General features: G+C 45.3%; 2 protein-coding genes and 2 pseudogenes across 2 annotated transcripts; 1 reads left to right on the top strand and 3 right to left on the bottom strand.

The window, feature by feature from the left end:
- Positions 1–2,481: 2,481 nt before the first annotated feature.
- On the bottom strand, positions 2,482–7,928 carry LOC103166549 (NANOG neighbor homeobox-like). The gene is made up of 6 exons (XM_029070151.2): positions 7,725–7,928; positions 5,642–5,747; positions 4,686–4,897; positions 4,178–4,485; positions 3,626–3,709; positions 2,482–3,257 (listed from the first exon to the last, which is right to left on the bottom strand). The coding sequence occupies exons 3-6, from the start codon at positions 4,810–4,812 to the stop codon at positions 3,207–3,209; spliced, it is 570 nt and encodes a 189-aa protein (XP_028925984.1). The 5' UTR covers positions 4,813–4,897; positions 5,642–5,747; positions 7,725–7,928; the 3' UTR covers positions 2,482–3,206.
- A 10,112-nt stretch (positions 7,929–18,040) lies between these two features.
- Positions 18,041–18,949, bottom strand: ORNANAV1R3259 (vomeronasal 1 receptor ornAnaV1R3259). The gene has a single exon (NM_001253651.1). It carries the CDS (start codon positions 18,947–18,949, stop codon positions 18,041–18,043), a length of 909 nt encoding a protein of 302 aa, NP_001240580.1.
- On the top strand, positions 52,642–53,549 carry ORNANAV1R-PS4052 (vomeronasal 1 receptor ornAnaV1R-ps4052 pseudogene; annotated as a pseudogene).
- Positions 65,580–66,008, bottom strand: ORNANAV1R-PS3695 (vomeronasal 1 receptor ornAnaV1R-ps3695 pseudogene; annotated as a pseudogene).

The raw sequence follows: 72,089 nt of genomic DNA, 5'->3' as shown, positions 1-72,089 counted from the left end.
ACTGTAAGCTCATTATCTCTAGATTGTAAGATCATTATGGGAAGGGAATGTGTCTGCTATTTCTGTTGTACTGAATCCCCCTCTCTATCATCTAGTGCAGTGCTGTACACATAGTAAGTGTTCAGTAAATATGATTGACTGATTGACTGAATCCTCATTTTGCAGATGAGGTAATTGAGGCCCAGAGAAGTAAAGGGCCTTTAAATGCTAATAATTATTATAACAATGATGATGATGCTGGTATTTCTTATGCTCTTACTATGTGTCAAACACTGTTCTAAGATCTGGGGTAGACACAAGCTAATCAGGATGGACACATGGGGTTCACAGTCTTAATCCCCATTTTACAGATGAGGTAATTTAGGTCCAGAGAAGTTAAGTGGTTTGCCCAGGGCCACATAGCAGACAAATGGTGAAGCCAGGATTAAAACCCAGGTCCTTCAGAATCCCAGGCTCAGGCTGTTTCCAATAGGCCAGCAGACCTAGCTGTGTCCATCTAATTTTTAAATATGATTACTAATGAACATAATTTCATTCCATAAAAATTATTTGATACCTATTTTCTCTTTCCACAATCCCCAAGTTCCTGACCAGTGGCTTCAAGGTTTTCCACCATCTCTCTCCTACCGTTTCCTCTTCTCACTCATTTCACCATAACTCTCATTCTTTCTTCCTCTAAAGGTCTACTGAAGCTCTCTCAACTCTCTTGTCTTCGAGTCATGGATCACACCCGCTTCTTGCTTGAAACTCCCTCCCCTGTTGAATCCTCAGGACCAAAAATGTACTTCTTCCAGGAGGCTTCACCAAATTATCATTATGATGATAATCTTAATTACTATCATTATTTTTATCGAGTACTTATGAGGTGTTTAACACTGTTCCAAAAGCTGGTCTAGATATGAGTTAATTAGGTAAGACACAGCCCCTGCCCCATATGGGCCTCACAGACTACATGGCAAGGAGAATAGGGATTAATATCCACAACTCTTCTTCATAATGCCCCAACAGCTTCCTCAAACACATATGCATTAGTTGCATATATTGATTTATGTCCTCCAAATATTTCATTTTTTCATACTCTTGTTCTTACCTGTTATATCTACATATTTTGTCTTTTTGTTGTATCTTTGGACAGTTTACTTTTATTTAAAGGTCTGTCTTCCTGTCTATGATATAAACCCCTTGTGGGGAGGCATTAATTCTACCTTATCATTACTGTGTACTCTCCCAAGGGCTTAGAACAATGGCTTTGTACCCAGTAAGTGCTCAGTAAATACCACTGATAGATCATTCCCCATTAGGAGAAGAGTGAAAGATTCATAAGAGATTACCTCTTTCCTTCCTTGAATACCCTGGACAGATGAACCTCAGTTCTGAACCTCAAAGATAGAGAATCCGTGTGGAGGGATTATCCAGACTAGGTGGTTTGAAGTGGTCATTCAAACCCAGGCTGTGGTAGGTTAAGTTGGTGAGGAGAGTTGTGGAGAGGAAGTGAACACAGTGGGTGAAGGCAACCCTTTCAAAGAGTTTGGACAGGAATGGGAGCAGAAAAATAGATTAATAGCTGGCAGTGGCTGAGCGATCCAAAAGATTTTTGTTAACATAGGAGAGACTTCAGTGTTTTTAAAAATACTGGAGAAAAAGCCATCCTCAAGGGAGGGGTAAAGATAGCAATAGGGAAGGGAGGTACAGATAAAAGGGATAGATTTAGAGAGAAGGTAGAAGATTTCCCTTTGAGAAACAGCTAGGGGTGGAGAAGAAAGAGGAGGAGGGGATACTAAAGCGGAGAGACTGGAGAAGTTCACACCTGATTATTTCCACTTTACTATGGACGAAGCTGGCAGGGCTGTTGATGGTGGGAAGGCACTTGAAGCTTTAAGAGAGGTTAGAGAGAAGGGAAAGAACTCCCTCCGAAATAGACTCTGAGCCCCAGGTGGGACTTGGTAAACAGTAAACGCTTAACAAGTATCTCTACAGAAGACTACATAAAATGATGGAGCAATCCGAGCCTTGTCCACAGTGAAATGGTTCTGAACTTGGCTTGTTTATGTGGTGGCCCATCAATGATCTCCTGCCCACCTTTCCCCAAACCTCTGCTATTTCTATTCTTTTTAAGAAAATGTATGAAGAAATCCTCTGCCTTTCTAGTTTTTTCTCTCCCCTGAGCTAGGATTCCTACATGGCTCCCTCCCCACCCAAGAATCTCTTCCAGGCAGTTTCAGCTGCTGGTTGTCCTCTGCCCTTTCCTTGCACATTTATTTTTGGTAATGGTATTTATTAAGCGCCTACTCTGTAATAGTCACTGTACTAAGATCCAGGGTAGATACTCGCAAATCAGTTTGGACACAGTCCATGTATACTCCCAGTATAGTTTCTGCATATACATATACATAAGGAAATAAGTGGTGGTTTCAATTTTGAATAGAACTTGGAAGCCCACAAGGCTTTGGAGCACTTTCTTCTACAAAGCTGTTATTCAGATAAATTCTTCACCGTGAAACTTTATTCAGGTGGAATCCTTCAAGACAATATGACAAAGCCCGCCTATGTCACAATGGCTTATGTTTGATGTTTTTGGCGTTTGGATTGCTAGATCGTCCGTTATGGCTAGCGGACAGTGGCACTGGGGAAGAGAGAGGAGAGAGGTTCCGTTAGCTATGGGAGTAAGGAATCCAGGTAGAACGCAGGGGCTCACTTGGTTTCCTCTGAAACTGAAACGTGTATAGTTGAACTTCGATCTGACCTCTGCTAAAGGGGCAGCCCCGGTTTAGGCATCTGCAGCCAGGACTCGGCCAGCTCCTCTCCAGGAGAATGAAAAACACCGCAGGTGGGGAGGGAGCCGGACTTCGCAGAAAGAACAGGACTCTTGTCCTCAATATGCAGATGGAGCAACAGGGAGAGAGACAGTAAGGGACTTTTTCAACATCAGGCAACAGGTATGAGGTAGACGAAGAACTGGAATCTGGTTCTGCTCTTTCCACCAGTGGGGTGTTCTTTCCCTCAGCTCAACCTGAATCTTGAACATTCCAGCCCACCAGCACAGTTGCAAATGTAAGGGCAATGGATTTAGAGGAGGTGGCATTTCTGAACAGTCAATGAAACTGTTTTGCTCGAACATCAGAGGCAGTGGGACTCCTGAATCCCTCAGAGCTGGTGTCAGGGCACAAGGCTGGAGAGGTAGAAGTGACTGCTCTTCCCAGTCTGTTTTAAGCGCAGCACATGTAGCAGATCACGGAAGACTTCATCCTAAGAACAGACTGGAGGCACACAGAAAGTTTAAAAGCAGTTGAGAGACCACAAATGTAATAACACCCTGTATCTCCATGGGAATATCATCATATATGAGGTAGAGTGGATTGTCTCATAACAACCTTCCACCACCCCCATGTCCCTACAAGACCCCTAGAAACTCAGCCCAGTGACAGTTGAGATCAGCATCCAGCCTATTTTGTCCCACTCAGTGTCTTGGGTATGAGGGTCACAAAGAAATCTCTCTTCTTTTGCTCAGTCCCTCCCACCCTCAGGCTCCATTCCCCTCTTGCGGCTCTACACAGGCTCCCTTCTCTTCCTCTGCGATTCAGATTCGGCTGGTGCAAGGGACAGACTTTCTGCCATAATGACTCACTTGCATTTTAGACTTTGTCACCCTCCTCTGGCCCTTGGCCATTTTCCGGTGTTTTCGTCTGGTGCTCCTGAACCAAGCTTTAACCTGTATCGGGAAGAAGACAGATAAAGTCAATTTAGTTAGGGTCAATTGCGTAGGTGTGCATATATATTTGTGTGTGGCTGGGATGGGTGGGGGGGCAGGGTACAAGGACTGTAGCAAACTTCTCTCCTTACTTGCAGAGGCACCATTTGGCCTCATCTTTTAACACTGAGATGCAATGACAAGCAACCACATCTCCAGGCCATGACATCCATTCAGGCCAGTTCAGCAAAGGTGCTTATCTGGTCAGATGTAATGAATAATGGGGGAGAGGGGTTACTGGATGGGAGAGTGATAGAGAGATAGGGTGAAAGGGTGAGCGGTGGGCAGAAGAACCAAGGGATCTCAATTCTGCACAGATGATTAATTCTTGATACCATATGCCTTCCTTCCCCCACGCAATGATCAACTAAGCAGTCCACAAATGTCTGCCCAAAGGAAATCAAGCCCATGGAGAAGCTGGTGTCTTACCTGTAGAACAGAGATAGCCAAATCTCCAGCCAGTCTTACTGCTTCAGGGGTCCTAACCCGATGTTTCACTTTAAATGTTGCCCACAAGGTTTCCATGATGGACTTGCTCACAGGATGATTCCGGGAGGTTTTGTGGACCACCATCCTGTTCGTCTCAGCCGCATTGCTTTCCTTTCCTTCCGCCTCTGTCTCTTCCACTCCATCACCTTCATCTTTGTTTCTAGCAATGCTTATGAGTCCGGAGGAAGGCACGGACCCATGTGCCTGATCTGGAGGTGCCATTAGCAGTTCCAGAGGGCAGAAAGGTGCTGTAAGAGACACAAAACCATCAGTGAGTGGAGTACTGGGGAAACACCTGTTATCGAATATCATAGGTCTATGCACCTCTCCTAGCCCTAACCATGGTCAATAATTGGCTCTACCCTGGCATCGCCCAGTAGGTACAGCTACATGCCTCCTCCTCTGGAGATATGGAGATATTCAGGCATAAACTTTTCTGTCACTCTACCTGCACTTTGAGAGGCGTTCTTCCTTGGGGGATGTCGGCATGTCTGGGTATAGTTCTCATTCCATAATTGGTCAATCTCTTTGTCACCTTCAAACAACGGGAATGTCACTGAGGACATCATTTCCATTTCCACCAGAGAGACCTTTGGGAATGCTTGTATAAAGCTCCTGAATGAGGCTCCACGGGACACGATGCTTTCGGGCAGCAGAAGTCTTCAGGAGAAAAGAATGGAGACCACTCAGCCCAGACCCTAGTTTACCCATTCCCACCACACATGCTCGCAAACTCCCTTTGGCTCAAGAAGATGAAGGAAAAAGGATAACTGTTGCTTAGGGAGCAGATTTGGGCTATAGCTCCCTATGGACGACCCCAGAGGGCTGAGTCCATTTGGGGATGGGCTGCTTCTTCCGACTGGCCCACCTGAATAGGATACCAGCATAACAGTAATAATAATAACAATGATACTTGTTAAGTGCTTACTATATGACAAGCACTGTACTAAGCACTAGGGTAGATACAAGTTACTCAGGTTGGATGTAGTCCCTGTCCCAAATGGGGCTCTCAGTCTCAATCTCCATTTTAGAGATGAGGTAACTGAGGCCCAGAGAAGTGAAGTGACTTGCCCAAGGTCTCACAACAGACAAGTGGCATAGCCGGGATTAGAACAGTTACTGTTACTGTGAGCCCGTCAGTGGGCAGCACTTTTCTCTCTCTTACCGAACTGTACATTCCAAGTGCTTAGCATTCACAGTGCTCTGCACATAGTAAGCGCTCAATAAATACTGTTGAATGAACACATGACCTTTGGACTCCCTGGCCCGTCCTCTATCCACCACGCTATGCCCTGCTTGCCTCTGCCTTTTCCCAAGGATCCAGGCCAGGAAGCCATACTCCTGCTGATTTGGCTCCAATTCCACAATTCCCCTGTGTCCCCGAATGCATTAAGTTCTGCCTACCTGGTGTAAATCCGCTCCTTGAACCTCGCTGATTGGAGAGACTTCGCTTTCCAGATGGGCGCTTCGTGGAGAGAATGCACCACAGTAGCCGCGTGGCCCTGCAGTTCTATTTGAAGAGAGAGCAGGGATGGGGTGCAGGCCCATCTCACTCCAGGGCAAGAGTTCACATTCTAACTGCCAATCCATTTCCTCACAGTTGATCAGTAGATTGAGTGTGAATTTAGTACTGACTTGTCTTGCTTTATGCTGTCCAGTTGTCTCCAACCCACAGTGACTCCATGGACACATCTGTCCCAGAACGCCCCACCTCCATTTGCAATTGTTCTGATAGTGTATCCATAGAGTTTTCTTGGGAAAAATATGGAAGTGGTTTACCACTGCCTGCTTCCAAGCAGTAAACATGAATCTCCACCTCAACTCTTTCACATGCCACTGCTGCCAAACACAGGTGACTTTTGGCTTGTAGCACAGTGCCTTCAACTGGTTAGCCACTGACACTGCTTGACTGTCCCTCCCGTAGCCAAGGCTGGTAGAGTACCGGGAAACTCTCCTGAGACAGGGAGTGCTGACTACCACCACTTGAAGTAGCTACAGGGAGCACCAGGCCCGTCATTTGGGGACAACACTTAAAACACTTAGGGCGATAGCAGCAGACCAGAATTCAGATCGGAAAATGCAGGACCTGGCCCCTCTTCCTAATTAGAGTGTGAACTCCCTCCCCTCCTGCAGTGCTTTCCACTTTCTTTGCTATCGAGAGGAGAGAAGGACCTCAAGCAGCAGGAACCTTCCGGAGCACCTGGGAGAGCCCTGCCTACGGAGCCCTAACTGGAGTTCTACCTGCTGCCGAGGTCAGTTCGAGGCTTGTTCATTCATACACGCTTCACTTTAGGGGAAAACCACTTGCACCCTCATCATCAACCTGGGTTCCTTCCTCCAGCACTTCACTGGAAATGTGTCCTCCCTCTTCCCCAGCATCAGCCCTGCTCGCCATGTAGGGCGATCTAGTAATGACAACTCTGAAAACATCAAACATTAGCATTTTTAAAGAATGCAAGGCTTGGTCGTGTTCTCCCTAATTCCCCTGAGATCTTTTCTCTCCAGCAGTTTCCAAAACGGGCCAAAGAGTTCTCGAAACAATGATGGCTATGCACTTTGATGAAATTCAACCCTCCCAATAATGTTCTTATTTCTCATGGATACTTAGGTACTAGAACATTGCAAAATGCTCCAATTTTTTCCATTTACTTTTCTTACCTTTGTCCCAGGAATACCCCCAAATACTTAACTGACTGCTGTGCTAATTGAGACCTTTTTTTCCCTGTGACCAAAATATCATCCACATAAGAGTAAACCTTTATCTGATCTGTCTTGTCTAATTCATCTAGCATCTGTTTGACAGAGTGATGAGCAATTGCAGGTGCACTGTGAAAGCCCTGGGTTACTTGTGTAAACTTATAGCATATGCCCTTGTAGGTAAAAGCAAATTGTGCTTGGGAGTAAGGAGCTAAGGGTAGGGCAAAGAAGCAATTTGCCAATTCAATGACTGAAAACCACTTTCTTTGCACATTTAATGATGCCAACTCCTCGGGAATACTTGCCACACTGGGAGCTACCACACGTGCGGCAGCATCGATTTTCCTGAAATCTACCATCAGCCTCCAGATTTGTCCATCTGTTTCTAACACCGGGCAAACCGGGCGATTATAAGGACTCTGACCCTTCTTGATTACCCCTTCCTCCTCCAGTTCCTTGATTATCTCTCCTATTTCTCCCTCTGCTGCCTTTGAGTACGGGCACTGTTTCTGAGGGTGTACCACAGGCCCCACAATAGGAATATGCACAGTTTTCTGTTGGCCACAATCTGCCTTGCTCCTCTGCCGGGCTTCCAGAAGGTTCTGCTGCCACCCCTCCTTCTCCATGTCTTTGACGTCTTTTTAAGGGGCCGAATCGTTAGTTGGCTTTTTCCTGAACGATAACTCTCCATAGATTTTGGCCAATGGGTGCGACCCCACATCCAGAGTTCCTGCGGGGCCTTCCCCCGCTCACGCTCTGCCACGCACCCACGTCTCCTAAGGCAAATTACCCCTGGGCCCGGAAGGAGGCTGCTTGAGGCTTGGCCGTCCCGGGAGGTGTTCGCATCCACATTGCGCAGGGCGTTGAGGGGAGGGTCCGAATTCCCGCAGTCCGAATGACTCGCCGGCTTCCGCCTCACCTCCGGCCCAGGTGCGGGGATCTCCCCGTTTGGGAGGCCCAGGGACCCAGGCCGGTGTCCCGTCGAGGAGCAAAATGTCTCCCCGCGCATGCGCCCTTGGTTGGAGCACGGTCCCGTCGAGCCCAGTGGGCGGGAGACCGCTGGGGAGGGGGCGTGGCCTCCGGGGCGCGAGGAGGGTGGAGCGGTTCGAGGGAAGGGCAACTTCATTCAGTAGTATTTATTGAGCGCTTACTATAATAATAACGTTGGCATTTGTTACGCACTTACTATGGGCCGAGCACTGTTCTAAGCGCTGGGGTAGATACAGGGTAATCAGGTTGTCCCACGTGAGGCACACAGTCTTCATCTCCATTTTGCAAATGAGGTCACTGAGGCACAGAGAAGTTAAGTGACTTGCCCACAGTCACACAGCTGACAAGTGGCAGAGTCGGGATTCGAACCCATGACCTCAAACTCCCAAGCCCGGACCCTTTCCACTGAGCCACGCTGCTTCTCATACACAGAGCACTCTACTGAGTGCTTGGAATGGACAGTTCGGCAACAAATAGACAAGCCCTGCCCAATAATGGGCTCACGGTCTAAACAGGGGAGACATCAAAGCAAAACAGAACAAAACAAAACAAAACAAGACGACATCATCAAGACAAATAGAATCATAGAGATATGTACCTCATTAACAAAATAAATAGGGTAATAAATAATATATACAAAGAAGCACAGTACTGAGGGGAGGGGAAGGGGGAAAAGCAGAGAGTAGGAGGGGGGGAATGGGGAGGGGAGGAGCAGAAGGAAAGGGGGGCTCAATCAGGGAAGGCCTCCTGGAGGAGGTGAGCTCTCAGTAGGGTTTTGCAGAGGGGAAGAGTTAGTTTGGTGGATGTGAGGAGGGAGGACATTCCAGGACAGCAGTAGGACATGGGCCAACTGAAGCAGCTGTGGCCCCAGCCCGTTCTGTGCCCGTGGTTCCAGCACTGGAGCCACCCCGTGTGTTGGCCATCTGAGGGCTGAGATTCGCTACCTCCTTAGTCATGGGACGAAGGTCATGTCATTTTGTTCCCAGCCTTCCTGGAACCTGTTATAGCTCACTCCCTATCCTGTGCCAGAGGGTGGGGGATGGGGCGGAATATAGGGCAATGCAAGTGAAGCTAGCATGAACTATGGTGAACCTGACTTTCAAAACAGGCACAATGCCCTCTCAATACACCTAAGTGTAGAGAGGGATGCTCATTCATTCAGTTGCATTTATTGAGCACGTACTGTGTGCAGAGCATTGTAGTAAGTGCTTGGGAAGTACAATTCGGCGACAGAGAGAGACAATCACTACCCAACAACAGGTTCACAATCTAGAAGGGGGAGACAAAAAACAAAACAAAACAAAACAAGTAGACAGGCATCAATACCATCAAAATAGATACCATAGATAAATGTATATCATTAATAAAATAAATAGAGCAATAAATATGTACAAATATATGCAAGTGCTGTAGGGAGGGGAAGGGGGTAGAGCAGAGGGAGGAAGTTGAGGAGATGAGGAGGGAAGGAGGAGCAGAGGAATAGGGGGGCTCAGTCTGGGAAGGCCTCCTTGAGGAAGTGAGCTCTCAGTAGGGCTTTGAAGAGGGGAAGAGAGTTAGTTTAGTGGATGTGAGTGACATTTCAGGTTAGAAGTAGGACGTGGGCCAGGGATCGACGGTGGGACAGGTGAGAACGAGGCACAGTGAGGTTAGCGTCAGAGGAGCAGAGCAAGCAGGCTGGGCTGTAGACAGAGAAGGGAGGTGAGGTAGGACAGGAAAAGGTGATGGAGAGCTTTGAAGCCAAGAGTGAGGAGTTTTTTTCCTTTATGTGAAGGTTGATAGGCACACACTGAAGATTTTTAAGAAAGGGGGTGACATGCCCAGAGCGTTTCTGTAGAAAGATAATCTGGACAGCAGAGTGAAGTATAGACTGAAGTTGGTAGATACAGGAGATTGGGAGATGAGAAAGGATGCTGATGCAGTAATCCAGTCGGGATACAATGAGAGACTGTACTAACAGGGTAGCGGTTTGGATGGAGAGGAAAGGGCAGATCTTGGCGATGTTGTGAAGGTGAGACTGGAAGATTTTGGTGATAGATTGGATATGTAGGGTGAATGAGAGAGCAGAGTCAAGGATGACACCAAGGTTGTGGGCTCGTGAGACAGGAAGAATGGTAATGCCGTCCACACTGATGGGAAAGTCAAGGAGAGGACTGGGTTTGGGAGGGAAGATAAGGAGCTCAGTCTTGTACATGTTGAGTTTTAGGTGGAAGGAAGACACCCAGGGGGCGATGTCTTGAAGGCAGGAGAAGATGCAAGCCTGGAGGAAGGCAGAGAGAACAGGGGAGGAGATGCAGATTTGGGTATCATCCCCGTAGAGATGATAGTTGAAGCTGTGGGAGCGAATGGGTTCACAAGGGAGTGAGTATAGATGGAGAACAGAAGGGGACCAAGAACTGACCTTTGAGGAACCCCTACAGTTAGGGGATGGGAGGGGGAGGAGGAGCCCGCCAAGGAGACTGAGAATTAAGGGAGAGAGAGATAGGAGGAGGACCAGGAGAGGACAGAGTCCGTGAAGCCAAGGTTGGATAATGTCTGTGGGGGAAGAGCAGAGTCAACAGTTCCGAAAGCAGATGAGAGATTGAGGAGGAGTAGAATAGAGTAGGAACCATTGTATTTGTCAAGAAGACATTGGTGACCTTTGAGAGGCAGTTTCAGTGGAGTGGAGGGAACAGAAGCCAGATTGGAGGGTGTCCGAGAAAGTTGGAGGAGAAGAATTTGACGGAGCAAGTGTAGACTACTAGCTCAAGGAGTTTGGAATGGAAGGGTAGGAGGGAGATGGGGTGATAATTGGAGGGGGCTGTGGGGTCAGAGGAGGGTTTTTTTTAGGATGGGGGAAACATGGGCATGTTTGAAGACAGAGTGGAAGAGGCCATTAAAGAGTGAGCAGTTGAAAATGGAAGTTAAGGAGGGGAGGAGGGAAGGAGGGAGAGTTTTTATAAGGTGAGAGAGAATGGGGTCAGAAGCGCAAAGGATGGGAAAGTAGAGGAGGGGGTGGAGAATGGGGGAGATGAAGAAGGGGGAGGGGTGACTTTGGGGAGCTCAGATCTGAATTTTCCTAATGAAGTAGGTGGTCAGATCGTTGCGGGTGAGGGAAGGAGGAGGGGCAGGCACAAGGAGCCTGAGGAGGGAGTTAAATGTCTGGAACAGCTGACGAGGGTGATGGGCATGGGTGTCAATAAGGGAAGAGAAATAATTTTGGTTGGCAGAGGAGAGGGCAGAGTTAAGGCAAAAATGGATAAGTTCAAAGAGAACAAGGTTGGCCTGGCGTTTAGACTTCTGCCGGCAGCGTTCAGCAGCTCGAGCATAAGAGCGAAGGAGGCAAACAATGGCGGGTGAATCAGGGCTGTGAGTTAGTGGTGACAGAGCAACGAAGGGATAGAGCAGTGAGTAAGTTGAGTTGAGTAGAGAAGGTGGATTTGAGACTATCTATTTGGTCATCAAGAGTGGGTAGAGTGGGTCGGAAGGCTCGGTGGGTTGTGATGCACTGAGAGAGATAGATGAGGAGTAATACAGATCTACGGGGCAGAGGAGTGTTGGAGAAGAGGAAGGTGATAAGGTTATGGTCAGAGAGCAGGATTTCAGAGTAGGTGGGGGTGGAGATTGTGCAGCGTTTAGAGATGATGAGATGGAGAATGGGACCAAGTGGGTGAGTGGGAGAGGTGGGGTGGAGCAGGAGGTTGGCGGAGTCGAGGAGTGATAGGAGGCGGGCGGCAGAGGAGTCACTGGGTACATCCATGTGGATGTTGAAGTCTCCGAGGATAAAAGTGGGCAGGGAGAAAGAGAAAAGGAAGGTGAGAAAGGGGTCAAAAGAGCTAAAGAAGTTGGAGGTGGGACCAGGGGGGCAATAGATGAAGGCTACAAGAATCTGGAGGGGTTGGTAGAGGCGGATGATCTCGGCTTCAAAGGAGGGGAAGGAGAGAGAAGGGATAGGGAGAATGGTTCAAAAGCCATATTGGGGTGGGAGAAGGAAGCCAACACCTCCTCCTTTTCCAGTGAGTCTGGGGAGTGGGAGAAGAAGAGGCCTCCACTGGAGAGAGCAGCAGGGGAGATCGTGTCGTCAGGGGTAAGCTAGGTTTCAGTGATGGCGAGGAGGAGGAGAGAGCGCGACGGGAACAGGTCAAGGATGAAGGGGAGCTTACCGATAATGGAGCGGAGGGGGGGGGGGGCATTCCATAGGTCACACTCTGGAGGGAGGGGAGAGAGGGGGAAGGGTGCCGGGGGTGGGGAGAGTTTGGATGGGAATTAGTTGGTGGGGACTTGGGCAGGGGAAGGGGGGTGAGGGATGGTGCTGAGACAGGTGGACAGGGATGAGCAGGGGGGCCAGTGAGGAGGGGAGGGAAGGGGTTGGATGGAAGGGGCTTGGGAGAACCTGCGCAGGGGGAGGGGGACGAGGTGGGCACCGGTACAGAGGGATTCTAGGGAGGGGGCAGGGATAGGGGGAAAGGGTGGGGACAGAGCAGGGGTGGAAAAGAGCTGGGTGGGAGAGGGGAAGGGGAAGGTGAGGACTGGGATGGGGAGACGGGAGCAGGGGAATCGAAAGGTCATGGTGAGGTCAGTGAGGTAAACAACAGCACTAAGAGCAGTTACCAATTAGCATACGATAGCAACAACAACATAAACAGGTGATGCCCAGAATAGAAGGTTGAATTGTCCATGGATCATTCAAATTAAAAAGGCTAATGGCAAGGAGAGTCCACGGGCTCTTGGCTGAACTGTCTCTGAGGTGGAGGAGGAGGGAGTCCTGTGGATGGCAGTTCTGGAGTAGGGTGAAACTGTTTTAGGGGTCATGGGAGAGGAAACGTCTGGGAAAAGTAAATAGCCAAATAACATGGGTGGGCTGAGGAGGTGAGAATGCAGGTAGTTGCTAAAAGAAATAGAACAAGGCCACTGTTACCGGGGGAGAGGGCCGGGAGAGTCAGTCACACCCGGTCCCAACACAGGCAAGGAGGGAGTGGGGGCTCCCCAAAGATGGCCACTTTGAGGGTGGGGGAGAAACTGGGGAACACAATGTCCCACGTTCTTGGTTGGCGACCTGAACCGACTTGAGCTGCGTGGCTCAGTGGAAAGAGCACAGGTTTGGGAGTCAGAGGTTATGAGTTCTAACCCTGACTCTGCCACTTGTCAGGTTCCCCACACATCAAGAAACTCCAGTGGTTGCCCATCCACCTCCACAACAAAGAAAAACTCCTTGCCATTGGCTTTAAAGCGCTCAATCCACTTGATCCTTCCTACCTCACCTCACTACTCTCCTACTATGATCCAACCTACACACTTTGCTCCTCTACTGCTAACCTTCTCACTGTGCCTCGATCTCATCTATCTTACCACTGAACCCTCACCCATGTCTTGCCTTTGGCCTGGAACACCCTCTGCAAATCCAACAGATAATTACTCCTCCAGCCCCCGGTCAAAGCTTTTTGAAGGCACATCTCCAAGAGGCCTTCTCTAAGCCTCCCTTTCCTCTTCTCCAATTCCCTTCTGCATCACCCTGTTTGGCTGCCTTTTATTTCATCCCCAATCCCAACCCCACAGCACTATGTACATAGCTGTAATTTATTTCTTTATATTAATGTCTGTCTCCCCCCAACCCCATCCTGTAAGCTCATTCTGGGCAGGGAATGTATCAGTTTATTATTGTTTTGTACTCTCCCAAGCACTTAGTTTAGTGCCCTACACGTAGTAAGCCCTCAATAAATATGAGCAGGGCTGTGAGGGAGGTCAGCAAGCAGGACTGGGCCGGAGGTGGAATAGCCTCCCTGCCTTCAGATTGAGCCATGTCAGGAGCGGAGGAGGGCATGGAAATCTATAGATTGAGAAGATTAGGCGGGAACGTGCCTGAGAGAAACAGAAGAAGGGAGAAGGCTTGTAGGGATAATAGGGAAGACCTGTTGTTTATGGGGAAACAGGATGTCCGTATTAGGAGCTTTCCTATTTTCCCAACACCTCGCCACCTATACCCAATTCTTTCAGTCTCTTCCCTGAACCTGCACATCTAGCCAACACAGTTCAACTCTAACCCAGCTCAGGACTCCAAACCAGAGCAGGCCAAGGCCAATAGCTCAGGACTCCAATCTGTGTCAGTAACCTTGGGTGCCTGATTCTCCCCTCCCCATTCACAACACTATAGCCAAGACTCAAAATATTGATTCATAACACTATAAGGATTAGGGTTTGGGAGAATGCAATTCTAAATACGGAAAGGAGGGCTTATACCCCTACAGACCTTATGGGTTCAGGGAGTGATCCTGAACTGAGTTTTGCTTTGTGGTGTGAGTTGGCAGGGACTGCCAACATTTCCTGCTTCTTTCAGGCCGGTGTTCTTTTGCTGCCTATTTATCTACCGCTGGTACCACTTACATCTCTGCTCTTTCTTCAGACTCTTCATCTAAGCCATGGTCATATATACTGAGACTGTCAAATTCCCTATGGGCTATATCAAGCTGAGATTCAGGTGGTCATGTAGCCCATAAGTGTAAAAGTGAGGGGAGAAAATGGGGGAGGGAGGGAGGGAGACAGAAAATGTAGAGAAAGCCAAGAGAGCTAGTCTTGGGTTGGGGAAGGAACAATTAAATCAGAGAGGGTTGAAGAAAGCAGGGAAAACAAGGAAACTCTGACGTACCATAGAATAGATTGGAAGGTGTACCAGCCACTTATAGCAGCTCATGGAGGACCCTTTAGGGAGGGGTCTGGCTACCTCTCCAGGCCAGTGAATGTAGGGGCCTGTCATTCATTGCCCAGGGACGGGTTCTTTTGGGAATTGGTGCAGCTAGACCAAGAACAAAAAGGCTGAGTTTTATGCAAAATTTATTCTGCAAGGCAAATTGAATTATTTGATTATTTTGTATGCAGTGAATTGAACCTCCCTTTCAGGAGGAATATAATTAGTTAATGATACTAGAGCTTCCCTACGGGGAGGAATATGCTATGTGTTACTCACATGTGACTAAGCACCCAGATCCCACCCAGGAGGAATTCACCTACACTTTGTACCCCATGTGGTGAGGCAGCTAGCTCCCACCCATGAGCGCTTCCCACTTGGAAGGAATCTACTTATGCATTACACTCCCGTGGTGAAGTGCCTAGCTTCCAGCCCCATGAGTGTTCAGAGGGACACTCACCCATTCCACGGCTCCTCACTTAGTGCAGAGCAGGCATCTGTCACTCTGGGCAGAGACTGGCAGACAGCCGGGTGATGCAAGTCTCGATCCACTGCCCAGAAGGTCAGAGGCCACAGGTATTAATACCTGCGCTCCTAGGCCATTCCAGCTTCCAGTCTCAGTTTATCCAATCTCCTCCCTCCCTGCTCTTCCATACCTAATTTGATTGGCACGGGGACGAGGGACAAATTCTGTATTACTGGCTTGGGCTGTCAATCTGGCAGCTTTGGTTGTGGCCAGAACATTGAGTAATTAGGTTGGGGAATGGATTTTGGGGAAATGATTTGTCTAGAGGAGTTGGGGGAATCACTATTGACTGAGAGTGAAGATTGATTGTCTTTGCAATACCATAATGGATTTGTTGGACCCTTGAAGCAAATGCCCTTTTTTTAAAAAAATTGTGAGTGTATGGGTTCATGGGAGGTAGAACTTGGGAGGGGCAGGAATGACTCATTTAGACTCAGGATTAATTTATTCAGAAGTATTGTGCAGAACAATGCTTGGAGAGAATGATGAAATTGAAAGGCTGCCTTCAAAGAGTTAAAGTACAGTGTAGGGAGATCTAGGACACATAGTGAATTCACACAGTGAGAGCAGGAGAAAAAAAAATGTAGACACAATTGGTGAAAGCATGAGTATTGAAAAATGAAATATGTGCAGGACATAAATCGATGTATATGCATTTAAGTATGTAATGATGATATTGGGATGATATGATGAAAAATGGTAGATATTAATGCCTGTTCCCCCTTTTATGTAGACTGCAAGACCCATGTGGACAGGATGGTGTCCAACCAGATTGATTTATATCTAGCCCAGCTTTTGGAACAGTGCTTGACACTTAGTAAGTGCTTGATAAATATAATGATAACAATCATGTGTAAATAATAATATAATAATAATGATTATAATAATAATTTCGTGAAAGCTCCTGGAAGAAGTAAATTTTTCACCCAGGAGGTAAATCAGGAGAGGAAGTTTCAAGCAAGGAGAAGGTATGATCCATGAGTCAAAGACAGGAGAATTGAAATCAAGGTTCTATACATCTTGGGAGGAACAAATAGTGTGAGTTATGGTGTAATGGGTGAGAACAGCAAAAATGTGAGGAGAGAATTGGTGGAAAACCTTGAAATGGTGTCCAGGAGCTTCTGGTTTGTAAGAATAGAAATGGGTATCCATTGGAGATTTCTTCCAGAATGGAGTGATATTTGATAGTAATGACATTTATATACTAAGTACTGGCTAGAAGTAGAGAGGTCTATTGACCTAGTAGAAGCAGAATGAGCCTGAGAGTCAGAGGACCTGGGTTCTACTCCCAGATCCATCATTTACCTGCTGTCTGACTTTGGACAAGTCACGTAACTTCTCAGGGCCTCAGTTCCCTCGTCTACAACGTGAGGTTTCAATACCTCTTTTCCCTCCTACTTAGACTGTGAGGTCCATGTGGGACCTAATTATAATGTATCTACCCCAGGATTGAGCACAGAGGTTGGTACATAGTAAGGGCTTAACAAATATTCTTATTTATTATTATTACATTATTACTATTATTTAAATCTAAGGCAGGTAGATTACACACACAGGAATCAAAATTTAAATTGTGGTAGATAGCAATATACAACTGTGATGGTGGACTATAAAGCAAAACTAAATCACAAATTCAGCAATTCAAGATATTAGTTTTCAAACTAAGTAGCTAAAATGGTAGTGGGAATGGAAGCCTCCTTGCTCCAGACAACAGACTTTGTGTTCAGAACGATGATCCAGGCAGCAGAGTGTATTTTAGAATTTATGTCTCTCTGAGTGTTAGTTCACTGCTTGCCTCATACTGAACACTTAAATACTATAACCTGCTAACTTAGAAAAGAGAAGTTGGAGGCAGGGAGACTAGTGAGGAGACTGACACATTGCTGAGGTGGTTGATGAAGAGAGCTTGATCCATGGTTTGCCATGATAGTGGAGAGGAAAGGGCAGATTCAAAACATCGGATTTGGGGTTATTTTCAGCTCCCTTTGGAAAGTGTTATCTTTTTTATCCCTGCAATGAGTCTATGAGGTCTTGTCAGTGAGCTGGGCTGGAAATTTAGCACATGAAGTAGTGGGTGTAAAGAATGGATTTACCTCTACAGCTGGACACTCGCAGGTTAGTACATATGGTTATCTCTATCTTCATTGTTCTACCTCTGTATCCTGCTTAAAGGGAGTTAAATGGAAAGACGGAAAAGGATGAGGAGAAACCAAGCACTTAGAACAGTGCTCTGCACACAGTAAGGACTCAATAAATATGATTGAATGAATGAATGAAGGAGTATCAAAATCAATCTCCACTGCTTCATTCAGTGATGATGTTTATTGATGATCATCATAACAATAATAACAATAGTACATAACTTTGTTAAGTGCTTCTTCTGTGTCCACAGTGTTCTAAGCACTGGGATAGATATCAGTCAGTAAAGTCAGACCCTGTCCCTGCTTTATATGGGACTCAAAATCTAAGTAGGAAGAACAGGTATTGGTTTCCCATTTTAGAGTTGAGGAAAGAGAGGTGCAGAGAAGTTAAATGACTTGCCTAAGGACACACAGCAGGCAGGTGGAACCCAGGTCCTCTGGCTCCTAGGCTCGTGCTCTTTTGACTGGACCATGCCCCTTCCCACATATAAACAGAGGAAACAAAACAAGCTGTCAATGAGCCCAACAGAAGAACCTTACAGAGAGATCAAGCAAAATACTTTGATAGAGGGACCATAGCCAAGAGTTGAAAAAGTGACGAAACAAGGGATTTCTGGAGTAGAAATTCTCAGTGCTGCAATTCCTCACTCCTTAATGAAACCCTGATTATTTCCAGGGACTGGATCTAGAGATGTCCTTGTTTTAATGGTGATATTCTTCTCCTAAGGTCTTCTTTCCTTGAGATGCAAGAACTTCACTAGCGTTCCCATATCGAAGAGGGCTTGTAGATCTCAGCATGGTCTGAGATGATTTGAGGGCATTATTCCTAGAAAATCACCTAGAAACCTGATGACTTTCGTGTCACAGGTGAGCAACACAAAGGGACTGGCAGTGGCATATCCACTGACCACAAACATGCTAGCATTCAATAGGGCAGCATTGTTCTTCATGGATGTACCTAGTAACAGGGAAAGAACAAAGTCGCCACAGTAGAAGACCACAAAGCCACTCACAAGCAGCAGAATGGTCTGGGTTGCTCGTCTTTCTGGTGATGCTTCAGGGGCTTGATGGGGGCTGTGAAGATGCTGGACTTCGTGACTATGTCGGTGAAGGAGAAGGACCATGTAGCCACTGGAGCAACTCATGAGCCCTAGAGATAAGATGTCGCGGAGAGCCATGGAGGTGAGAATCAGTCCCTGGAGGAGTGTGTTGATAGGCACAAGGTAACAATTATTATCAGTGTTGGTTGAATTTTGGTAGGCCGCCATTTGGAACAGGAGGTTGGTGCTTATCAGCATGTTTGGAATCCACATGATGCCTAAGACTGGGAGGGTGATGTTTGGCACTTGAACTTTCAGGTTGAACAAGTAGGAATTGGTAGGACTGAGGGTGATAGCCTGGGCCATGCTCAAGAGGCAAGTGGTGCAGATTGAGAGGCCTCTGGTGATGCGGCATAGATAGGAGAACCACTTACACTCAACATCCGACTGTACTAGATGCAGCCGTATCATGTCTCCTGCTATGATGATCCCCCTGGTTAGAAGCATCACGATGTGGACCAAGGACAGGTGGATGATGATCAGTTCTGTGGGCTTTAGCTTGGAACCCAAGAAGAGTGAGAAGAGGTAGAAGGGGATGAGGAGGGAGTTACCGATGATTCCAACTCCAGTCTGGGAGAGGAAACAGACTCCCCGAGCCATATTAATGCTCATCACTTTATAATATAAATTTCTGCAGTACCGTTGGAAGTAACAGGATGGATCAGAAACTATGAGAATGAGTTTCTGGAGCTGAAAAGAAATCTAGCAAAGGATTGAAAAAGAATTAAGTGTTTCAAATTAGTAGGAAATAGTCATATTCACTAGGGTAGTCTACAATCAATCTGTGTGTAAACCACTGGTTTCAAGGGCCTTTTGAAAATCTAAATCCACATATTTGATGGTTAATTCAAAGAATTCTCGCCCATGAGTACCGTACAATTTCCCCTTAGCAGACACCATTTGTCTTTCCCTATGTAAGGAGTGATTTTTCATGGGCTCAGTGATCCTAAACTTTTTTACAGACTACCGATATGCCAAAGTGAGGTGGTCACTAAAGCCAACCTCAAACAAAGAGGTAAGATGGGCGGACAGCCAACTTCTTTGTGCCTCAGTTCCCTCGTCTGTAAAATGGGGATTAACTGCGAGCCTCACGTGGGACAACCTGATTACCCTGTATCTATCCCAGTGCTTAGAACAGTGCTCTGCACATAGTAAGTGCTTAACAAATACCAACGTTATTATTATTATTATAAGTTGAAGCTCACTCTGATGACATTCTCCCTGAGGAGCATGTGATTGGATTCATGTAAATCCACCTTGAACACAACCATCTCAGAGGGAGATTGGGAATAGAGGAGAGGGCTAGTTAATTTGGAAAGTCTTCAACCATTTTAAGTTGGTAGAATGAGTAAGCAATCCCTGAGGGGGAGTAGGAGAAGTGGTTAGGGTCCACAGGTTAGGATGCTGAGGAGCAAGGCTCCCATCCCAGGAGTAGGAAAACAATCACCTACACTAACAGGGCTTTTGTCCTAACCTTGGAAAATCCTGATGGAAGAATTGGAAGAGGGTAGACCTGAAACCTGGGATTCCTCTAAAGGCTGAGGAGAAGGGAAGAGACACCAGGATGCATATAGGAAAGAAGTGTCCTGGGGAAGAGAAAGGCATGACAGGAAAGGCCAAAGTATTTTTGTAAAGAGAGTAACTTTTGATTAACTACTTTATTCATTAAAGTTCCTTTCAATTTGATTGTTAAAAATTCAATAGCACTTTAATCTTTGGATGCATCTGGGGTAGAAGCTTGTTTAACTCCTGGGAATCCAAGGGACAAGGTTGTCTGGGAAGTCAAGGGAAAGTGGGAAGAAAAAGGCCTCCAGGCTTCATGCAACCAAGAAGAGAGGATTACTGACAAGACCTCAAATGCTGGTGAAGGGGGCTTATTTGACATCCAGGGGATAGTAGTCATTGCCTAAGAGGTGGAGTAATTGAGGGTTGCATGACAGGGCATCAAATTCTGGCCAGGTCCTGGAAGAGAAACACCAGGGGGTTAGGGGATGCAGCAGATATTACAGGGCATGTGACCCCTGCTGCAGTGACTCTGGGAACATTTTTGATGGGGCAAAAGCACAAACATCACACAAATATAAAATTGCTTTTCAGACCTCTGGTTTTCAAGACACTGTTATACTAAGATTAAGACAGACAATGGGCCCAATTACAAGATCAAATTAAAGAAATATACGATGGAAGTTCCTACTGCTCCCTTAGAGCTTAGGATATCCTCAGTCAACTGAATTAGCTTTTAATAGAGGCAGAATAATTAATTGAGACCACTTGGAAATTAAAAGATTGATTTGAAGGCCTGTGTTGTTTGGCATCTGCAGTTGTGTGCCAGAAGTATTTGGAAACAAAACCCCTCTGTGATAAACCTGACCTCTGAGACCCAGTGCCAAGGAGAAAACCTAACTCCTGCTGCCCTTTACCCCTGCATTCAACCCCTCCTCCAGCCTGAGGAGTCAAACAGTTATAGTAGCATAACCTCTCCACCTTTGCTGGAGTCTGCCCCACAGGCTCCCATTTTTATCATTCATGTATTTTTTCCCTAGCTTTAAGTTCAGCTTTAGGCCTCACATCCCCAGGATTTGTGATGTCGCAACAGAAGGATAATATTCTGTTACTGAATATCATCAGAAATTGATTACTTCAGATTTTACCAATTGTGTCTGAGTACCTGACCCTGCTGGACATTGATCAGCCTAATACTCACCCTAAATATCTGTATAAGGGAAGAGAGAAAGAAGAAAGTAGAGGGGTGTTGGGAGTGAAATGTGGGGAGTGCATTTGGTTAACATGCATTGATGTGCATTTTATAGTGGACCAGATAATTGTGGTGTGTAACCCACGTTAACCTTGAAGAAGCAGAGATCAAATTGACCAGATAAGAGAAAAGAAGGAAGTAAACCAGGATCTCCATCTGTTTATAGACAGATTGAGGAGACAGAGCTAGCCAAATCCATTTAGGGCCACTACCTTTGTGGAGTAACCTAGAGATGGGAAAAAGGATGGGATATAAGACCAGGCTGCCTGCCAGCTTAGGCAGTCTTGACGGTCTTCTCCTAGAACCCAGTGACAATGGCTCATTTGAACCCTGACCTACCCCTTCCATTCTGATAGAGAGTCCAGTGAGAGTAAGGGCTGATAATACTCCTCCTCCTACTATTTCTACAACAGTTACAACTACTACATGAAGCTGGAGTGAGGTAGCACTATTGCCACTCTGCAAGAAACTTGGTGATCCTGTGGCCCTCCACCCCCTCCATCGTTTTCAGCAGTATTTCTGGGCCCTGAAACCCTACAAAGCCATGACCATTCCTAGAGTACTGAGTGATCATTCTCCACCACCATCCCATGACTTTCACCCTGTAACTGGCATGGACCAACAAATGCCATATTCTATCTTTCAAATCTAGACTTATGCCTAGAGAGAGAGAGCTGGTTTCAGAAAGTTTTCTGTCCCACCATGTACTCAATCACAAGACCCTGGGATATTTCCAGAACAGAAGCGATATAGAGTTCCACTTTATTTAAGAAATGAGGTTTAAAAAGCATTTTGTCAAAGCTAAAGGTAGGGCCAAGTATTAAGTAAAATCATAAACATGAATCTATACTGAATACGATTATAAAAGGTGACAAGGCTGCACAAATACAAGATCAGAGAACACAAACTAGAATTCATTCACAAAGCAAATTCTTTCTTTGAATAAATCATCTAATTCCTGGCACAGTTCAGAAGTGAAAGTATGTTTTACACATAGCAATGTAAAGATAAAAAGGATATTCATCTCCAAGACTTGGCCTGCCTACCACATAGCGTTAGTAAATTATCAGACTGCTGCTTCAGAGCTTTGATTAACACTGACAGTTATAGAGTTTCAGCAAATCTGGAAATTAAACCAGTGGGAGAGAAGGTCATGAACCAGAGAGGTGACAAAGCTGTGGAATAGCCTGATTTCAAATAATTTGTTTAAGTAGGTTAACCCCTATTGAGTTCAGTGAAAACGTTGTTTTTTGTGTTTGTTTTGGAGTGGGGAAAAAAGATCTTTCATGGGAGATAGCATCATGACCTTATGAAATGAAAACAGGCAGGGCAGATTGACAGTAGGAACTGGGGACAGTTAAAACTGTTACTGGCTAAGTATCAAACAGCAGGTGTAAACAACTAGATTTTGGAAAGAAATGGATTCAAGGAAGATATCAGGATATTCCTCACACTACTGAAGCACAGAACAAACTGGGGAGAAGGCAAAAGGGAGAAGTGTAATTCTTAAAATGAAAAGGCAGCCCGAAGGATTGTTCACATCTATTCAAAGTCTTCAGTGCAAGTATTAAGAACATAGAGAATTATGGCTACTGGGGAACAGTGTAATCCAATGAACTGTTCAGTGATTAGACTGCTTCTGGTAAGAGATGAACAAAACTGCAGTTGGCTTGCCAAGAGTCCTAGGGATATGTGCTTGGAATGGGGTCGGTGGTGGGAGGAGTCTTTGTCTTTGTGTTTAGGAGAAAAAGTATGATTGTGTCTTAGAAGTTGCAAGAGACAGAAAGGCAGCAATGATTTCTTCATTTCAGGAATAGGTACAGACTAGTGCCCCTTAATTCCATCCCCTTCCCCTTCCTAGCCTGTGAAATCCCAAAGAAATACCAGCAGCTCAAGGAGCAGCAGAGGGTCAGGGAGGTATGAGAAAAAGGGGGTGTCTCAATCATGAAATGGAGAAATATGCTGAAAGGCTTGTGGGCGGGATATGTGACGAGGGAGCAGGGCTGGCCCTATGCCAAGGGTTCCTCAAACTTGGGAGGAGGGGAGCCTGTGCTGGATATATAGCTGGGAGTCAGGAAAAAGATGAGGAAAGGGGCTCAGGATATAACCAACTGCAGGGAGCTCTTTTGGACCAACTAGGTACCTGCTAGAAGGTTAGAGGGACTGATGTATTAATAGAAAATTCACCTGCCTGGTGATGAGACTGGTGATGTTTTGTGGTCAGGGTGTTGGAGAGTGGCCTCTTCTAACAGCTATGTTCCCTTATGATCTTGCTGACCAGACCTCTCCTGGTCCAAGTCACCAACATCCCTCTGGCTTATGTAAAAAGATGATCTGCTCTCACTTCTGACCATAGTCAGGAAGAAGAAGAAACTCACCTGGCTGTGCTTTGATTCCGGATCTGAGCCACTCTTGGCCCTCTGGTGTGGCAGGGTTATATTTATAGGAAAGTGTTTCATTTGCTCATCTCCCTCCAGGCCAGTGATTCTGGGGGCAATTACCCAATCTCTGCCTCAGAGCACATCACTCCTCCCTAGAACCCCTTATTCCTGTACAATCAAGGAGGCTCTGGGGAGGAGTGATGTGCTCTGAGGCAGAGATTGGGTAGTTGCCCCCAGAATCCTGGAGCAAATGACTTGCTTGCCGGTTTCTCAGAGGCCACAGGGTAGGAAGATAACCAGAAGGAGGGGGTAAAGCCTGCTTCTCTTTATTATCATCAAATGCAATCTTTGGTCCTCTAAAATGAAGACAGGATATAGGAAGGGCACTCTAGTTTCTCTCAATTGAAGATGTGTTTGTTAGTCATGAGGGGTCAATGCCATAAAGCCAAAATGAATAGAAAGTCAGAAGCATTAACAAGCAGTTTTATTGTTGTCAGACATGAAGGAAGGCCTCCACATTTTATCTGAATCCCAAATGACACACCCTCCATGACTACTGGAGAATGCACAGCAATCAATACAATCCACCCCTTTACATACACCCTCCTTCTTATCCCCACGGCAGCAACAAGACCGTGCGGTGAATGACCGCCTAGGACGTACTGCCTCGTGAATCTTGGGGCCCCAGAGATATCTGTAAGGGAACATCAAGCCAGGTGGCCGATGCCACCCCCTCACCCCCCATACAGGGTCCCCTTTGTTCTTGGCACACCAGAGGGGATATAAGGCAGTGCATGCGGGGGGAGGGTGCGGTGTGATCTCTCCAAGTCCGTTGGCCACCACGTACTGTTCTGTGGGTAAGCCCCCCGCGATCCATTCTAAATAAACTGTCAACCTGGAGTTATCTGCCTCTTTCATCAGTATTCTGTTACAGTCGATATACGGGGGACGGGTAGTCTACACAGGCTCCGGTCCTGCCTGGTACAGTTGGACACAGTCCCTGTCCTACGTGGGGCTCACAGTCCCAATCCCCATTTTACAGTTGAGGTAACTGAGGCACAGAGAAGTGAAGTTACTTGCCCAAGGACACAGAGCAGAACATGTGGCAGAGCTAGGATTGGAACCCACATCCTCTGACTCCCAGGCCCATGCTCTTTCCAGTAGGCTATGAGTAGATACCAGAGCATTAGGTTGGACATAGTTCCTATTGTTATGGGCAAGGACTCTAGTCTGTGAGTTCGCTGTGGGCAGAATGTGTCTGTTTGTTTTATATTGAATTCTCCCAAGCTCTTAGTACAGTGTTTCGCAAACAGTAAGCACTCAATAAATACTATTGAACAAATGAATGAATGAATCTTCAGACTCTAGACCTCCAACCACTGAATGCCCTAAAGCACAGCATACAGTTACAAACTATACTGCACACAAGCTCTGCTGTTTAGTGTTTAGTTCTACGTTCCTAAAGTAGTGTAGGCTTTGACTCTACAACATGCAAGTTAATGTTACCGAGCTGATCAAACAGGACTGAAGAATGAAACATCACACATGAAGTCTTAGTTCCATTTATTCTCAACAGGGCTGTAAGGACCATTAAGAATAGCAGCAATGTGTATATTCAACTCCTCCACTTCCATCTCTCTTCCTTATCTGGGGAGTAGCAAACATCCCTGATTCCACTCGGTCTTCCACCTTTTTTACATAATTCTTCCTCAAATTCCCTGTCCCCACGGGTGAGTTGAGTCTCTCTGCTCCCTCCCTGCATTGATTATTGGCAGCTCCTTTTCTGGTTTGTGACTCAGTCTCCAGGTCTCGTGGCTCAGTGGAAAGAGCCTGGGCTTGGGAGTCAGAGGTCACGGGTTCTAATCCCTGCTCTGCCGCTGGTCAGCTGTGTGTCCTTGGGCAAGTCACTTAACTTCTCTGTCATATGGGGATTAAAACTGTGAGCCCCACGTGGGACCACCTGATCACCTTGTATTCCCCAGCGCTTAGAACAGTGCTTTGCACATAGTAAGCGCTTAACAAATACCACAATTTATTTATTTTATTTCATTATAATATTTTTAAGCTCTATTCTAAGAGCTGGGGTAGATACAAGTTAATCAGGTTGAATACACAATCCATGTTGTTCATCCATCTCCACATCAAAGAAAACCTACTCTCCATTGGCTTTAAAGCACTCAATCACCTTGCCACCTCCTACCTCACATCGCTACTCTCCTACAAAATACAGCCCACACACTTCACTCCTCTAATGCTAACCTTCTCAGTGAATTTCGATCTCATCTCTGTCATCACTGACCCGTTGCCCACATCCTGCCTTTGGCCTGAAATGCCCTCCCTCCTCAGATACGACAATTACCCTCTCCCCCTTCAAAAGCCTTGTTGAGGGCACATCTCCACTAAGAGGATTTCCCTGACCAAGCCCCCCTTTCCTCTGCTCCCACTCCCTTCTGAGTCACCCTGACTTTCTGCCATTGGTCATCCCCCTCCCATTCCCACAGCACTTATGTACACATCTGTAATTTATTTGGGAATCATCTGCATAGTGATGGTAATCGAAGCCACGGGAATGAGTTCTTCAGAAGTGGGTGTAGATGGAGAGTTGACAGGGACCAAGGACTGAGCCTTGAGGCACTCACACTTAGGGGTGGGAGGCAGAGGAGGGGTCCATGATTGAGAGTGTGACCAAAGTGACAGAAGAAAAAACAGGAGAAGACATTGTCAGTTAATCCAAGATTGAATAATATCTCCAGGAGAAGTCGACAGTGTCGAAGGCAGCTGAGAGATTAGAGGAAAAGTAGGATGGAGTAGGGATGGTTGGAATTGGCATTTAGGAAATAATTTGTGACTTTTGAGAAGACAGTTTCTGAGGAGTGAAGGGGATGAAGGCAGACTGGATTGGGTCAAGGAAAGAATTGGAGGAGAGGAATAGGAGACAGTTGGTGTAGACAACTTGCTTAAGAAATTTGGAGAGGAATGGTAAGAGGAAGATGGGGAGGTAACGGGATGGAGCCATGGGGTGAAGCATGAGTTCTTTTTTTTAACAGAAACTCCTTACCATTGGCTTTAAAGAACGCAATAACCTTTTCTCTTACTACCTCACCATAGTACTCTCCTACTACAACCCAGCCCACACACTTTGCTCCTCTGATGCCTATCTACTCATTGTACCTCGATCTTGTCTATCTCACTGCCGACCTCTCACCTATGTCCTATCTCTGGCCTGGAATGCCCTCCCTCAGTCTTGGTCACATACCTTGGAATGATATCTATACATTGGGGAACACATTGCAGTGAGGAGCATGGGATCTGGGTGAATGAAGAATTCATAAATAATGCCCCATGCCATCAGAATGTGTTTCTCCTCTCTCCCTTTGGGATGGGCAGGGGTGACCTGTTCTCTGAAAGCCATTGTACCAGTGAGGTGAGGCAGAGGATCCTGAGACTGTGAGGGTTGCAGAGCCCATTATGAGGAAACAGAGAAGCAAGGCAGGGATTCTGGGACTATGAGTGGTCTGACTCTTTTGTGAGGTAATTGGTCCATAACAAAGGCAACCAACCCCCAACTGTCCTTCATCTATCAAGCTTCCAGCATTCTCTCACCTCCCGAGACCCAAACAGCCTAAACCTCAGCAGTTACCAATGATTCAATCAATAGTATCAATCAATCAATCAATCAATGGTATGTATTGAGAGCTCGATGTCTGCAGAGCACTGTGCTATGTGCTTGGGAGAGTGCAAGAGAATCGCTGTACTTATATACTGTCCATAAGGAGAATACAGTCTAGTGATATATATTGAGGTCAACTCTCTATCCATCTGTCCCTCCCTGTCCTTCTCAAATACTGGTAACCACATCCATTCCCTCTCTCACCAGATTAAAAACCATGAAATAAACAAGACAAGTGTTAAAATTACAGGAATTACTCAGGATACATTGGCAGACATCTAAACCTGTTAAATTACTGGTTGTCTGAACCAATATATGCATTTGATTGTAGGGGATAAAGACTATAAAATGGATATAAAATACCTTTTCTCTCCCCCTCTTACCCTGTGATCCCCGTGGGGGACAAGAACATTGTCCAATCTGATTACCTGGCATTTACCCCATTGTTTAGCCCAATGCTTTGCATATATTATATGATGGACACATACTCGATCTCGTCATCTCTATCCACTGAACATCTCTATGAAGGCGCACCTCCTCCAGGAGGCCTTCCCAGATTAAGCCCCGCTTTTCCTCAACTCTCCCTCCTTTCTGCATCACCAAGACTTGCTCCCTTTGCTCTTCCCCTCTCTCCCCACCCCACAGCACTTATGTATATATGTATATATCTATAATTCTATTTATATTCATGCCAGTTTACTTGTACGGATGACTGTCTCCCCCTCTTTAGACTATGAGCCCATTATGTGCAGGGATTTTTTCTCTTTATTGCTGTACTGTCCTTTCCAAGCACTTAGTACAGTGCTCTGCCGACAGCAAGTGCTCAGTAAGTATGACTGAATGAAAGAATCAATCAACAGCCCTGTTAACTTCATCCCTGGTAGAATGGAAATAATCAGGTATGAACTTCTCACAATTTCTCCCTTACCATCTCACTATTTTACTATCACCTCCTCCTCTTTCTTCTCCAGTCCGAGCTGTCTCTCAAAAGGAGATCTTCTACCACCTCTCTAAATCCACCTCCTCTATCTGTACCTCCTTTCCCTATACCTATCTTCAACCTGTCTCTTGAGGATGGCTCTTTTCTCAGTGCCTTTAAAAACACTAAAATCTCTCCCAAATTTTTTTGAAAAATCCTCTGGATCTCTCAGCCACCTCCAGCTAATGACCTATTTTTCAGCCCTCATTCCTGTCCAGACTCTTTGAAAGGGTTGTATCTATTCCATGTCTTCACTTCCTCTCCATCAACTTTTCCCACCAACTTAACCTATCACAGGCTGGGTTCGAATGACCACTTCATTAGACCACTTTCAGCGAGTCTGCACCATCCCTCCCCACAGATTCTCTATCTTTGAGGTTTATCTGTCCCGAACATTCAAGGAAGGAAAGAAGTAATCGGTTATGAATCCTTCACTTTTTTCCTTTCTGGGAAAGATCTATCAGTGGTATTTACTGAGTGCTTACTATGTGCAAAGCCACTATACTAAGCTCTTGGGAGAGTACAACAGTAAAGGCAAGGTAGAGAAGAATCCTGCCCGCAAGGAGTTTACCGTATAGACAGAGAAGGCTGACATTAAAATAAAGTACAGTTTAATATGTACATAAAGCCATGCTGCTCTCCACAAATAGATAAAAAGAGGAAACATGGCAAGCTGTCCACTGACTCAACTAAGGGAAAAGTAATATAGATACAATTGGTAAGAAGAACAGTATGGAAAAATAAAATATGTCAAAAATATAAATTGATATGTATACACTCCTGCATGTAAGTGTTCAAGGAAGCTGTTGGGGCGGTATAATGTAGAGTGGTGGATATTAATGCCTACTCTCCTTGCTAGGTAGACTGTGAGCCCCCCGTGGGACAGGGGCAGTGTCCAACCTAATTAACTTACATCTAGCCCAGCTTCTGGAACAGTTTTTGATACTTAGTAAGCACTGGATAAAAACAATGATGATAACAATAACAAATTAGATTATAACAATGATAAATTTGTGAAGCCTCCTGGAAGAAGTACATTTTTGGTCCTGGGGATACAACAGGAGAGGGAATTTCGAACAAGGAGAGGGTATGATCCATTAGTCAAAGACAGGAGAGTTGAGAAAGAGTTTCAGTAGATCTTTGAAGGAAGAAAGAATATGAGTTCTGTTAAAATGAGTGAGAAAAGCAAACGTGTAAGAAGAGAGCTGGTGGAAAACCTAGAAGCCAGTGGTAAGGAGCTTCTGGTTTTTGTGAAGAGAACTGGATATACATTAGACAATTTTTAAGGAATGAAATTATATTCATTAGTAATAATAATAATGATAATAATAATTATGGTATTTGTTAAGCATGTACTATGTGCCCAGCACTATTCTAAGCACTGGGGTAGATACAAGTGATCAAGTTGTCCCACATGGAGTTCACAGTCTTAATCTCATTTTACAGATGAGGCAACTGAGGCACAGAGAAATTAAGTGGCTTACCCAAAGTTACACTGCAGACAAGTGGTAGAGCCGGGATTAGAACCTCTGATTCCCAAGCCTGTGCTCTTACCACTAGGCCATGCTGCTTCCCACCAATATTTATAGACAAAAACTAGATAGAGGCAGTGAGGGCTACTGGCCTATTGGAAGCAGCATGAGGCTGGGAGTCAGAAGAACATGGGTTCTAATCTTGGCTCCACCACTCATCTGCTCTGTGACCTGGGTAGATCACTTAACTTCTCCATACCTCAGTTACCTCATCTGTAAAATGGGGATTAAGACTGTGAGCCCCAGGTGGGACAGGGACTGTGCCCAACCTGATTAGCTTGTATCTAACCCAGTGCTCAGAACAGTGGTTGACATATAGTAAGTGCTTAACAAATACTATTGTTATTATGATCATTTCTAAGGCACTTAACTTCTCTGGGTCTCAGTTACCTCATCTGCAAAATAGGGATACAATCAATCAACCAATCAAATTTACTTACTGATCACTTACCATGTACAGAGCACTGTATTAGGCACTTCTGAGAGTACGGTACAACAGAATTTGCAGACACATTCCCTGCCCATAGCGAGGCTTAGAGTCTATAGATAATGAGCTTGCAGTCTAAGTAAGATTCAATATCTCTCCTTCCTCCTGCTTAGTCTGTGAGCCTTTGTGGGACCCGATTTTCTGGAATTTACCCCCACAATGAGCAGAGTACTGGGTACTTAGTAAGGCAAAAAACCAATTTTTTTTTAATTTTTATTTTTTAAATTATTATTATTATCATTATGATGCTACAGTGAATCCAAGTTAGTCAAGCAAGCCTCACAATCCAAATTGTCATTGACAGCTATGTGGAACAATGATGGTGGCTACAAATCACAACTAAATCAAGATTTGACTATTCGCAATTATAGTGTTCAAACTAAGTAGCTAAGTACTGAGAAGGGAAGCTCTCAGGCTCCTCCTTGTTTTAGGCAAGAGGCTTTTGTGTTCGGAATCATGAACCAGGCAACAGAGTATATTGTAGAACTTGTGTCTCCTTGAGTGCTGACGTAATCCTCCTTCACAGAACAGGCCAGGGCCAGGTCAAAGCCACTGACCGACAATGAGGACTTCTCCCCAAGCCATCTCCATCCACAAGCTGCAGCTCCCATGGATTCCCCAAAGAGCCTCGCTCTATCTGAGGGCTCGTCGCCGCCTGTGCTGAAACTCCTGAAGATTCGTTCATGTCCTTCAGTTGCCCCCAGCAGGTGGTTCAGGCTTGTGCAGCCTGGACATTTCCACCTTCACTGATGCTGCCCGAGACATGCAGAGCTAGTCATGCACAGAGAGTTAAGTCCCTATTTACCCTCTATCCCAACCACCCACCTCCACTCTCCCAGCCCGGGTATATTTTGAGATGTGGGTCCTCAGATCCAAAAGACAAGCACTGGTGTTCCTTCTCTTCATAAAAGGGCACTGCTACGCCCAGCCCAATACTGAGGGTGGTAGGCGTCACTTACCTGGATTGTGCTGGTGGTGCCACTGGGCAGAGCTCACCATCCCCCCGAGTCCTGTGTCTGCTGGGCCTTTGAGGAATATTGAATTAGGAATCATGGCAAACTGCATCAGGGACCTACACCCAGCCCAGAACAAGAAGGTCGGGGTTGGGGGGTGGCGAAGGCATAAAAAGAGTTAATGGCCAGTACACTCAACAGTACCGAGATCTCCAGCTGCCATGGCAGCTGTCAGGTAGTGCTGTCCTGGGTGTAGACCTGGGACAGCAGTGCAGTAGGAACAGACCCCGAGCTGCCATACCCTTCCCCTTCTCCACTCAGATGGAACCATGATCCCAGCCCCACCTCAGCCCCTAACAAAAGGGTTAGGGTACATATTATAGGAAACTTCTTCTACCAAAGTGTAGACCACATCATTGTGGACAGGTACCCACTTTAATTTGGAAGAACTTGATAAGAGACAAGAGAGACAGGTTAAGAGAAAAGAGAGGAGATGAAGAGATGTAGCACCAGGACCTCGACTTATTGCCTGGAGCCCTTCGACTTCTAAATCCTTTTTAGAAGTATATCATGGCTCCAAAACTCCACAGAGCTATTACTATCCCAAGAACATTCGGTGCTCTTTCTCCACCACCATTCTAGAGCAAATACCATAATTATTAATGGTTATTACTTTTTCACTCCAAATAGGCATAAACCACTGGATGCCGTTTTCTATCTTATTAGTGACTTATGACTGGAGAGAGACTGGAGAGAGACCTGATCTCAGAAAGTTTTCTGTTCCATTAAACCTTCAATCACAAGACCACAGGACCTACCAGAAAAAAGGTCACACAGACTTCAAGTTTATATAAGAAATCTGATTAAAAAAGCATTTTGTGAAAACTTACATTTGGGCCAAGTAATTAAGTCAAATCATAAATAACCTAGAATGAATAGGGTTATATAACAACCTTATTGTATGCACTAATACACGTTGAAAGAACACAAACTAGAGTTCAGTCACAAAGTAAATTCTGTCTTTGAATTAGCCATGTAGTTTCTGGTACAGTTCAGAAGTGAATCTAAGAATGCTTTACCATTTTTTTAAAAAGTAAAAAGAATACTCACATCCAAGATTTGGTTTGCCTACCACATGGCATTATTAATTTGTCAAATCACACTTTAAACACGTGGATTATCACCAGTCAACAGAACGTGACTTCCAGCAAATCTAGAAATTAAACAGGTGGAATAGAAGATGAGGAACAGAGGTGACAAGACCAGACTGGGCTATGGCCAGATGGACAACAATTTGTTTAATTTAGATTAACCCCTTTTGAGCTCAATGAAAAGTAAAGAGAAGTGATAAACCTCATTTGGAGGAGATGGCATCATGACAATGTTATAATATGCAGGGGCAGATGGACAGGAGGAATAGGAATATTTAAAACTGATATTCACTTAGTATTAAACAGGAGGTATAGACAACAGGGACTGGGAAGGAACTGGATTCAAGGAACATTAGTGAAGATATTCCACACATGCTGGATCACAAGGTAACAGGGGAGAAGGAAAGAGGGAGAAGTGGATTTTTTAAGATGAAACAGCAACCTAAAAGATTGAATCTATTCAAAGCCTTAAATGTAAGTATTAATAATATGAAGAATTGAATTGTCCTTACAGAGATTTGGGAATAGTTGAATACAGTGAACTGTTTGAGGCCTAGACTTTTCTAGTTGGAGAAGAAATGAGATTGTAATTCGCTTGCCAAACTCCTAGGGATATATGTGTGTGTGTGTGTGTGTGTGTATGTGTGTGTGTGTGAGAGAGAGAATCTATGTCTGTGTTAGAGTGGTGGGGACTCAGTGCTTGCCTGTGACTGAGGAGTCAAGAGAGAAAGGCAGCAATAACCTCTTCATTTCAGGAAAAGACCCAATCTAATGGCCCTAAAACCCATCCTGTTAGCCTGTTCCCCTGCGTGGCCTATGGCCAGCCCAAGCAGAGGTGCCCCTGCAGTCGGGGACCAGAGGAGGGATGGGGTGAAGTGAAAAAGGGGTTGACTCAAACCCAAACTGGAAAGACCTGCTGAAAATCTGGGGGGTATGGGTATCTTGGGAGCAGGACTGGCCCTCTGCTGAGAGGTGCCTTGGTGAACTCATTCACTCCCATGGCTTCAGCTTTCATCTCTATGCAGATGACACCCAAATCTACATCCCCCCCCTTTTTTTCTCTCCCTCCTTCCAGGTTCGTATCTCCTCCTGCCTTCAGGACACCTCCACCTCAACTCAACCTGCCAACCTCCACCTGCCAACTCAACACTTCTAAGATTGAGCTCCTTATCTTCCCTCCCAAACCCTGTCCTCTTCTTGACTCTCCCATCCTTCCCACCTCACCGGCTCGCAACCTTGGGGTCATTCTTGACTCTGCTTTCTCATTCACCCCATACCTCCAATCCATCACCAAAACCTGCTGGTCTCACCTTCACAACATTGCCAAGATCTGCCCTTTCCTCTCCATCCAAACTGCTATCTTGCTGGTACAATCTTTCATCATATCGTGACTAGATTACTGCGTCAGCCTCTTTTCTGATCACCCATCCTCCTGTCTCTCTCTGCATCAGTCTATACTTCACTCTGCTGCCTGGATTATCTTTCTCTAGAAAAGCTCTGGGCATGTCACTCCCCTCCTCAAAAATCTCCAGTGGTTGCCTATCAGCCCTCACATGAAGCAAAACCCCCTCACTATTTGGCTTCAAAGCTTTCCATCACCTTGCCCCTTCCGACCTCACCTCCCTCCTCTCCTTCTATAGCTGACCCCATACATTCCACTCCTCTGCCGCTAACCACCTCACTGTGCCTTGTTCTTACCTGTCCTACCGTTGACCCCTGGCCCAGGTCCTACCTCTGGCCTGGAATGCTCTCCCTCCTCATATCTGCCAAACTAGCTCTCTTCCCCTCTTCAAAGCCCTACTTAGAGTTTACCTCCTCCAGGAGGCCTTCCCAGACTAAACCCCCTCTTTTTCCTCTGCTCCTCCTCCCTTCCCCATGGCCCCTACTCCCTCCCTCTGCTCTATCCCCTTCCCCTCCCCATAAAACTTGTGGATATTTTTGCAAACTTATTACTCTATTCATTTTATTAATGAGGTATCTATGTCTACAATTCTATTCATCTATTTTGACAGTACTGATGCCTGTCTACTTGTTTTGTTTGGTTGTCTGTCTCCCTCTCCTAGACTGTGAGCCCGTTGGTGGGTAGGGATTGTCACTATCTTTTGCCTAATTGTACTTTCCAAGCACATAGTATACTGCTCTGCACACAATAATCACTCAATAAATAGGATTGAAGGAATGAAAGAAAGGTCCCTAAATTTGGGAGGGAAACACATGTGCTGAATATACAACTGGAGGGAAGAAAAATGATGAAGAAAAGTACTCAGGATACAACCAGAAATTCTCTCAGTACAGCAGACCATCTGCTAGAGAAGAGAGGGACCAAGGCAGGATGGTATATCTCCTTTATGGTGAGGAGGCCTGGGTAGTGTCATTGCTAGGTTGTCGGGGAATGGCCACTTGGAAGAGTCATGTTCCCTACTGATCTTGTTCACCAGTTCTCTTCTGGTCTACAAGACCCCTTTGGCTCATGAAAAAAGATGATCTCCTCTCCTTTACAACCATAGAGTCAACAAGAAGAAGAAACTCACTGTGCTGTGATTTAATTCTGGTTCCGAGCTACTCTCGACCCTGTATGGTGGCCAGGTGGATGTTTACAGGGAAGGGTTTCATGAATTCATCTCCCTCCAGGCCAGTGATTTTCTTTTCATTAGCAGGATCCTGACACTGTCAGGGGTGAGCAGGAGATGGGTAGTCCCCAGTGCCCAGGAACCACCTGTGTCGGTGCATCACAGCAACCAGTGAGAGTCAGCTAGGCCACAACTCTTCTGGCTTTCTGAACCCAATCATAATAATGATAAGGATCATGATTAAAAGAGTAATAATAAAATAATAATAAATATAATAATAATAATAATAATAATAACTGTGGAATTTATTAAATGCTTCCTATGTGCCAGGCACTATACTGAGTGCTGGAGTGGATACAAGCAAATCGGGCTGGACACAGTCCCTGTCCCACATGGAGTTCACAGTTTCAATATGCATCTTACAGATAAGGTAACTGAGGCTCAGAGAAGTTCAATGACTTGCCCAAGATCACACAGCAGGCAAGTGTCAGAGATGGGATTAATCTGATAATTGGAGTGATATTTGTTAAGCTGTTACCAGGGCCAAGCACTCTTTTAAGCCCTGAGGAAGGTACAAGACCATCTGGTCAGACACAGCCCATATGCCATACAAGGCTCACAGTCGAAGTAGGAAGGAGACCCCATATTAAATCCCCATTTTGAAAATGTGTAAACTGAGGCATAGAGAAGTTACATGACTTTCCCAAGGTCACAAAGCAGGAAAATGGCAGTGCCAGGATTAGACAAAGGCTCTTTTCACTAGCCAACACCGCTTTGCACATAGTAAACATTCAGTAAATACCATTGATTGGTTGATTAATTGATTGTGGAATTTTCAGGCAGTTGGGAGAGCAAATTTGGGAAACTGATTTTATATTTTCCCACCATGCAGACATGCAGACATATTACAGTGACATTGTTAATGTACTCATTGACTTATACTACATATACATATAATATATAGCAATATATCCCAATATCCCCATAGATAGAGATAGTATAGATAGTATATCTAGGGATATAGGGATAAATATACAGTAATTTATCCCTTTTTCCATAGATATAGCTAGAGATAGTATATCTAGAGATACACTATTACATATACTATATATACTGTACTACATATTGTATATCTCTATTGAAGAGCTATATGTGTGTATGTTTGAGCAGGTGTATGGAGATATTAAAAGAGAGGAACTATATCCTTATTTCTTCAAGAGATAATGAGGTAGAATGGCATGAAGTAATGCACTTTCACCCAAATCGGAAGTGTAGCTTGAGTCCAGACTTCCCTACGGTCATGGCACCTGGTCCTTCCATAAATGACTCATGTGACTCCTTGAGCACTTCTGTTGGTATCAATGTCTGAATCATACTCAACATTAGCATCAATAAGCAGTGTGGCCTGGTGGAAAGAGCCTGGGTCTGGGAATAGAGGCTCTGCGTTCTAATCATGACTCTTCCACTTGTCTGCTATGTGACTTGAGGCAAGTCACCTACCTTCTCTGTAAATCAGCTACCTCATCTGGAAAACTGGGGTTAAAGCTGTGAGTCCTATGTATTAGGGGCAAGGGATCATTAGGGGCAAGGGATGGGGGAAGCGGAGGGACAGGACGTTCGAGGAGGTAGTTAAATGTCTAGAACAACTGACAAGGGTCATGGGCATGGTTGTCATTATGGATGAAGAAATACCTTTGCCAGGCAGAGGAGAGGGCAGAGTTCTGTCCCATAGCCCTACTTCTACTTTCACCAATTCTGATATCCCTCTATCTCACCAAAACCTCCCCACCTGCTTTCTCTTCCACATACTCCTTCCTGCAAATTTGTGCTGTTCCCTCAAAGAGACCTCCATTCTTTTGACCCCATCCAAGTTTCTCAAGTCTTCATGCCTCATGTAGCCTTTCTTTAATACTGACTTCCCTTAATGTACAAATTGACCCTTTCAACACCAACCAACTCAATTCGCTCATTCCCCTGTCCCTTGGTCGGTCTCGTAGCACTAACCCACAGCCCTGGGTCACCACCCAAATTTGTTTCCTTCGGTCTTGGGCACACACCACAGAATGCTGATAATGGAAATCTAGATATCAAGCCCACCTTGTCCACTTCAAATTTATCATTGCATGCTTTAAACTCTGCCCTCTCTGTCCAGCAAAATTGTTTCTCCATCCTTATTGACATCCATGCCCATTGGCCTCACCAGTTATTTCAGACATTGAACTCTCTCATCAAACCCCGTCCTCCTACTTCCCCCATATCCTGCCCCATGACATGACCCTCTACTTGATCGAGAAAATTGAAACAATCAGGCATGATCTACCCAAAATCCCCCAGCTCCTCTCCAGTCCCTCCCCCTTGGTGCCCCTTCTTCAACTCTCCCATCCTTCACAGCAGTATCTGAAGAGGAGATCTCCTGCATGTTCTCAAAATCCACTCCCTCCAGCTGCACATCCAACCCCATCCCTCTGCACCTTATCAAACTGCTTGCCCCATCCCTCTTTCTTCCCTAAGCCTATCTTCAACTGATCTTTCTTCAGTGGCTTCTTTCCCACTGCTTTCAAACATGTCTATGTCTACCCTATTCTAAAAAGACCTTCCCTTGACCCCACAGCTCTTTATAGTTATTACCTCTTCTCCCTCCTACCATTCCTCTCCAAACTCCTTGATCAAGGTATCTACACCTGCTGCCTCAAGTTCTTCTCTTCCAAATTTTCTCCTCAGCCCCCTCCAATCTGGCTTCAGTCCCCTTTACTCCAAATAAACTGTCCTTAACAAGGGTCACAAATGATCTCCTTTATGCCAAATCCAATAGCCTGTACTCCATCATAATCCTCTTTTACCTCTCAGATGCCTTTGACACTGTCAACCATCTCCTTCTCTTGGAAATATTCTACAACCTTGGTATTCCTGACCCTGTTCTCTCCAGGTTCTCCTCCTATCACTCTACCTGTTCATTCTCAGTCTCTTTCATGGACTCCTCCTTCCATCTCCTAACAGTGGGTGACCTTCAAGGATCCGTTCTGGGTTCCCTTCTAGTCTCCCTCTACATTCACTCCCTTGGAACCTTCATTTAGTATTCTATCAGCCTCTTTGCAGTGCTCTCTGCCTCCTATCTCTCCTCAGTGAAGCCCATACTTCACTCTGCTGCCAGGATAATTTTTCTACAAAAACATTCAAACCATGTTTCCCCTCTCCTCAAGAACCTCCAATGATTGCCCATTTGCCATCTAATCAAACAGAAACTCCTTGCCACCGACTTTAAAGAGCTCACTCACCTTGCCCCCTCCTACCTCACCTCACTACTCTCCTTCAACAACCCAACCCATACACCTCGCTCCTCTAAAACCGACCTACTCGCTTACTTCCATCTTGTCTATCATGTTTCTGACCTCTCCCATGTGGAACCCCCTCCCTCTTCATAATTTACAGACAATAACTCTCCCCAAGAGGTCTTCCTTGGCTAAACCCTCTTTTCCTTTTCTTCCACTCCCTTCTGCTTCCTTTATTCATTCCTCCCCTGAGCCCCACACACGTATGTACATATTCATAATTTACTCATTTATATTACTGTCTCCCTTCCTCTCTAGACTGTAAGCTTGTTGTTGGTTGAGAATGTGTTTGCTATATGGTAATACTGTAATAATTATAATGTTGGTATTTGTTAAGCACATACTATGTGCAGAGCACTGTTCTAAGTGCTGGGGTAGATACAGGGTAATCAGGTTGTCCCACGTGAGGCTCACAATCTTAATCCCCATTTTACAGATGAGGTAACTGAGGCACAAAGAAGTTAAGTGACTTTTCACAGTCACACAGCTGACAAGTGGCAGAGCTGGGATTCGAACCCATGACCTCTGACTCCCAAGCCGGTGCTCTTTCCACTGAGCCACGCTGCTTCTACCGTACTCTACCAAGAACTTATTAATGTGCTCTGTACACAATAAGCACTCAACAAATAAGATTGATTCACTTGGGTCAAGGAGAGAATTGGTGATTGGAGGAGAGGAAGTGGAGGCAGTGGATCTGGACAACTGGATCAAGGATTTTCTAGAGGAATGGTAGAAGGGAGATGGGGAGATATCTGTGGGAGGCCTGGGGTTAAAGGAGCGTTTATTTAGGATAGGAAATAGATAGGGATATATGAGTCCGTTTGAAAGCAGTTTATATGCAGGGCTTAGCACTTTCATCCCACATCTCCTTCCCTGGACAAACAGAGAGAGTTTCTTTGGACTTAAATTAGAAGCTCAGGTGCAGTTATTCAAATTCTCCTGTAGAGGGATTCTTAGGACCTGCGTTCTAATCCAGGCTTTGCCATATTTCTGCTGGGTGACCTTAGGCAAGTTACTTATCTTCTCTGCATCTCCATGATCTCATCTGTAAAATGTTGGTTACAACTGTGAGCCCCATGTAGAACAGGTACTCTTTCCAACTTTAGATACTAAGTAACCCAGCAGTTAGTACAGTGCCTGGGACATAGTAAGTGCTTAATGAATCATTAAAGAAGACAAAGAGGGAGCTTGGCTGGCCAAGGTCTCCTTTAACCTGAAATCTCCACTCTCCCTCCACTGCCAGGTTGCTGATGAAATTACCTGTTCTCTCTACTACTTAGACTGTGGAACAGAAGCTGCCTCTGACCTGATCAACATGTAGCTGCTTTGATCCAGTGTCTAGATCAGTGCTTGTCACATAGAAAGTGTTTAAAGATACCAGTATTACCATTATGATTATTGGAAATTCAAGGGAAAAGATTACTGCAAATAAGCCACCAGAATGCAAGGGAACAGTGACTGGGATTCTCATAGTGGGATAGAGCAAAGAGTTCATTCATTCAACTTCTCTGTGCCTCAGTTACCTTATCTGGAAAATGGGGATTAACTGTGAGCCTCACATGGTACAACCCGATTACCCTGTATCTATCCCAGCGCTTAGTTCAGTGCTCTGCACATAGTAAGCGCTTAACAAATACCAACATCATCTTTATTATATATATATGCACACACACATATATATGTCAATATTAGTCAATGCGTACATTAACAATGGCAGGGAAATACATCCATAATTCTGCATAGTGTGGGAATAAAGAATCAGTTTCCCATATTCCCAATCAGTAGCTGTCCCAACTGACTGCAAGTTTCCCAATCAATCAGTCAATGGTGCACACTGAGCACTTATTTTCTGCTTAGCAGCGTGGCCTAGAGGAAAGAGCCTGGGACTGGAAGTCAGACAGAGTTCTAATCTGCTCACTGCCATTTACCTTTTCCTGAAACTAGAGCAGGTCACTTAAATTCTCTGTACCTCTGTATCCACCTCTTTAAAGTGGGTTTTGATCCATGTTATCCCTCCTACTTAGATTGTTAGACCCATATAGGTAGGTGTCTATGTCCCACTTGACCATCTTGCATTTCTTTAAATGTTTAATACATGTCAGGCACTTAGCAAGAGCTTTACAAATACCACAATTATCATTGTTGTCATTATTATCATCACTGAGGGAATAGTCCAGAAAGTGAGAAAAGAATTGTGGCCCAGCTGCTTCTGGTCTATATATATGATGGGCTGACACTAGGGGTTTCTGGTCACTTGGGACAAGCCATCTCCCACTCTCCCCTGAAAGTATCAGGATCCTACTAGTGACAAGAAAATCACAGAGCTGGAGGGAAAAGAGGACATGAAACTTTTCCTTATAAATGTCACCCTGGCTACCACAGAGGAGTAAGAGTGACTCCGGTCCAGAATCATAGTGCAGGCTAGTGAATGTCTCCTTCTTTTTTATAATGGTATTTTTTAAGTGCTTACTATGTGCCAGGTACTGTACTATGCATTGGGGTAGATACAAGCTAGTCAGGTTGGTCACAGTCATATATATGTCTCATAGTCTTTCCCGTGATTTTACAGATGGGGGAACAGAGGTACAGAAAAGTGAAGTGATTTGCCAAAAGTCATCCAGTAGGCAAGTGGTGGAGCTGGGATTAGAATCCAGATCCTGACTTCCAGGCCCATGCTCTACCCCTAGGCAATGCTTCTCACAAGGCCACACTGATTCTTGCTGACTCTATGCTCAGAACGGAGAGGAGATCTTTTTTTTTGTAAGCCAGAGGCGGGATGGAGACCTGAATCAGGAGAGGCCTGGTCAGCATGATAAAAGGGAACATGACTGATAGAAGTGGCCATTCCCTCACACCTTGACCTTGAGACACCCCCAACCCCCTCGTAAATGAGGTGAATTTCTCATCTTGCCTCTGTCCCCCTACCCATTAGCTATAGTAAAATAACTCCCTGCTCTTGGCCATATGTTGAGTCCCTTTCTCCATCTTATTCCTGCCTCTCAGCTGTATATTCAGCACAGGTTTCTGCCTCCCAGTCTTGGGAAGCTCCTTCAACACCCAAGCTTCCCATCTTTGAGCAGGACTCTCCAGTTCATGTTTGGGACACTCTCTTTCTCACTCTTGCCCATCTGTCCCAGGTCTTGGAGTTGCAGAGCTGTCCCAGCTAGAGCTGACCCCAAGCTGGTCAGGGTAGCAGGATGAGGCTAAGGGGCACTATTTTGGGTATTTTGCTGAAATAAAAATATTTTGCAGCCTTTCTCTCTCAGGACCCCTGGGAGGCAGGCAGAATTTCTTCCCATAATTCTCCCCCACACACACACACATATCCTTAGGAACTTGGCAAACTAATTTATGTTTCATTCATTTCCTGCCAGAAGCAATCTAGTCTTTGAACAGTTCACTGGATTAAACTCTCCACAAATCTCCAAAAGAATTATTTAGTTTTTTATATTTTTAACACTTGCACTAAAGGCTTTGGTTTAGATTTGAACAATCTTTCAGCCTGTTGTATTATCTTCAAAAAAATCAATTTCTGCTCTTCAGCAGGATGTGGAACATCCTCACTTGACTTAGTTAAATCTAGATCCTTCCAAATCCTTGTGATTTACCTCTGTTTGATCCTCAGTCAGGTTCAGTTTTAATTGTTCCAAATTTCTCCTTGCGATCTGCCCCTGCAAATTATACCATCCTAAAGTCATGAGGCCGCCTCCCAAAAAAAGATATTCTCCCGAAATACTTCAGTTGTATTCAAAGGGGTTTAAACCAACTAAATAAATTATTGGCAGTCTGGTCATATCACAACTTTCTCATTCCACCTCTGCTCACCATCTTCTACTGCACTGGTTTAGTTTTCAAATTTGCTGGAAGCCTTGTTCTGACTGTGACCATCAACTGCTTAAAGAGCAATTTGATCATTTAATAATGTCATGTGGTAGGCAGTCTAAGTTTGGAAGTAAGTATTCCTTTTACCTTTATAATAACATGTGTAGAATGTAATTACGTTCACTTCTGAACTGTAACAGGCAATACACACATAATTCAAAGACAGAATTTCCTTTTCAAATGAGCTCTCCTTTGTGTTCTTTGCTATTGTATTGGTCAGTTATTCAGTCAGTTGTATTTACTGAGTGCTTGCTGGGCATGGAGTACTAAGTGTTGGGAAAAGTACAAAATAGCAACATAAATGCATTGCCTTGCCCACAACAAGCTTACAGCCTAGTAGAGAAAGACATTAAAATAAAGAAATGTTACAGATATGTACATAAATGCTGTGGGACTGGGAGGGGGTTGAATAAAGGGAACAAGTTAGGGCAATGCAGAATGGATGGAAGAAAAGGGAAAGAGGACTTAGGTAAGTTGTCTTGGAGAAGATGTGCTTTCAGTAAGGCTTTGAAGGGGTCAGGTGATGTGAAGAGGAAGGGCATTGCAGGTCAGAGGCAGGATGTGGGTGAGCTGGTAGAGGCAAGATTCATTCATTCAATTGGATTTATTGAGATCTTACTGTGTGAAAAGCACTGTACTAAGAACTTGAAAGAGTAAAATATAACAACAACTGGCCACATTCCTGCCCACAATGAGCTCACAGTTTACAGGGGGAGAAAAACATTAATATAAATAAATCAGTACATACATAGATAAATAAAGAACAGAAATACACAGTTATATATGCATGTGTTGTGAGATTGGGAGGAAAGATGAATGAAGAGCAAGTAAGAGCAGCACAGAAGGGAGTGGGAGAAGAGGAGAGGAGGGCTTAGTCAGGGAAGGCTTCTTGGAGGAGATATGCCTTCAATATGTTTTAAAGTGGGGAGAGCAATTATCTGTCTGATATGAGGAGGGAGGGCATTCCAGGCCAGTGGTAGGGTGTGTGTGAGTGGTTGGTGGTGAGCTACATGAGATTGAGGTACAGTGAGAAGGCTAGTTATTAGAGGAATGAAGTATGTAGGCTGGGTTGTAGTTAAAGAGTAGGGAGGTATGGGAGGAGAGGGCAAGATGATTAAGTGCTTTATAGCCAATGGTGAGGAGATTTTGTTAAATGCAGAGGTGGGTGAAAAAGGACTAGAGGTTCTTGAGGAGTGGGAAAATATCAATTCAGAGATTTGGTAGAAGAGTGATCCAGGCAGCAGAGTGATGTATGGAGTGGCGTGATGAGAGACAAGAGTCAGTGGGGTCTTCAAGAAGTCTGATAAAAGGCAGGATAGGATACTTGTTTGGATTAACATGGTAGACATTTGGATGGAAAGGAAAAGATGGATTTTAGTGATGTTGTGAAGGTTGAACTGACAGGATTTAGTGATGGATGAATATGTGTTGGTTGAATGGGAAAGAGAAATCAAGGATAACACCAGGCCTATAAGCTTGTGAGCCAACAGAAAGATTGATGAGAAAGTAAGAGGAAGGACAGAATTTGGGTGGGAAGATAGGGAGTTCTCTTTTACACATGTTAGGTTTGAGGTGAAAGTGGGACATCCAAGACCAGATAGATGTCTTGAGGGCAGGAGGAAAGATGAGACTGCAAAAAGGGAGAGAGATCAGGGCCGGAGATGTAAATTTGGGAGTCATCCACATAGAGGTGGTAGTTGAAACCATGGGAGCGAATGAGTTCTCCAAAGATGTAAATGGAGAATTAATTAATGGAGCAGTAAAGGACAGTGTAAGCGAAGCTGAGATTAGATAATGTTTCCAGGAGAAGACGGTGGTCCACAGTGTCAAAGGCAGCTGAGAGATCGAGAAGGATTAAGACAGGGGTTTAGAGGCGATAGGATTTGGCTAGAAGGAGATCACTGGTATCCTTTGAGATGGCAGTGTCTGTGGAGGGAAGGGGACAGAAGCCGGATTGGAGGGGGTCAAGGAGAGAATTGGAGGAGGGGAACAAACTCAGCTGTGATTCCATCTCTCCCATATTCTCTTCCTTTAACTTATGTTACCTGACAAAGACTTGACATTACTGTACTAAATCCTTGGGAGTGTCCAGTGTAACAGAGTTCATAAATACATTACCTGCCTGTAAGGAGCTCACAGTCTAGAGGGTATTTATTCTTGGTTACTGCCTAACCATCTGCCCCTCCTTGTCCCCTTTACGTGGCTGTACCCCATCCGTTCCCTCTCTCAGTAGGTTATAAATAATGAAAGGAGCAAAAGAAGTGCAAAAATACAGGAATTATTCCCCATACATTCTGGCCAATACCTAAATCTGTTGAATTCTTGATCGTCTGAATTGCTATTCACATTTGATTTGAGGGAGACAAGAAGTATAAAATGGGTATAAGCTACCTGTTCTCTCTCCCCCTTAGACTGTAATCCTCATGTGGGACAGTGACTCTGATGTGATTATCTTGCATTAATCAGTGTTTAGCACAGTACTTGGTGATACTAAGTGTTTCATCCACAGGCAAACTCTATATGGCCACCTAATGGCAGCCCCTTCTACTCGTCTTATTTGTTGTTGTGTTCCATTGTAATGAAGTGAGCACTGAGCCACTTCCATCACATAGCCCATGCCAAAGAGATGTGCCTTGAAGAAAGTTTTGAAGGTGGGGAGAGTAATTGGCATATAGAATAGGGAGGGCTTTCCAGACCAGTGGCAGGATGTGAGTGAGAGATTGACGGTGAGATAGATGAGTTCTAGGTACAGTGCATAAATTGCCATTAGGGGAGTGAGGTATGTGGGCTGGATTTTAGTGGGACAGCAGAACCACCAAGTCACACTTTCCACCAGGCTCTCCTGCTTCCTCGAATCTGCAGTGCGTGGTAGGAGTGGTTGATATGTACTTTGAAGGAAGGGAAAGAAACGGATGGGGGAGGTGGAATTGTGCAAAAGTGGCATTGGGTTGCAAGAAGCAAGTCAATATCATGTTCTGTTATCAAGCTCATTTAGTGTAGGTTCACATTTCTGATTTGACTCAATACTTGGTCTTACCTTAAATGTTGAGAAAATGCTTTTCAAATCTCATGTCTTATATGAAAAGGATGTCTGCAAGGCTTTTGCTCTGAGTATCCTGTGGTCTTATGACTGGTGGCTTTGTGGGACAGAAAACACTTATGAGATCATCTCCAGCCTGAAGTCAGAACTAGAAAAATAGAATATGGCATCTACTGGTCCATACCAGTTAGGGAAGTTGAGAAGTAGCATGGTCTAGTGGAAAGAGCATGGGCCTGGGAGTCAGAGGACCAGGGTTCTAATCCTGGCCCTGCAAATTGCTTGCTGTATGACCTTCAGCCAGTCACTTAAGTTCTTTGTGCCTTAGTTTCCTCAACTGTAAAATGGGTATTAAGTACCTATTCTCTCTCCTAGATTGTGAGCCCCAAACACCATCCTCTCAAAGATCACCAATGATCTCCTTCTTGCCAAATCCAATGGCCTCTACTCCATCCTAATCCTCCTCGACCTCACAGCTGCTTTCGACACTGTGGACCTCCCCCTTCTCTGGGAAACGTTATCTAACTTTGGCTTCACTGACACTGTCCTCTCCTGGTTCTCCTCCATCTCTCTGGCTGTGCACTTTCAATCTCCTTTGTGGGCTCCTCCTCCCTCCCCAAAAAACTGTCAGGGTCCCTCAAGGTTCAGTTCAGCATCCAAACTATATTTTCCATCTACATTCACTCCCTTGGAGAACTCACTAGCTCCCACGGCTTCAACTAACATCTCTTAGCAGTTGATACCCAAATCTACACCCCAGCCCTGATCTTTCTTTCCCTCCACCTCCAGTCTCACATTTTCTTCTGTCTTCAAGACATCTTTACTTGGATGTCCTCCTGTCACCTCTAAACATGTCTCAAAGAGAACTTCTTATCTTTCCACATAAACCCTGTCTTACCCTGACTTTCACTTCACTGATGTCTTCCTCCCCCCATCTACTTATGAGCCCATTGTGGGCAGGGTTTGTTTCTCTTTGGTGCTGAATTGTACATTCCAAGTGCCTAGTACAGTGCTGTGCACACAGTAAGCACTCAATAAATATGAATGAATGAATGAATGAATGAATGAATGAATGAATAAATGAATGGCCCCACCACCCTTCCTGTCTCACAAGGCTGCAACCTTGACACCTCTCTCTCATTCAACCCACATATTCAATCCATCACTGAATCCTAACAGTCCTACCTTCACAACATCGCTAAAATCTGCCCTTTCCTCTCCATTCAAACTGCTACGACGTTTATACATCACTCACTCTATTCAGCCTGGATTATTGTACAGTAATACTCCTTGCTTCTTGCTCCTTACTCCAGGCCTCCTGTCTCTCCCCACTCCAGTTCATATTTCACTCTGCTTCCGGATCATTTTTCTACAAAAACATTCAGGACACGTCACCCCACTACTCAAAAAACTCCAGTGGTTCCTCATCCACCTCTATTTCAAACAAAAACTCCTCACTGTTGGCTTTAAAGCACTCCATCTCCTTGCCCCCTCCTACCTCACCTGACTTTTCTCCTTCTACAACCCAGCCCACATACCTCGACCCTCTAGTGCTGACCTTCTCACTGTGCTTTGATCTCACCTATCTCACTGCCAACCCCTAGCCCACGCCTTGCCTCTGGCCTGAAGCATTCTCCCTCATCAAATCCGACAATTAGTCTCCCCCTTTTCAAAGCCTTATTGAAGGCATAGCTTCTCCCAGAGGCCTTCCCAGCCTTAGCCCCACCTTTCCCCATCTCCCATTTCCTTCTGCATCTCTCTGACTTGCTCTCTGTGCTCTTCCCCCAGCGCAGCCCTACAGCACTTATGTATATATCTCTAATTTATTTACTTGTATTGATGTCTGTCTCTATGCAGCTAGACTGCAAAATCATTGTGGGCAAGGGATATGTCTGTTTATTGCTGTAATGTACCCTTCCAAGCATACAGTACAGTGGTCTGCACACAGAATGCACTCTATATATATGAGTGAATGAATGAGTGAAGATTTAAGTGCATATTATGTGCATATTTGTACATATTTATTATTCTGTTTTATTAATAATGTGTACATATCTATGATTCTATTTATCTATTTTGATGGTATTGATGCCTGTCTACTTGTTTTGTTTTGTGGTCTGCCTCCTCCTTATAGACTGAGCCCATTGTTGAGTAGGGATTGTCTCCATTTGTCACTGAATTGTACTTTCCAAGTGCTTAGTACAGTGCTGTGCAGACAGTAAGCGCTCAATAAATACGATTGAATGATTGAATGAAGTAGGAGGTTAGTCATGTTATAAAACAGAAGTAGAAATTATAGAAGTTATTATTACCTCTAACACCTCAGTGGATTCTCCTCCAGAATGGGAATAGGAGGCCTTAATTCAAGCGAGGAGGGCTTTATTGCCTACTGACAATAAATGGTCTATCGGCAGACCTTGCAGACTGCTATCCAGGCAAGCAGCCTGGCCTTATATCCCATCCCTTCACCATCCTTACAAATTATTTAACCAAGATAGTGGCCTTATCTAGATTTGGCTAGCTGTTTCTCTTCGATTGGTCTAGCTGGGCAACTTCTCTCTTGTCTCTTATCTGGTCTCTCATCTTTAATCTGATCCTTCCAGTTTAAAGTAGGTTCCTCTTCACAGTCACTTGGTTCTCACACTGTTAGATGCAGAGTGCTGTAATATGTATATTAAACCTTTCACTCCCAACATTTCACTACCCACAGCCCTTTCCTTTATTCTCTCTCTCTCTCTCTCTCTCTCTCTCTCTCTCTCTCTCTCTCTCACACACACACACACACACACACACACACACACACACACAGAGCTATATATCTTAAAGAGTGAGAGAGAGTTCAATATCCTACAGCTCAGTGTAACAGCTACATCTGCACCAGAGCACCCTTATTTTTTTCTGTCTCAGTTGTCAGAGGTCAGTACTGTTTGGAGTCTGGCTTTGGAATTAATAATAATAATGTTGGTATTTGTTAAGCGCTTACTATGTGCAGAGCACTGTTCTAAGCGCTGGGGTAGACACAGGGTAATCAGGTTGTACCACGTGAGGCTCACAGTTAATCCCCATTGTACAGATGAGATAACTGAGGCACAGAGAAGTTGTGACTTGCCCACAGTCACACAGCTGACAAGTGACAGAGCCGGGAGTCAAACCCATGACCCCTGACTCCGAAGCACAGGTTCTTTCCACTGAGCCACGCTGGAGACTTTGAGTGTCACGTACATGACTTTTTCACAGCTGCAACTCTAATAATACAGTCTGAACTGAGGTCTCGGTCAAATACTCTGGCTTCTGTAATGAACACCAGAGATAGAAAATGGAGGAATGTCTCACCCTACTCTCTCACACTTATCCTTCCAATCCCTACCTGACTGCTTGGGTATGAGTGTGTGAGTCTACAGTAGTAAGTGGGTTATGGGCCAGGGTGAGAGATGAGGGTGTGTGGCTTCTGGTAGTGGAATTATGCCCCATTGAATTGTTCTTAGATGGTTACAGTTGGATTAATCCCTAACTGTGCGCAGGCTGTTATTCATTCATTCATTCAATCATATTTATTGAGCACTTGCTGTGTAAAGAGCACTCTACTAAGCACACGAGAAAGTACAAGATAACAATTACAGTGCCATTCCCTACCCACAGTGAACTTACAGTTTGGAGGGGGAGAGACAGACAACAATGCAAATAAATAAAATACAGAGATGTACATAAGTGCTTAGGGCTGGCATGGGGAAGAGCAAAGGGAGAAAGTCAGAGTGATGCAGAAGGGAGTGGGAGATGAGGCACTGTGAGAAGGTTAATACTAGGGAGCCAAGTGTGCAGGCTGGGTTGTAGAAAGATAGAAGCGAGGTGAAGTAGGAGGGGACAAGGTGCTGGAATGCTTAAAAGGCAATGGTGAGGAGTATTTGTTTAATATGGATGTGATGGGTAACCACTGGAGTTTTTTTTTGGGGGGGGGGTGACGTGTTCTGAATGTTTTTGTAGAAAAATGATTTGAGCAGCAGAGTGAAGGATGGACTGGAGTGGGGACACATAGGAGGCTGGAGGTCAGCAAGGAGGCTGATGCAGCAATCAGGCAGGATAGGATAAAGGATTGTATTAATGTGGTAGCAGTTTGGTCGGAGATGAAAGTGCAGATTTTAGCGATGTTGTGAACATGAGACCGATAGGCTTTGGTGACAGGTTGAATATGTGGGTTGAATGAGAGAGAAAAATCAAGGATATCACATAGGTAATGACGTTATGAGACAGGAACAATGGTGGTGCCATCTATAGTGATGGGAAATTCAGGGGATGGACAGGGTTTGGGTGGGAAGATAAAGAGCTCTATTTTGAACATGTTAAATTTGAGGTAGGTACAAGTTAAACCTATACTAATTTAGACCCTATCCTAAATGGGGCTCACAGTCAAGTGGGACTGAGATCAGGTAGTGAATCCCCATTTTTTGCTGTTGAGGAAAATGAGGAACAGAAAATTTAAGTGACTTCCTAAGGGCACACAGCAGGTAAGCGGCAGAGCCAGGAGTAGAATCCAGTCCTCTGGCTTCCAGGCCCATGATTTATCCATTAAGCAACACAGCTTCCTTGTGGTTTTGAAGTCCCCATCTTTCTCTAGATGATGCCAGTGTCCATTTCCCTGGATCTGCCAGGAGCACATGCTTTTTCCTGAAGTTTTCACATCCCGGATCAGGTTGAAGAAGGCTCTAATGATGACTTACCTGGAACTGTCTGTTTAGGTAGAGTGTCCCACTGCCCTTCCTGATGTCCTTTGAAATCTCAGGAAGGCACAATCCTAACCCAGTGACTGCTAGGAAGAGAAATATCCAGGAGGGTCAGGTACCTAGACTAAGTGGTCATATCTGAAATAATTTTATTCTGATCATACTTAGTAGTGGAAGCAGCGCGGCTCAGTGGAAAGAGCCCGGGCTTGGAAGTCAAAGGTCATGGGTTCTAATCCCGGCTCTGCCACTTGTCAGCTGTGTGACCTTGGGCAAGTCACTTCACTTCTCTGTGCCTCAGTTACCTCATCTGTAAAAATAGGGATTAAAAAAAATGTGAGCCCCCACGTGGGACAATCTGATTACCCTGTATCTCCTCCAGTGCTTAGAACAGTGCTCTGCACATAGTAAGTGCTTAACAAATACCATAATTATTATTATTATCATTTTTTGCTACTCACGACATTCCATGAGCCTAAGGCCTAAAGATGAATTAAGTGCAGGGGATAAAGTACATAGATGATAGAGAGGGGAGGAAGGTCAGAGGTTATGAGGGTGGGGCAGCCACCGGTGATCTTGGAGGGCTCACATTTCTGCTGCTTCTCTTCGGTTCCCCCTGGGGCTGGAGCAGGGGCTGAAAGGAGCCACATTTGAGGGTTGGTTAGCCTCTCTCCTAGGCGGTGGGCCCCAGAGGTCAGGTTGATCACTGAGGAACTGGGGCTCAGAATCCCCCTAGTGCAAGGCTGCAGCTGCCATAGAGTGCAGATCTTCAAATGAACCTTTTGACTTCCAAATGGCCTCTCAACCAAATATTTTGGCCCCATTTAAGGCTAATTCATTTAACTGAGGGAACTGAAACCTTACTGTGGCAGGAGAGTTTGTGTGCACTGAGGAAGCCTAGAACTATGCTATTAAGAGCTACCCATATGGATAGGTCAAAACCAAAGCATCAGATAATGACGATTCACCAGTGCTAGGCAGCAGCGGCACCACTACCATCTACTGGCTGCCAAAATGAGCACTCCCAAACAGTAACTGGATCATTTGAGGTTCTCCCTTCTCAACATGCTTTACCTCTCCTCATTCCTTCAGGGTTCCAAACCAAAGCCTGGAGGGGCTTTCTCTCCCCCCATGTTCCTTTGCTGCCCACACAGATTTGTTCCTTGGACTCCCAAGAGCTAAATGATGCACTATCCCAGCTACACAAAAATATTAGAGCACTCATGGTTTTCATATACACAAATTGAAAGGATCTTTAACCAGTGATTTGTCTAATACAAAATAATTCCCATAGAAAATGCCTTAGCCTTTCCTCACCATCATCAATAATATTTAGAGAATATTAGAGAAGCAGAAGAGAGAAGAGAATAATAGAGAAGCAGCGTGGCTCCGTGGAAAGAGCACGGGCTTTAGAGTCAGAGGTCATGAGTTCGAATCCCAGCTCTGCCACTTGTCAGCTGTGGGACCGTGGGCAAGTCGCTTAACTTCTCTGTGCCTCAGTTACCTCATCGGTAAAATGGGGATTAAGACTGTGAGCCCCACGTGGGACATCCTGATTCCCCTGTGTCTACCCCAGCGCTTAGAACAGTGCTCGGCACATAGTAAGCGCTTAACAAATACCAACATTATTATTAGAGAAGCAGCGTGGCTCAGTGGAAAGAGCATGGGCTTTGGAGTCAGGGCTCATGAGTTCGAATCCCAGCTCTGCCACTTGTTGGCTGTGTGACTGTGGGCAAGTCACTTAACTTCTCTGTGCCTCAGTTCCCTCATCTGTAAAATGGGGATTAAAACTGTGAGCCCCACGTGGGACAACCTGATTACCCTATGTCTACCCCAGCGCTTAGAACAGTGCTCAGCACATAGTAAGCGCTTAACAAATACCAACATTATTATTATTATTATTTCCTGAGTGCTTACTATGTGCAGAGTCCTGCACTAAGCACTTGGGAGAGTATAATACAAGACAGTTGGCAGACACATTCTCCGCTCACAACAAGCTTAAATTTCACACATTTCCCTCCCCCAGGACCCTACTTTCCTACTTTCCTCAGTCTCTCAAGGAATCCCAGGTCTCAGGTACACCCTTTCCTGATTGTTCTGCCAGGATTTTCTGAGACCAGAGCAAAGGGCCTCCCAGTCTATGTGATCATTTTCCTGCCCTGAGATAATTGCCTCACTCCTCAAGGATCCTAACATATGGGCTCCAACGTGGAAAAACACTACTCCTATCCCCTGTCTCCCCAGGATTGTTCAGTCCAATATCTAACTTAAAATGCTTGGGGGGGGGGGGGGAGGAGTCCTAGATCATTAGCTCTTTCCTCTTTTCTCAATCTCCCTCTGAGGTGGCTAGATTCTTCTAACTAAATCCAATTACCTCTCCATCAGGGAAGAAGTCATAAAGAGTGAGGTTCTACTGGCTCTAGCAGCTTCTGATGTTCTTCCCCTCTGACCACTTTGTGAGAGGTCAGTTTGAGGGACTACCTCACCTCGGCACATAGATGAAGTCTGTAAAATGGATTAGGCCCAGTGGGCCCATGCAAAATTACTCCCTGCTGGGAGAAAGACAACATGGCATTTGTTAAGGAGAAATTGTGCCCTACTCACTGGCAGGGTCTCTTTGAATTGACAGTAAATATGTAGATTTAAATTTTCATAGGGCCTTTGATGCCAAAGGTGCACATGCAAATAGATTGTGGCATAACTGAGTAAACATGACTATTATCTACCAATTTGACTGAAATACTCAATTCTTTCTGGATCCTCTGCTAATTTTCTTTGCAGCTCCAGGAATGAAATTCTCACTGTCTCTGGACCATCCTTCTTCCTCCAGTGTTGCTGCAGATAGTTGTATCAAGAAGCAGTGAACATTCATGTGGCTCGGGAAGTCTGTTTCCTCTCCCAGACTGGAGTAGGTATCATAGGAAACTCTCCTCTCAACATCCTTCACCTCTCCTCGTTCCTCCTGGGTTCCAAACCAAAGCCCACAGACTGGTCATCATTCACCTAGCTCTGGTCCACACCATGATGCTGCTAACAAGGTGGATCACCTGAACAGCAGGAATATTGGGTCTGCAGCTTGTACAGACCAATGCTGAATGTAAACTGTTTGCCTATGTTTGCCGCATCACTCGGGGACTCTCCATGTGTACCACTTCCCTCCTGAGCATGGTCCAGGCCATCACCATCAGTCCTACCACCTCCTACCTGTTCCAGTTCAAAGTTCAGATCCAAAACTTCATCCTCCCAGTCTTAGCCATCTTATGGATTCCAAACATGCTGATAAGTGCCAATCTTTTGTATCAAGAGGTCGCTTCACCTAATGCAACCATCACTGATAACAACTGTTACATCGTTCCCATAAACACTCTCCTCCAAGGACTGATTCTCACCTTCATGGCTTTCCATGACATCTTTTTTCTGGGGCTTATGAGTTGCTCTAGTGGCTACATGGTCCTTCTCCTGCATCGACACAGGTGCCAGGTACAGCATCTCCACTGTACTGGCCAAGCCCCTAAAACATCACCAGAGAGACGAGCCACGGAGACCATTGTGCTGCTTGTGAGCTGCTTTGTAGTCTTCTACAGTGGAGACTTTGTCCTTTCCCTGTTTCTAGGTACATCCATGAAGAATAATATCACCTTCTTGAATGCTAACATGTTTCTGGTCAGTGAATATGCCACTGTCAGCCCCTTTGTCTTGCTCACCTGTGACACAAGAGTCATCAAGTTCCTGGGTGATTTTCTGGGGAATAAGAGCTGAAGGTTTTCTCAGACCTTGCTACTATTTGTAAACGCTCTTTGATATGGAAACTGAGTGATGATCCTGTGTCTCAAGCAAGGAAGACCATGGAAGAGCAATATCACGAATCAACCAAGGACATTTGTAGCTGTAGTACCTGGAAATAATCTGGGTTTCATTAGTGGGTGAGGGTTTGCAGTACTGATCATTTCTACTCCTCTAGAAGCTTTCCCAGACTCTGAATTTTCCTGATTTTCTAATGATTTCCTGATATCTAATGATTTGATTAATCATTCAATGGTATGTATTTTGTGCTTAATGTAGGCAGAGCTCTGTATTAAGTACCTGGTAGAGTATAATACAACAGAGCTGGTTAACACATTCTCTGTCCACCACGAGTTAACCATTTAGAGGTATTTGATTTTCCCCAATTTGTCTCTTTCTCTGTAAATAGCATAAGCAACTGTAATGTTACCATACATCTCAGATTAAAGGAAGATGTATTTCAGCCAAACTTCAGCCAAGTGCTGTTGGTTCAGTGGAAAGAACATGGCTCTGGGAATGAGACCTGGATTCTCATCCCAGATCTACTGTACTTAATTCATCAGTGGTCTGACTGAAGAAACATCTAGGGCATGACAAAAGATGGATAGGTCCATTATGAAACATTGTAGCATAGTGGATAGAGGATAGGCCTGGGAGTCAGAAGAAGAGTTAAGGGAGTTAAGTGACTTTCTCCAGGTTCACACAGCAGACAAATGGCAGAGTCAGGATTACAGCCCAGGACCTCTGCCTCCCAGGCCCGTGCCCTTTCCACCAGGCCACACAGCTTGTGTAATGTGCTAACAAACACTGTTATGTATTAGTAATGCTATTTATTAAGTACTTACTGTGTGCAGAGTATTTTAATGAATGCTGAAGAAATTAGCCACTCTCCCAGTCCCTTGTGAGAGTCACAATCTAAAATCATCAAAATGTAAAATGATGTAAAATTAGCTCCACTAATCCTGGCTCCACCACTCTTGTTTGCTGTGTGGCCTTGGGAAAGACACACAACTTCTTTGTGCCTCTGGTACCTCATCTGTAAAATGGGTATTAAGACTCTGAGTCCCATGTGGGATAAGGGAGGGTGTCCAACTGATTAGCCTGCATCTACCCCAACACTTAGAACAGTGCTTGACACACAGTGAGCACTTAACAAATACCATCACCAGGAATTTTAAAGAATAGCTGACTAATAATGCCATTGCCTGCTAGCATTAGAGTACTACAGTGCAGCACTATGTTACAATGCTATAAATAGAGCTGAGACAATAGACTGCACAGTTACACATTTACTTATTCATTGTCCTTCATGATCCACAGAAACCCATCTGGCAGGCAAGAGACTATGCTAGTGGTGTTACAAAACCATCTCGCTTCCGTCATGCAGGTTCTTCCATTGTGCAGCTCATCTCTAGACTCTAAGCTCATTGTGGGCAGGGAATGTGCCTACTTATTTTATATTGTACTCTACCAAATGCTTAATACAGTGTTCTTCACATAATAAGTGCTCAATGAATATGAATGACTGACTGAGAGGGACTGTGTCTAATCTGATTGCCCTGTATTTTCCCAGTGCTTAGTACAGTGCCTGGCCCATAGTAAGCACTTAATATATAGGAATTGAAAGAAAAAGGAAAGAAAAGAAAAAGGAAATGAATGGTAAGGAAAAGAAAGGAAAAGAAAAGGGAAAGGGAAAAGAAAGTGAAAGAAAAGAAGGGAAAAAGAAAGGATAAAAAGGAAAAGAAGGAAAAGAACAAAAAAAAGAAAAAGGAAAGGAAAGGAAAAGGAAAGAAACAAAAAAGAGAGGATAAAAAAGGAAAAAAGGCAAGGAAAATGAAAGTAAAAGAAGAAAAAGGAAAGCAAAGAGTAAATGAAATGAAAAGAAAGGGAAAGAAAAGAAAGGAAAAGGAAAGAATAAAAGGAAATGAAAGAACAAGAAAAGGAAAGGAAAGGGGAAGGATAGAGAATAAAGGAAAGCAAAGGATAAGAAGTTCCTTTGCGATCACCATCGATTTCATTGACATCATCACCATCGTCCTTACCATCATCTCCACTGTTGCTGCCCCTCCCTCCTCCCTCTGAGAAGCACAGTTTCCTGCTGAATAAGTGGAGTTCCTTGCCATTTAGATTTTCACCTTTCCCCTTCAAACTTCATTTTCCCATATGGTGCTAATTTTACATCATTTTACATTTTGATGATTTTAGATTGTGACTCTCACGAGGGACTGGGAGAGTGGCTAATTTCTTCAGCATTCATTAAAATACTCTGCACACAGTAAGCACTTAATAAATAGCATTACTAATACATAACAGTGTTTGTTAGCACAGTACACAAGCTGTGTGGCCTGGTGGAAAGGGCACGGGCCTGGGAGGCAGAGGTCCTGGGCTGTAATCCTGACTGCCATTTGTTCATTCATTCATTCAATAGTATTTATTGAGCGCTTACTATGTGCAGAGCACTGTACTAAGCGCTTGGGATGAACAAGTCGGCAACAGATAGAGACAGTCCCTGCCGTTTGACGGGCTTACAGTCTAATCGGGGGAGACGGACAGACAAGAACAATGGCACTAAACAGCGTCAAGGGGAAGAACATCTCGTAAAAACAATGGCAACTAAATAGAATCAAGGCGATGTACAATTCATTAACAAAATAAATAGGGTAACGAAAATATATACAGTTGAGCGGACGGGTACAGTGCTGTGGGGATGGGAAGGGAGAGGTGGAGGAGCAGAGGGAAAAGGGGAAAATGAGGCTTTAGCTGCGGAGAGGTAAAGGGGGGATGGCAGAGGGAGTAGAGGGGGAAGAGGAGCTCAGTCTGGGAAGGCCTCTTGGAGGAGGTGATTTTTAAGTAAGGTTTTGAAGAGGGAAAGAGAATCAGTTTGGCGGAGGTGAGGAGGGAGGGCGTTCCAGGACCGCGGGAGGACGTGACCCAGGGGTCGACGGCGGGATAGGCGAGACCGAGGGACGGCGAGGAGGTGGGCGGCAGAGGAGCGGAGCGTGCGGGGTGGGCGGTAGAAAGAGAGAAGGGAGGAGAGGTAGGAAGGGGCAAGGTGATGGAGAGCCTTGAAGCCTAGAGTGAGGAGTTTTTGTTTGGAGCGGAGGTCGATAGGCAACCACTGGAGTTGTTTAAGAAGGGGAGTGACATGCCCAGATCGTTTCTGCAGGAAGATGAGCCGGGCAGCGGAGTGAAGAATAGACCGGAGCGGGGCGAGAGAGGAGGAAGGGAGGTCAGAGAGAAGGCTGACACAGTAGTCTAGCCGGGATATAACGAGAGCCCGTAATAGTAAGGTAGCCGTTTGGGTGGAGAGGAAAGGGCGGATCTTGGCGATATTGTAGAGGTGAAACCGGCAGGTCTTGGTAACGGATAGGATGTGTGGGGTGAACGAGAGGGACGAGTCAAGGATGACACCGAGATTGCGGGCCTGCGGGACGGGAAGGATGGTCGTGCCATCCACGGTGATGGAGAAGTCTGGGAGCGGACCGGGCTTGGGAGGGAAGATGAGGAGCTCAGTCTTGCTCATGTTGAGTTTTAGGTGGCGGGCCGACATCCAGGTGGAGACGTCCTGGAGGCAGGAGGAGATGCGAGCCTGAAGGGAGGGGGAGAGGACAGGGGCGGAGATGTAGATCTGCGTGTCATCTGCGTAGAGATGGTAGTCAAAGCCATGAGAGCGGATGAGTTCACCGAGGGAGTGAGTGTAAATGGAGAACAGAAGAGGGCCAAGAACTGACCCTTGAGGAACTCCAACAGTTAAAGGATGGGAGGGGGAGGAGGCTCCAGCATAGGAGACCGAGAATGATCGGCCAGAGAGGTAAGAGGAGAACCAGGAGAGGACAGAGTCCGTGAAGCCAAGGTGAGATAAGGTATGGAGGAGGAGGGGATGGTCGACAGTGTCAAAGGCAGCAGAGAGGTCAAGGAGGATCAGAATGGAGTAGGAGCCATTGGATTTGGCAAGAAGGAGGTCATGGGTGACCTTAGAGAGAGCAGTCTCGGTAGAGTGGAGGGGACGGAAGCCAGATTGGAGGGGGTCTAGGAGAGAATGGGAGTCTGCTGCGTGACCCTGGAGAGAGTCACTTAACATCTTCTTGCCTTCATTTTCTCATCTGTAATATAGGGATTAAGTCCCACTACCTCCTAACATGATTGTTAGCCTCATATGGGACAGGGACTATGTCCAACCTTATAATCTTATATCTAACCCATTGCTTTGCACACAAAAAGTACTTAGCAAATACCATTTTTAGCCATAATTTTATACATGATTCAAAATAGGCTCTTTGGAATACCCATGTAATATCATACTTGAAAGTATAATGGGGTGGGAACTACAAAAATAAATCACTCGGCTCATGATTGTGAATGGACAAATAGACAGGTAAAGATTGATCTTCCAGTTCTGAAATGCTCCTATATTATAAATGGGACAGGTCTATTTCTCGGCCTGCTCTTCGTTTTACTTGGCAAACATATTCAGTGACTCTAATGGGCACTAAAATTTGCATTTTTAATTCATAGCTTTAGGCAACTGCTTCATTGCTTAGGCCCAGCTTCCTTTCTGCAGGTGGATAGTATTAGTGAAGTATCAGAGAAGCAGCGTGGCTCAGTGGAAAGAGCACGGGTTTTGGAGTCAGAGGTCATGAGTTTGAATCCCAGCTCTGCCACTTGTCAGCTGTGTGACTGTGGGCAAGTCATTTAACTTCTCTGTGCCTCAGTGACCTCATCTGTAAAATGGGGATTAAGACTGTGAGCCCCACGTGGGACATCCTGATTCTCCTGTGTCTACCCCAGCGCTTAGAACAGTGCTTGGCACATAGTAAGCGCTTAACAAATACCAACATTATTATTATTATTATTAGTGTTTAATGTTTATAATATCTTTGAATAGCCCAGAGGCTATTCCTTAAGGAATTGGAAAATTAGATGGAGTTTTTTAGCACTGTCAAATTTCTAGCCTCCCATTCTGTTTCGAGATCAGGAGAGACATAAAACCCTCCCTTGACCCCACAACCCCCTCCAGTTATCGTCCCATCTCCCTCCTACCCTTCCTTTCCAAAGTCCTGGAGGGAGTCACTGGCTTGAATTCCTCTTCTCGCTCTCCTGGACCCCCTCCAATCTGGTTTCCGACCCCTCCACCTCACTGAAACCGCCTTATCAAAGGTCACCAATGACCTCCTTCTTGCCAAATCCAGCGGCTCCTACTCCATCCTAATCCTCCACGCCCTCTGCTGCCTTTGACATTGTGGACCATCCTCTTCTCCTCAATATGCTATCCATCCTTGGCTTTACTGATTCTGTCTTCTACTGGTTCTCCTCTTATCTTTCTGGCTATTCATTCTCAGTCTCCTTCGCTGGCTCCTCCTCCCCCTCCCATCCCCTAACTAAAGGAAGCCCTCAATGGTCAGTTCTTAGTCCCCTTCTATTGTCCATCTACACTCACTCCCGTGGAGAACTCATTTGCTCCCATGGCTTCAACTGCAGCTGTAAGCGGATGACACCCAAATCTACATCTCCTCCCCTGTTCTCTTTGCATCTCTCCAGGCTCGCATCTTCTCCTGCCAGGATAGCTCTACCTCCTGCCACCTAAAGCCGAACATGTCCAAATCAGATCTCCTTATTTTCCTTCCCAAATCCTGTCATCTCCCGAACTTTCCAGTTACTGTAGATGGCACAACCATCTTACACCATCTCATAAGCCCATAATCCTGATGTCATCCTTGACTCCACTCTCTCACTCAACTCCAATATCCAATCTGTCACCAAATCCTGTCGGTCTCACCTTTACAACATTGCCAAGACCCGCTCTTGGATAATGGGAGGTGGGTAATCCTCAATGTCCAGAACCACTTGTGATGGTGCATCATAACAACAAGCCAAATGCATCTGGACCACAGTTCTTTTATGACTTTTTGTCCTCTCCAACAATAGCATAATGATAATGATGATGAGGATGAGGATAAAGATGATGAGGATGATAATAGTAATTGAAGTATTTATTAAGCTTGTGCCAAGCATTGTACTAAGGTAAGGAGTTGATACAAGATTGTCATTCATTCATTCATTCAATAGTATTTATTGAGTGTTTACTATGTACAGAGCACTGTACTAAGCACTTGGAGTGAACAAGTCAGCAACAGATAGAGACAGTCCCTGCCGTTTGACGGGTTTACAGTCTAATCGGGGGAGACAGACAGACAAGAACAATGGCAATAAATAGAGTCAAGGGGAAGAACATCTCATAAAAATAATGGCAACTAAATAGAATCAAGGCGATGTACATTTCATTAACAAAATAAACAGGGTAATGAAAATATATACAGTTGAGCAGACGAGTACAGTGCTGAGGGGATGGGAAGGGAGAGGGGGAGGAGCCGAGGGAAATGAGGGGAAAAGAGGGTTAAGCTGCGGAGAGGTGAAGGGGGGGATGGTAGAGGGAATAGAGGGAGAAGAGGAGCTCAGTCTGGGAAGGCGTCTTGGAGGAGGTGAGTTTTAAGTAGGGTTTTGAAGAGGGGAAGAGAATCAGTTTGGCGGAGGTGAGGAGGGAGGGCGTTCAGCACCGGGGGAGGACATGGCCCAGGGGTCGACGGCGGGATAGGCGAGACTGAGGGACGGTGAGGAGGTGGGTGGCAGAGGAGCGGAGCGTGCGCGGTGGGCGGTAGAAAGAGAGAAGGGAGGAGAGGTAGGAAGGGGCAAGGTGATAGAGAGCCTTGTAGCCTAGAGTGAGGAGTTTTTGTTTGGAGCAGAGGTTGATAGGCAACCACTGGAGTTGTTTAAGAAGGGGAGTGACCTGCCCAGATCGTTTCTGCAGGAAGATGAGCCGGGCAGCGGAGTGAAGAATAGACTGGAGCGGGGCGAGAGAGGAGGAAGGGAGATCAGAGAGAAGGCTGACACAGTAGTCTAGCCGGGATATAACGAGAGCCCGTAGCAGTAAGGTAGCCGTTTGGGTGGAGAGGAAAGGGCGGATCTTGGCGATATTGTAAAGGTGAAACCGGCAGGTCTTGGTAACGGATAGGATGTGTGGGGTGAACGAGAGAGACGAGTCAAGGATGACACCGAGAAATAATAATAATTGTGGCATTTGTTAAGCCCTTACTATGTGCCAGGCACTGTTTAAAGTGCTGATGTGGATACAAGTAAATTGGGTTGTACACAGTCCCCAAACAACATGGGGCTCACAATATTTATCCCCATTTTACAACTGAGGACACTAAGGCACATAGAAGTTAAATGACTTGCCCTCGGTGCTCAGTGTAACTTGGAGAGAAAACAGCTATTGAATCCTTATTTTTGCAGATGTACAATCTATGAAACAGAGAAGTTAAGTAATTTACTCAAGGTCACACAACAGGACAACGGCAATGCAAGGATTAGAAGCCAGGTCCTCTGTTACCCAGGTCTGGGTTCTTTCCACTAGGCAGCACTGCTATGCAACAGTAAGCTCTTAATCAATACCACCAATTGGTTGAATGACTGGGAAGCTTGCCATCACTTAGAACAGCCAATCCGGAAAACTGATTCTATATTTCCCCACCTTGCACACATCCCGAGTTAATGCACCCTTTGATCTATATAGACATATAGATATATATATGTGTTTAGCCAGTTCCTGACAATTCTCAGGGGAATTAGATTGAGTGCAGGAAAGTTTCTTATTGATAACTAAAGAAACTCCATGTAAAACAAACAGGAATATCATTGAAAATTTACATTTGTCAGAAAACATGAGCAAGAAGAGTAGGCCAGCTCCTAGGATAAATCAGACCAGAGTTATAAGAGGAGGTCTTGGTTTTCTCTGATTCCTCATTTACCCAGAACCCCTTATTCCTTGACAATCAAGGAGGCTCTGGGGAGGAGTGATGTGCTCTGAGGCAGAGTTTGGATGGTTGCACCTGGAATCCTGGGGCAAACGACTTGCTTGCCGATTTCTCAGAGGGCATAGGGTATGAATATAACCAGAAGGAGGGGGTGGAGCCTGTTTCTCTTTATTATCATCAAATGAAATCTTTGGTCCTCCAAAATGAAGACAGAATATAGGGAAGGCACTCTAGTTTCTCTCAATTGAAGGAGATGTGTTTGTTAGTCAAGGTGCGTCAATGCCATAAAGCCAAAATGAATAGGAACTCAGAAGCAGTAACAAGCAGATTTATTGTTGTCAGACATTAAGGAAGGGTTCCACATTGTATCCAGATCCCAAAGGATATACCCTCCATGACCACTGGAGAATGCACAACGATCAAAGCAATCCATCCATCTACTTAAACCCTCCTTCTTATCCATTGGTTGCTGGTGCTTTCACTGGGTGCCCATCAGAAATGTCGGCAGAGATATAGCTGCAGGTTTAGCCAAGTCTAGGACAAGAATTCACTCAGAGAAGGCCTGAAAAGACATGGATCAGGAGGAAGACTCTTTCACATTTAGCCAAGGAAACTCTGGGACATTTTCCAGTCTGCATTTGGGAGGCACATTCCCCAGTGCATGGGCCTGTTGAGCTCTGTAGCTAATACAGTAAGTTTGCAATCATCGAATAGCTCTAATTCCTTGATAAACTAGGTGCTTGAGGAAGTAGGTCAGTAAATGAATTCAATCAATTTTTGTCTAGTGGGAGAAGAAGAGAAGTGAGTGCAATGGAGCCAGAAACAAGAGGAGTAACGTGGAAGGTGGGAGAGGTTGGGGGGCATGGTTAAACATCCCAAAAAGATTGTTCACCCAGAGGGAATTCCTTTAGACTGCAAACTCTTCCCTAGGCGGCAAGCCCCTTGTGGGCAGGGAACGTGTCTCCCAACTCTGTTGTTTTGGACTCTCCCATGTTCGAAGTAAAATGTTCTGCAAACAGTAAGCTGTCAATAAAATCCCATAATGAGGATGTGCTTATGGCCTAAAATAGCTAAGAAAGAGCCTTACAGGCCTATCACTGTGGTGGGCACCTTCTGGGGTTATTATACACAAGGAGGGTCCATGTGCCTGTTGGAAGAGCCCGGATGAAGTTCCTTTCTAGGCAAGGGAACAGAATAATTGAGTTGGGTGGGGTGGATATGTAGGGAGAGATTCATCACAGAGGGGAAGGAGGTTGGGCAAAATCACTTTTGACGGAGTGAAGCGTGATGGTCAATCAATCCACCCATCAATTCTATTTGTTGAGCACTTACTCTATATAGATCACTGGAGGCAACGTGGCTCAGTGGAAAGAGCCCAGGCTTGGGAGTCAGAGTTCATGGGTTTGAATCCCGGCTCTGCCACTTGTCAGCTTTGTGACTGTGGGCAAGTCACTTAATTTATCTGTGCCTCGGTTACCTCATCTGTAAAATGGGGATTAAGACTGTGAGCCTCATGTGGGACAATCTAATTACCCAGTATCTACCCCACTGCTTAGAACAGTGTTCTGAACATAGTAAGCACTTAACAAATACCAAAATTATGATTAAGCACTTGGGAGAGTAGAATATAACAGATACATTCCCTACCAACAATTATCTTACAGGGTAGAGGGTGAGAAAGACATTGATATGAATAAATGAATTACAGATATATGCGTAAGTGCAATAGGGTTGAAGGTGTGTGTTGAATAAAGGGAGCAAATTAGGGTGACACGGACATGAGGGGGAGAAAGGAAATTTGGGTTTAGGCAGGGAAGGTCTCTTGGAAGATAAAAGCCTTCAATAAGGCCTTGAAGTATCTGTCAGAAATGAAGAGGGAAAGCATTCCAGGTCAGAGGCAACTTTCCCAGACAGTCCCCCTTTCCTCTGCTCCCCCTCCCCTCCCCATTGCCCCGACTCATTTCATTTGCTCTACCCCCTCCCCACCCCACCGCACTTGTGTTTATATGTACATATTTAATTCTATTTATTTCCATTGTTCTTGTCTGTCTCCCCGGATTAGATTGTAAGCCCGTCAAAGGGCAGGGACTGTCTCTGTTACCGATTTGTACATTCCAAGCGCTTAGTACAGTGCTCTACACAGAGTAAGTGCTCAATAAATACTATTGAATGAATTGGCCTTCTCCACCATCCATGTTTCTCTGCAGCTGGTTGCTTGGGTTGTGTTGCCCTCATTCTCATTCTCCTACAATCTTGTAGGTGATGTTTCTTCCTGCTGGGCACTGTACCTCTACTGTAACACTATACCTCTATGCCCCCATATGTTTAAAGCAAGCCTCATTCTGCCACCTTCTCTCTCTTTTGATGCATATCCTCCATCATTATCTAAGGCCTCGAAGGACTCTATCAGTCAATTCATTCAATCAATCACATTTATTGAGCACTTACTATGTGCAAAGCACTGCACTAAGCGCTTGAAATCTACAATTCAGCAACAGAGATAATCCCTACCCAATAATGGGCTCATCTTCTAAACGGGGGAGACAGACAGCAGCACAGAACAGAACAAAACAAAAGAAGTAGTCTGGCGCTGCCATGCTGCAACACTTGGAGTTTGGCCTCACATTTGGATCTCGTTCTCTACTGGCTACAGGATGAGCAGCCCCACTAATCACCGACCCAGGCCTTGAAGGAGTCTCTGCCCCTAGGAAGTGGGAGGTGTGATATGGCAGTGTGGAGCCTTTGGCCCCAGTATCCAGCCATGCTCAGGCAGGAATGGGTTCACTCTCACAAACCAGGCTGCACTCTACTGCAATCCAGGAGAAAGAGACACTAGGTATGGGGGCGTTTCCTGGGCCCGAGAGGGATTGATCCAGATCATTCCTTTCTCCTTCCAGCTGCTACAAGGATGGACTGCAGGGTCCCAAGCGTCGCTGTGTTTGCATCTCTCCCTTGGCTGCAGATAGGTCCCGAAGCCCAGGATATGGGCCTCTATCTCCTTGCAACCCTCACTTCCTTCTATTCCACTTTTCTCCCACTTCAGTTTCTTCCTTCCTTCTCCTTCCTATGAAGCAGGCATCTCTCTCTTCCACATGGCATTAAGGGCTACCTCTCTTTATGTCTCTCTATGTCTCTGTCTACTTCTCTCTCCCTCTCTCTCTCTCTCTCTCTCTCTCTCTCTCTATCTATCTATCTTTTTGTCTGTCCCCTTTCCCAGCTTAATTTAGCTGCTTCCTGGCCAGTTACTCCAGATAACCATGTTCCCATGGCTGCCCTGGTTGGACTTCTCTTTTAATTTTACTTGAGTTGTATCCAAGGCCCTTACAATATCAATCTAAATATCACGTCTTCTTTAAAACTTCCTCATCTTGAGTTTGCCAGATCTGTACCCACGTTGTGCTTCAATTATGCAAGAGACATCCTAATCCTGTCATTCTTCTGCATCCCCTGCCCGCTTCATCTTTTCTTTTGCTTGTAGCTCAAGTCCCATTTCCTCTAGAAAGCATTCCGTCATTATGGCCTAATGGCAAGAGCATGGGCTTGGGAGCCAGAGGTCTTGGATTCTAATCCCACCTCCACCACTTGTCTGCTGTGTGACCTTGGGCAAGTCACTTCACTTCTTTGGACCTCAGTTACCTTATCTGTAAAGTGGTAATTGAGACTGTGAGCCTCATTTGGGACAGGGACTGTGTCCAACCTGATTACCTTGTGTCTATCCCAGCACTTAGAACACTGCTTGGCACAAAGTAAGTGCTTAACAAATGTCATAATTATTATCATTATCATTATTATCATTATTACTGCCCCCTCACCCTCTCCTCCATCCTGGCAGAGGTGACATTAGAATGCAAGTCCTCAGAATCCCAGCATGGTGTTTCTTCCATTAGGCCACACTCCTACCCATATTCAGATCAACAGAGGAGTCAGAACATGATGTGCACAGAACCAGCCAATGAGAGTTACATAAAGATCTAGCAAAGCAAAATGGAGGTTAGAGGGACCGTGGCCAGGGTCTGAGAAAGCTTCCAGAGGAAGTATGCCTGCAGTAGAAATTATCCGTCCTGCAAACTCCCACCCCCTAATGAAACCGATTGTCTCTGGACACTATAGCTAAGAATGTCCTTGGCTTAAAAACGATATTGCTGTCCATGGTCTTACTTGCTTGTGATGTAAGATCTTCACTAGCTTTCCCATATCAAAGAGGACTTGCAGATTGCAGTGTGGTCTGAGAGGATTTGAGGCTTTTATTCTCCAGAAAATCACATAGGAACTTGATGACCCTTGTGTCACAGGTAAGCAACACAAAGGGGCTGACAGTGGCATATCCATTGACTGTAAACATGTTAGCACTCAAGAGGGCAGAATTATTCTTCATGGATGTGCCTAGAAATAGGGTAAGGACACAGTCTCCACAGTAGAAGACTATAAAAGAGCTCACCAGCAACAGAATGGTCCGGATGGCTCGTTCCTCTGGTGATGTTACAGGAGTTTGGCCGGGGCTGTGAAGATGCTGACCCTGGTGCCTGTGTCGGTACAGGAGAAGGACCATATAGCCACTGGAGCAGCTCATGAGCCCCAGAGAGAGGATGTCGCGGAGGCCCGTGAAGATGAGAATCAGCCCCTGGAGGATTGTGTTGATGGACACGATGTAACAATTGCTATCAATACTGGTTGCATTAAGGGAAGCTACCACTTGGTATAAGAGGTTGGTGCTTATCAGCAAGTTTGGAATCCACAAAATGGCTAGGACTGGGAGAATGAAGTTTGTAATCCGAACCTTGAGCTGGAACAGGTAGGAGGTGCTAGGACTTACGGATATGGCCTGGACCATGCTCAGAAAGGAGGTGGTACAGATGGAGAGGCCCCGGGCAATGCGACAGACATAGGCAAACAGCTTACACTCAGCATTGGTCTGTACAAGCCGCAGACCTAACATCCCTGCTGCTATGGTGATCCATTTGGTAAGAAGCATCATGGTGTGAACCAGAGCCAGGTGAATGATGACCAGGTCCGTGGACTTCGGTTTGGAACCCAGAAGGAATGAGGAGAGGTAAAGTGTGATGAGAAGGGAGTTCCCCATGATACCTACTGCAGCCTGGGAGAGAAAACAGACTTCCTGGATGACATCAATGCTCATCGCCTCTTAATACAAATATCTGCAGCAACCCTGCAGGAAGAAGGATGGGCCAGAGACTGTGAGAATATAATTCCTGGAGTTGAAAACTGGCAAAGGATCCAGAAACAATTGAGTACTTCAGTCAAATTGGCAGGGAATGGTCATGTTTACTCAGTTATGCCACAATCTATTTGCATGTAAACCTTTGGCATCAAAGGCCCTATGAAAATCTAAATCTACATATTTACTGGTCAATTCAAATAACCCCTTCCAGTGAGAAGGGCACAATTTCCCCTTAACAAATGGCATGTTGTCTTTCTTCCAGCAGGGAGTAATTTTTCATGGGCCCACTGAGCCTAATCCATTTTACAGACTATTGATGTGCCAGGGGGAAGCAGTCACTCAAACTGACCTCTCACAAAGTGGTCAGAGGTGGAGACAAGGGATAGGAGTAGTGTTTTTCCACATTGGAGTCCAGAAGTTAGGATCCTTGAGGAGTGAGGCAATTACCCCAGGGGCAGGAAAATGATCACGTGGACCAGGAGGCCTTTTGCCCTGTCCTCAGAAAATCCTGAAGAAGAATCAGGAGAGGGTGGACCTTAAACCTGGGGTACCTTGAGAGGCTGAGGGTCCAGTACTAGACTCCACGATGCGTACAGGAAAGGTAAGGTACTGGGGAAGGACAATGTGTGAGATTTAAGCTTGTTGTGAGCAGAGAATGTGTCTGCCAAGTCTCTTATACTGTTCTCTCCTATTGTACTCACAGAGAAGTAGCGTGGCTCAGTGGAAAGAGCACGGGCTTTGGACTCGGAGGTCATGGGTTCGAATCATAGCTCTGCCACTTGTCTGCCGTGTGACTGTGGGCAAGTCACTTAACTTCTCTGTGCCTCAGTTACCTCATCTGTAAAATGGGGATTAAGACTGTGAGCCCCACGTGGGACAACCTGATTCCCCTGTGTCTACCCCAGGGCTTAGAACAGTGCTCTGCACATAGTAAGTGCTTAACAAATACCAACATTATTATTACTCTCCCCAGACCTTAGTACATTGCACTTTGTCAAGAAAACTAAATGGATACACCTACTAGAATGATTGCACATTGAGGAGGGGCATTCTGGGAAAGATGTGTCCTTGGATTTGCTTGGATTTGCTATAGTTCAGAGACAACTTGACCACATAAGACAAGACAATTAGTAAAAGATGCTTTCAATTTGAGTATGAGAATTCAGTAGTGCTCTAACGCTTTTGTGCATCTGGTTAGTGGTTCATGTAGTTCTTGAGTGTACAAGAGATAAATCTGCCTGGGCAGTGAATAGGGCACAATTTCCCCTTAGCAAATGCCATGTTGTCTTTCTTTCACCAGAAAGTAATTTTTCATGGGCCTACTGGGCCTAATTCATCTTACACACTGCATCGATGTGCCAGGGTGAGGCAGTCACTGAAACTGACCTCTCACAAAGTGGACAGAGGGGGAGATGATCAGAAGTTGCTAGAACTGGTAGAAACTCACTATTGATGACTTCCTCCTTGAGAGATGGGTAGTTGGATTTAGTAAGAAGAATCTAGCCACCTCAAAAGGAGATTGAGAAAAGAGGAAAGAACTAATGATCTAGGACACCCCTCAAGCATTTTTAGTTAGATATGGGACTGAACAATCCCGGGGAGACAGAGGATAGAAGTAGTGTTTTTCCACATTGGAGCCCAGAAGTTAGGATCCTTGAGGAGTGAGGCAATTACCCAAGGGGCAGGGACATGATCATGTGGACCAGGAGACCTTTTGGCCTGGCCTCTGAAAATCCTGAAGAAGAATCAGGAGAGGGTGGACCTTAAACCTGGGTTACCTTGGGAGTCTAAGGGCCCAGGACCAGACTCCACGATGCATATAAGAAAAGTAAGGAACTGGGGAAGGAAAATGTGTGAGATTTATGCTTGTTGTGAGCTGGGAATATGTCTTCCAACTCTCTTATATTGTACTCTCCCCAGAACTTAGTACAGTGCACTCAAGAAAAATACTGATAATGTGAGGAAATGCCAGGCATTTGCCATAGGAATTATTTTATTTTGCTTAATTCATTTTCTCCCTTCTCAGAATCGCACCTGGAGAGTTCCCAGTACTTTACCAGTCTCGACTATGGGACGGAGAGTCAAGGAGAGGAATACCTATTGCCCCTTCCTAGCATGTCAGTAGCTAGTGAATGGAAGGATTTCTGCTACAAGTCAAAACTCACCTATGCTTTGCAGTACAGGCACGTGAGATAGTCGAGGGTGGAGACTTGAGTCGAGGGTGGGGACTTGAGTCGAGGGTGAAAGAAGGAGGCAATGCTACACTATTTCTATATTTTTATCAAGAAAACTAAATGGATACACCTACCAGAACGATTGCACACTGAGATGGGGCACTCTGGGAGAGATGTGTTCTTGGATTTGCTATGGTTCAGAAACAACTTGACAACATAAGACAAGACAATTCATTTGTAAAGGATCCTTTCAATTTGAGGATGAGAATTCAGTATTCTAACGTTTTTGTGCAGCTGGTTAGTGGTTCAGTTATCTCTTGAGTGTACAAGAGATAAATCTGCCTAGGCAGCCAAAGGACGGCAGGAAAGGAAAACTTCAAACCTCATGCAACTGAGGTGAAAGGATGACCGACAGGACCTCATATGATCCCATTGCTGTTTGAGATGCTTATTTTGGGTGGTAGTGGTGGTCTAAGGGATGGAGGAATTGAGACCCACTTGAAGGAATCCCAGATTCTGGCCCATTCCTGAAAGGGTAACACCAGAGAGCTTTAGGATACTCCTTCTACCAATGTGCGGACCAAGTCATTGTGGAGCAGAGCCTATTACTCCCCATCTCTATATTGATCCTTGGGGACTTCAGTATCCAAATAGATGCTACTGGTGACCTTTCCACTGCCCATTTTCTATCACTCCTCAACTCCACTGATCTCCTGCTACACCTCAGCTTGCCCACTTATCAACTTGGACATAAACTAGATATCATCTCTAGCCACCACCTTCACCAATTCTGAAATCCCTCTCTCTGAAAACAACCTCCTCACCTGCTTTCTCTCCCTCACTCATCCTCCCCACAGATCTGTGCTCTTCCTCCACAGAGACCTTCGATCTTTTGACCTCATCCATTAGTTTTTGTACAGAAATTACCTTCCCTTGATGATCAGTTGTTTTTGTACAGAAATTACCTTCCCTTGATGATCAGTTGATGTTCTCAACACCACCCTCTCTACTGTACTCAACTCATTCACTCCTACATCCCTTTGGTGAACTCTTATCACTAACCAACAGCCCTGGATTTCTGCCACAGTACTCTTCCTTCATTCTTATGCGCTAGACCTAGATATCAAGCTGACCTTGTCCACTTCAAGTTCATCTTTTTGTGCTTTATCTCTGCCTTCTCCTCTGCTGGCAAAATTATTTCTCCATCTTTACTGGCACCCATGGCCATTGCCCTCATCAGTTATTCCAGATGTTTAACTCCCTCCTCAAACCTCCCATTTCCTGGCCTCCCCCATCCCTTGCTGCTAATATCTTGGCCACCTACTTCATTAAGAAAATTGACACTGACAGGAATGAGCTCCCTAAAATCTCTCCTGCCCCTCCTCAATCCCTCACTTCCTCATTCCCCTTCTTCAACTCTCCCATCTCTCCCAGCAGTATTTCAAGAAGAGGTTTCCTGCCTTCTCTCAAAATCAACTCCTTCTACCTGGGAATCTGACCACAACCTTCTGCACCTTGTTAAAGCACTTGATCCCTCCCTTTTTCCTCCCCTTCCCACCATCTTTAACTGTTCACTCTCACTGACTTCGTCCCCACTGCTTTCAAGCATGTCCATGTCTCCCCTATCCTAATAATCCCTCGTTTGACCCCACAGCTCCCTCCAGTTATCGCCCCATCTCCCTCCTACAATCCTGATCCAAATTCCTAGAGCTAGTTGTCTACTCCCTCTGACTCAACGGCCCCTCTTCCAATTCTCTTCTTGACCCCCTCCAATATGACGTTCATCCCCTTCACTCCACACACACACTACCCTCTCAAAGGTCACAAGAAGTGTGGCTTAATGCATAGAGCCCAAGTCTGGAAGTCAAAAGGTCATGGGTTCTAATCTTGACTCTTCTGCTTGTCCTGCTATATGGTCTTGGACACATCCCATCATTTCCCTGTGCCTCATTTACCTTATCTGTAAAAAGGGGATTAAGACTCTGAGTCACATGCTGGAAAGGGACTATGTTCAACCCTATTTGCTTATATCCACTTAGTACAGGGTCTGGTACATAGTAAGCACTTAACAAATACTATACATTTTTATAATCTCCCTCTAGCTAAATCAAATAGCATCTATTCCATCCTAATCCTTCTCGATCTCTCAGCTGCCTTTGACACTCTTGCCCTTCCCCTTCTCCAGGGAATATTATCCAACCTCGGTTACACTGACACTGTCCTCTCCCGCTTCTCCTCCGATCTCTCTGGCCACTCATTCTCAGTCTCTTTTGCTGGATCCTCCTCTGCCTCTCATCCTGTAACTATGTGCCCCAATGCTCAGTTCTGGGTCCCCTTCTATTCTCCAATCTACACCCACTCCCTTGGAGAAGTCATTGGCTCACATGACTTCAACTACCATTATGACTCCCAGTTATGCAGATAACTCCCAAATCTACATCTCCAGCCCTGATCGCTCTCCCTCTCTGCAGTCTTGCAATTCCTTCTGCCTTTAAGACAGCTCTACCTGGATGTCATGCCAACACCTCAAACCTAAAATGTCTAAAAGAGAACTCCTGTTCTCCCCACCCAAACTCTGTCCTTCCTGTGACTTTTCCATCACTTGTAGATGGCACCACCATCACCATCCTTCCTTCCTTGCAAGCCCATAACCTTAGTGTTATCTGTGACTTCTCACTCTCATTCAACCTACATATTCAATCCTTCTGTACATCCTGTACGTTCGACCTTCACAACATCACTAAAACCTGCCCTTTCCTCTTCATCCATACTGCTACCATGTTAACCCACACACTCATTCTATACCCCTTTGATTTCTGTATCAACTTCCTTGCTGAGCTTCCAGCCTTCTGTCTCTTCACTTGGCTCTCTGGATCATTTTTATACAAAAACTGTCAGTCCAAGCTTCCCGACTCCTCAAGAACCTCTCGTCATTGCCCATCCATCTATGCATCAACAGAAACTTTAAAGCACTCAATCACCTTGTCTCCTCCTACCTCACCTCTCTAACCCCTACTACAACTCAGCCCACATACTTGGGTACTCTATTGCTAACTTTCTCACGTATCCCAATCTCATCTATCTTGCTGCCACCTTCTCGCCCACATCCTGCCTCTGGCCTGCAACACCCTCCCTATTCACTGCCAATAGACAGTGACTCTCCCCCCACTTCAAGGGCATATTGAAAACATATCTCCTCTGATGTCTTTTAAGACTTAGCCCTCTGGTCCTATTCTTCCACTCCTCCTGTGTCATTCTGACTTGCTCCCTTCATTCATTCCCCCCTTTCTACCTCACAGCATACATGTACATACCTGTAATTTATTTATTTGTTTGAATGTCTCCCCCTCTA

This window comes from Ornithorhynchus anatinus, chromosome 8 (genome assembly GCF_004115215.2).
Source record: "Ornithorhynchus anatinus isolate Pmale09 chromosome 8, mOrnAna1.pri.v4, whole genome shotgun sequence".
Taxonomy (NCBI): domain Eukaryota; kingdom Metazoa; phylum Chordata; class Mammalia; order Monotremata; family Ornithorhynchidae; genus Ornithorhynchus; species Ornithorhynchus anatinus.
The sequence above is the reverse complement of the archived record's forward strand: the minus strand, read 5'-3'. Positions and strand labels throughout refer to the sequence as shown.

Coding starts and splice junctions, on each gene's coding strand:
- LOC103166549 (XM_029070151.2), bottom strand. CDS start 4,812: ATGGAAATGATGTCCTCAGTGACATTCCCGTTGTTTGAAGGTGACAAA. Junction 4,486..4,685: donor GAACGCCTCTCAAAGTGCAG/GTAGAGTGACAG, acceptor TGTCTCTTACAG/CACCTTTCTGCCCTCTGGAA. Junction 3,258..3,625: donor TGACAAAGTCTAAAATGCAA/GTGAGTCATTAT, acceptor GTGTGCCTCCAG/TCTGTTCTTAGGATGAAGTC.
- ORNANAV1R3259 (NM_001253651.1), bottom strand. CDS start 18,949: ATGGCTCGGGGAGTCTGTTTCCTCTCCCAGACTGGAGTTGGAATCATC.